At 47.3% G+C, this 68,256-nt stretch overlaps 6 protein-coding genes across 9 annotated transcripts; all 6 read left to right on the top strand.

Moving 5' to 3' along the window:
• The first annotated feature begins 845 nt into the window (after positions 1-845).
• Positions 846-17,141, top strand: LAPTM5 (lysosomal protein transmembrane 5). 3 transcript variants are annotated; one of them, XM_065744392.1, is made up of 8 exons: positions 846-1,019; positions 6,036-6,129; positions 12,250-12,326; positions 12,935-13,063; positions 13,546-13,668; positions 13,747-13,842; positions 15,660-15,752; positions 16,350-17,141. In XM_065744392.1, exons 1-8 carry the CDS (start codon positions 939-941, stop codon positions 16,422-16,424), a joined length of 768 nt encoding a protein of 255 aa, XP_065600464.1. In that variant the 5' UTR covers positions 846-938; the 3' UTR covers positions 16,425-17,141. The 3 variants fall into 3 exon arrangements, with proteins under 3 accessions (XP_065600464.1, XP_065600462.1, XP_065600465.1); XM_065744390.1 differs by having other exon boundaries at positions 847-1,019; positions 13,543-13,668; XM_065744393.1 differs by lacking the exon at positions 6,036-6,129 and having other exon boundaries at positions 849-1,019; positions 13,543-13,668.
• A 7,960-nt stretch (positions 17,142-25,101) lies between these two features.
• Positions 25,102-41,204, top strand: MATN1 (matrilin 1). The gene is made up of 8 exons (XM_065744364.1): positions 25,102-25,189; positions 27,698-28,044; positions 32,464-32,686; positions 34,894-35,019; positions 35,331-35,744; positions 36,274-36,426; positions 37,002-37,082; positions 40,166-41,204. The coding sequence occupies exons 1-8, from the start codon at positions 25,102-25,104 to the stop codon at positions 40,213-40,215; spliced, it is 1,482 nt and encodes a 493-aa protein (XP_065600436.1). The 3' UTR covers positions 40,216-41,204.
• Positions 41,205-43,481: 2,277 nt separating this feature from the next.
• Positions 43,482-44,759, top strand: ZNF593 (zinc finger protein 593). The gene is made up of 3 exons (XM_065744774.1): positions 43,482-43,680; positions 44,194-44,256; positions 44,368-44,759. Exons 1-3 carry the CDS (start codon positions 43,484-43,486, stop codon positions 44,507-44,509), a joined length of 402 nt encoding a protein of 133 aa, XP_065600846.1. The 5' UTR covers positions 43,482-43,483; the 3' UTR covers positions 44,510-44,759.
• A 1,992-nt stretch (positions 44,760-46,751) lies between these two features.
• On the top strand, positions 46,752-52,798 carry CNKSR1 (connector enhancer of kinase suppressor of Ras 1). 2 transcript variants are annotated; one of them, XM_065744576.1, is made up of 21 exons: positions 46,752-46,803; positions 47,108-47,265; positions 47,847-48,037; positions 48,116-48,200; positions 48,377-48,418; positions 48,504-48,770; positions 48,847-48,906; positions 49,292-49,360; positions 49,554-49,673; positions 49,807-49,886; positions 50,213-50,325; positions 50,402-50,547; positions 50,712-50,742; positions 50,828-51,000; positions 51,082-51,155; positions 51,237-51,308; positions 51,390-51,463; positions 51,601-51,665; positions 51,740-51,842; positions 52,073-52,260; positions 52,337-52,798. In XM_065744576.1, exons 1-21 carry the CDS (start codon positions 46,752-46,754, stop codon positions 52,532-52,534), a joined length of 2,361 nt encoding a protein of 786 aa, XP_065600648.1. In that variant the 3' UTR covers positions 52,535-52,798. The 2 variants fall into 2 exon arrangements, with proteins under 2 accessions (XP_065600648.1, XP_065600647.1); XM_065744575.1 differs by having other exon boundaries at positions 47,105-47,265.
• A 571-nt stretch (positions 52,799-53,369) lies between these two features.
• On the top strand, positions 53,370-65,793 carry CEP85 (centrosomal protein 85). The gene is made up of 14 exons (XM_065744363.1): positions 53,370-53,385; positions 53,642-53,714; positions 54,231-54,383; positions 57,395-58,119; positions 58,744-58,877; positions 59,723-59,840; positions 60,192-60,377; positions 60,734-60,886; positions 61,147-61,301; positions 61,808-61,928; positions 62,383-62,433; positions 62,526-62,633; positions 63,268-63,496; positions 63,759-65,793. Exons 1-14 carry the CDS (start codon positions 53,380-53,382, stop codon positions 63,920-63,922), a joined length of 2,376 nt encoding a protein of 791 aa, XP_065600435.1. The 5' UTR covers positions 53,370-53,379; the 3' UTR covers positions 63,923-65,793.
• A 363-nt stretch (positions 65,794-66,156) lies between these two features.
• Positions 66,157-67,584, top strand: SH3BGRL3 (SH3 domain binding glutamate rich protein like 3). Its single transcript, XM_065744367.1, has 3 exons — positions 66,157-66,265; positions 66,584-66,751; positions 67,103-67,584. Exons 1-3 carry the CDS (start codon positions 66,218-66,220, stop codon positions 67,166-67,168), a joined length of 282 nt encoding a protein of 93 aa, XP_065600439.1. The 5' UTR covers positions 66,157-66,217; the 3' UTR covers positions 67,169-67,584.
• Positions 67,585-68,256: the final 672 nt, after the last annotated feature.

Here is a 68,256-nt window from a genome sequence, read left to right as displayed (position 1 = left end):
TTCTATGATGCACTGCAGCACAAGGCTGTGGTCGGGAGCTCATCACCGTAGAACCTTCACGGGCATCCACTCAACCGTGCTGAAGGCTTTCAGTCCACCTCTTCCAGGCATGAGAGGTTCTCTGGAAGCCCACACAGATGTTTACATGGCCAGCTTTAAATTAGAATTCTGATATTGCCAGAACCCCATCCCTGGAGACATAAAGGTTGGGCTGGACCAGGCTCTGAGCACCTTGATAAGCTGTAGATGTTCCTGTTCAGTGCAGGGGGCCTGGACTAGATGGCCTTCAGAAGTTCCTTCCAACTCACATGATCCTGGTTCTATGAAAATACAATTCCACCTCCACTGGACAAACTGCACAGTGGCTGTCACCTGGACCCAGGTCTCACTGCTGCTTCACACTGCTTACCCAAACCAGGAGCAGGTCCATCAGTCTGCTGGCCAAGGACCCCATCCCTGGTGGCTCTACTGCTGCAAACCCACAGAGCAGTGCTACTTGGTATCCGTACTTGCAGGGAGCAGTGACTTTGCTGGCAAGGAACCATCTGCTTCAAGCGCAGGAATTTGGATGCCTCGCTGCAAAAACATTGGGTCAAGTTTGAGGTGACATTCTTGGCCCCCTGCTTTTATCTCTGATGGTTTTTCTAGGACAAAGCCTGCTGCTCCCCTACACCCTGCTCACTACCTGCCCAAAGCAGCTTTGTGCTCACATTTGCCATCAGGGATGTGCAAGCAGTTAAAGATCTGCTAGAAAAGCAACATCAGTTTTTGCTTGCTTTCTTATTGAGAAATCAAAGAACTCATGTGACCATGTAGATGGCTTAACACATTTATAGACCAGGAAGGAAGTTGAACTTCACTGCTTGCTCTGCTCTCCAGTGAGGCAGCTGCTGCAGACCGAACCGCTGTAACTCTCAGCAGCGCAGAGGGATCCCAACATGACTGCCCAAATCAAGCCCCCAAAATGCTGCTTCTTCAACATCAAGACAGCAACTCTTGCTCTGGGAATCTTCCACATGGTAAGTGACAGAACAGGGGATGGAGGGAGACAAGAAAGGGGCATGGGAGCAATGCTTGCAGAAGGTATGAGCATTGCAGATCATGGAGTTCACTGACTATTGACTTTCATGTTTCCCCAAAAACAAAATATTTAAGGTAGATGCACAAAGTGAGAGGTTAGGTGGGATGGGAGGAGTGGGCAGGAAGAAATTTATTACAGTTGGATCTTTTTAAGCTGTTGTCCCCAGCTGTACCCATTGGAGCCCATGGAAACCATCTCTGCTTCCTGATCCATCCCTTGCAGCTTAATGCCGGAGCTCTTACTCATGCAGAGATGCACTTTGTGCAGTTGCCTGGAGCTGTTGGCTGCATCTGGGAAGCACCGAGAACATTCAGGGATGTTTCTTCTCCCATTCAGAGGCGTTTCTCCCCTGATTTGGGCTGCAGCGATGTGCTTTCAGGTGGCTTCACGTCATACTGAGGATGTGGTTTCTTGCACCACAGGCTACACTTAAATCCTTTTGCTGTGCTGGGTGCATGCAGTCACACATTGGGAGCACACAGTGTGGTAACAGCTAATGGGGACCCGGCCTTTCTCCATGCTCAGAAGTGAAGTGAGGGAAACTGTCACCTGCAAGGATGTCCTGGGCATGGATGTGTCATGGTCCCCACAGTGACATGATCCCCACAGTTATTTGGAGTAGCTGGAGCAGGCCAGGCATGCCCTCCCTGTGCCATAGCCCCCTTCTTGCTCACATAAAGCTGAGATCAGGCTCCAGCATGAGGTGTCATAACAGCTTAGACTCCCGTAACACCATCCCTGCATCCATTGATGGAGTATTCACCTCAAGGAATGAAAGGCAACAGGAACTGGAGATGGGTTTAGTTGCTGATTTGGACAGTGGGATAAAGTGAAAGCATTCACAGAAGGATGATTATAGATGATCCTCAATCATCCATGATCACAGAATCATTAGGAACAAAAAGACCTCTAAGGCCATCAAGTCCAACTTCAACCCACCCCCACCATGCCCACTGACCACATCCCTTAGTGACAGATCTCCATGGCTCCGGAACACTCCCAGGGACATTGACTACACCACTCTGTGCAGCCTGTGTCATTAATGGTCACAGAAGATTGCCCCATGCCAACTCAGAATGGCAGAGCAGTATGTGGAAGCCAGGTGCTGCAATGGCATTTTCGAAGCCAAATTTTAATCATTTGGGGACCTCAAAATGTGATGAGATTGCAATTTTATATCCTCCTTTGCCTTCTGTTTTTTGAGCATCTAGGTTACACCCCAAGAAGGCTTCTCATCTTCTCACCACAGACCCAAAGCTCATAATCTCACTGTCTTAAAGAAACAGAAATCAATATCTCTCGTGCGCAGACTCATGACCCCAAGTGACAAAAACTGAACCATATGAAAGCAGAGTTTGCAGCAAAGCACAAGCAATTTCTGATAACCAATTCAACACAGAGCCATTGTGGAGGGATAGTCATGAACTGTTTGAAAAGGGTCCCCTCACAGGAAGTATTCCCAAGGTTTGAAGAGGAAGTGGCAAAATTAAAGGGAGGAAACGCATGACAGGGTGCTATAAGCATGGCACGTGACTCAAGCTGACTGGTGCCAGTAGAGAAACAGAGGCACAGAGAGAAAGAGAAGTAGTCTTTTCTAGCTGGGAGGTGATTCATAAAGAAAAACTCCTTTGTGTTTATCCAAATGCTTCAAAACGAAACACATTTTTCTAACAATTGTTTCACTATAGTGCCAGGAGAGATTCTCAATTTGAACTGGCATTTACTGAAAAAGAATGAGTGGTGCTGGTGGCTGACAGGGAAACCTTCGTTTCCAATGACATAATGTGGAAGATGTATTATTTTGAAAATCACTGCTAGTGTATTGAAGACTCCAATTGAGTTTTGAACAGCAGAACTTTGGGGTGAAGCTTCACCGTGTTCTCAGGAAGGAGATTGCTATTGGATTTCACAGTAGATGATATTTTCATACTGCTTTAAGAGGTAACACAGAAGAATAGCAGCAGCCTTATATTTTTCCTACCTTTTCTCTGTCTTTTTATGATGTTGCTGCAACTCAGCAGAGGGAGGGAGAAGGGAAAGGAAATTTATAACTCAGTGGTGACACGGATGATTTGCCACATCAATACTGTTTGTTTGTATCAATATAAATTATTGCTGTGGGTCCCAGTGATGAATCACAGTGATGTTAGGCGATAGCAACACCATCAAACACAAGCTCTCAGGTTTCTTGGTGATGTCTTGTCCTCCTATAAATTAGATTTGTCTTACTGCTGATCTCTCCACAGACAGCTGACATAAATATGGATGTTCTCAAACAAATGGGAAAAGAGAAGGAGGGGAATGAGGAGGGGACAGTTATGTGATTAGCAAAGCTTCAAGAGATGTCAAGAGATGACTTCAAAGGAAGCATAGAAGAATTTGCCCTCCTGCTCATGGACATAGAGGGACTTCCAAGTTATTTGGTGTCAGCTTCAAGAGCAAAGCCTGGCTGTTGCTTATGTGCATAAGCCAAAAAGCTGCAGTTCATTTGCTACTTGTTCTTAATTAGAGGTAAAGGTCATGGAAAATGGCATCTTGTTAGGTTGACCTGTCACAGCTGAGCTTTGGTACTTCATGAGCAGAGCTCCATCTCTGGCACCTTCCCCACGTCCATCCTTCACTATGGACCTGGTTTGTGTTGGCATGGAGCTGTGCTGTCAGCAGGCTGTGGCTGCCTTGGGATGTTCCCTCATCCTCCCAGAGCATCTCTATTGCATGAAAAGAGAGGAAAAAAGAGGCAGCAGGAAGGAAAAGATAAAATGCTCTGAACCACAACTACCACTTTGAAATTAAAGTAAAAAGATATTAAGTGCTAAAAGTGAAGCATTTACATGAGGCACCATTTGACTTCACAGTGCCAGGTGTCACCACCCTGCATGCACAGAGGTCAGAAACCCTCACAGCACATCAGTGTCCCCACTGACCCCTGCTCATTGCAGGTTCAGGCTCCATGTAAAGCCTGGGTGTGAGAAAATTAACACGTTGCACCAAGGCCACGTGCACACATATAAATAATTTGGAGATTAGTCATGCTGCACAGTTTTCAGCAAAGAAAAAGTACCTGATGCAACCTCTGACAGCAGCTTAACACTGCCACGGCTGCAGCAAATATCCCCCAGGGAATGGGGGCTGCATGCAACACGCTGTTAAGTTTCTGCCTTATAAGATACCATGTTTCTTGCTCAGATTGGCTGCTTTGGGTTAACTGCTCACTGTGCCTCCATCCTGCACTGTTCAGCAATGTCACCAACCTTCCTTCACCTTCTCAGCATCACTGTGGGGCCTCGACCACCTTCTGTTCTCTGCAGGAATAAATGAGGTTGTCACGGGCCAGGCAGGGGAATGCCAAACGCAGAGGTGGATGACGGACGGATCTCTTAGTCATTACTCAGCCCATGGGAGGGAGAGCACAGGAATGGCCCCCAAAGCTTTGTCTCTTACCTAGTTGCAGATCAGCGGCTTTGTATGCAAAATCCCTTATAAATGGAAACTTTAAATCAGGTTTCATTTAAAATATCTTCTCACTAACCTTTCAGCTTATACCTGGTATGGTTATCTGAAATGGGACTGCCATTTTTTTTGTTGCTGGTGGTGGTTTTTCAACACTTGCAAGGATCTCAGGACCTCTTTTTCTCTATTGTTCCTGTGATAGGCACTGGAGATGGTTCTTTGTGCTGAACCTTTGGCTCTGGCTGTAAATTCATCAGGGATTCCATTTCTTGCTCTCACAACTATCTTTCAGGAAACATATGGGTGCTTTGGGCTCAGGTCTTCTGCTTTTCTTCACTTAACAGAAGCCTGAAAAAGCAATTTCTTCCTCAGTTTCCCACACTGCCATTTGAGGAGATTGACCAGCAGCAGCAACAAGGAAAGTGAAATCTCCTGGGGAGTGGATGCTCCTCAGAAATGAAGGACTCCAAGGACATCCAGGTCTTCTGGAAATAGAATAGCTCATAGCAAAAGAAAGTTCATGGATTTACTTCTGGGGATGGTTTTTGTCTTCTCCAGCTTACGCAGACGATGAGAGAGGCTGCATTCAGTTCCTGTCTTTGCCACATAGCAGTGCCCTCCTAAATTTGCTTCCTTATTTGTGGCCCAATGCAAAGTCTTTCCCTCTGTGCATCTTTCTTTTGCCTGCAATACCTACTGTAGCATCTGACTCTCTGTAGATCTTGTATTACATCTTGAATCACAGATCTACCAAAGACAAAACAAATCATCTCTTCTACTTGCTTAACTGTTTTTTCTCATCTCCCTCACTTGCTTCTTTTTTCACTGTTGCCCATAAACAAAGTTTGCAAACAGGAGCACAACCACAACAGTTCAGTTTCCTCCTTGCCTGCATCACTTCTTAAAGCAAGTGTTAACACAGAAGGCTGTGGCAGCTGCTCTGGACAACTTGTTTCAGCTACACAGTACCACACTTGTGCTGATCATTGTGTCAGACACAGACTTCGTTCCTTCATCATCACAGTGTTCCAGGCACCTCCTGTGCAGAGCAGACAAATACTTTCCCCCACTCACCTCTTACCAATGACCTCTTCTTCACTGATGGTCCTTTTGTCAATGCTTCAAGCACGTAGATTATGTGCTCCCAGTGCTGGTCTCAGTGGAGTCATGGTGTTATGTTTGCACCATTTTTTATATTTTCTTTGGTGAGAAGTGAGGCAAAAAAGATTCACTTGGGTTCAGTGTGGGGGGAAATAAAAAAACAACCACATTTGGAAGTTTTTCAAGTAAAAGAAGGAAAATGATAATTTTGTCAGTGAAACAGTAAGCTAGACTTACAGAAGGGTCTTAATTTTTACTGCATTTCTTTTTGCACTTCAAAGTGCTATTGGAAAGCCACCCTGCACTTAGGACTGCATCCACTTCATGCTCCTTGGAAACAGATCTGTCAAAAGCGAGTTGGTCTGCAGTGGTCTGCATTGTGCCTTTTGCCTTTGTTCTCTAGGTAATGAGCATTTTGCTGATGATCGAGTATTCCCTGGAAGTGGCAAGTGGGAAGGGCTACTGCAAAGACCTGAGCAAGGATTACTACAGAATTGGTAGGTGTTTGGGATGCTGGAAGGTAGCAGGGGGCATTGGGGTCCTACATTGGTTCCCCTTTCTTTTATGTTCCTCTTTTGTTAAGATTTGTAAACACCATCAATATCACCTTGTCCATCCCTAACACATCTCCACCATCCCACTGACCATGTCCCTCAGTGCCACATCTCCACGTTTCTTGAGCACCTCCAGCCATGGTGACTCCATCACTTCCCTGGCCAGCCTGTGCCAATGCCTTTCCCACTACAGTCCCTTTGCCCCCACGTCCCTGGTGGCTTTGGCATGACATGAGTTGTCTGCAAGAAGCAGCCAGGTTGTTGCATATCTCACACACCGTCCCAAGCATCACATTTGTCAAAACTGATTGAATTCCTACTCACATGAGGTAAGACAGAACAAAAGAAAATTTTAAAATTTAAAAGAAAACAGCTCCCCCAACCTCAAATACTACTTAACCAGAAAAAATTTGCATGAAGCTCTTTGGGGACAACAGATGCAGGGTGCTTTTTCCTTTTCTTAGTCACTTTCTGATGTAAAACCACAGGTTGAGATAACCCTTCTGCACTGTGCTCAGAAAGGCGGAAACTGGAGTCCTCCACCCTGCCGTGTCTCACCCTACAAAGTCATGAGGAGCCCCATAGGAAAAAAGCCCCCAGCAGCAAGGATTTACCTGTCCCTTACTTTACAGTGTTTCCTTCCCCACGCTGCAGAAATGCACAGAAAGTGCAGGAAAAGTCTGGGTGGGTTGGAGGCAACTCAGTACCTAACTTGCATGATGAGTGCTTTTGAAAATGCTTTCTTCAGAGGTTCCCCCTTCCACTTTGTTCCTCTTTCTAAGTGTTTCAGAGGTCTCTGCTTGGGAGATGGAGAGCACTCTAATTATATTTGGAATAAACAGTGCAACTCTTATATTTCCAAAAACTATCAGAGAAAAAAGGCAGCCACGCAATAGGAAAAGTTCAATTTGATTTCAGAACCTAGATGGAAGAGCTTGAGAACAATGTGGGGAGAGGTTCTGTGGACATCCTCAGCATACTCTGCTCTATTTGTAGATGATAGAATCAAAGAATGACTTAGGCTGGAAGGGACTTCATCAAGATCCAGCCCCCCCTGCCACAGGCAGGGTTGCCAACTGTTTGATCAAGTACTAGATCAGGTTGCTAAGGATCTCATCCAGCCTGGCCTTAAAGACCTCCAGAGATGGGGCATCCACAACCTCCATGGGCCACCTGTTCCAGCACCTCATCACCCCCCCAGTGAAAAAAATTCCCCCTGGCATCTAATCTAAATCTTCCCTCCTTTAGTTTAAAACCACTCCCTCTTGTCCTATCACTATCTATCATCGTAAAAAGTTGATTTCCCTCCTGTTTATAATCTCACTTTAAATACAGGAAGGCCATAGTTATGTTTCCCAACAGCCTTCTCTTCTCCAGACTAAATAAACCGACCTCCCTCAACCTGTCTTCATAGGAGAGTGTCTTCAGCCTTCCTCTGAACCCTCTGCAAAAGCTCCACTTCCTTCCTGTGTTGGTGTCTCCAGACCTGGACACAATAGTGCAGATGGGGCCACACAAGGGCAGAGTAGAGGGGGACAATCCTCTCCCTACCCTGCAGCCACCCCTCTTCTGACACAGCCCAGGATACCATTGGCCTTCTGGGCTGCAAGTATACAATACTCACGTTAAGTTTTTAATCTACCAGGAAACCTAAGTCCTTCTTTGCAGGAATGATGTTAAAGTGTTCTTCTCCCAGTCTGTATACATAATTGGGATTACCCCGACCCAAGTGCAAAACTTTGCTTTGCTGAACCTCATTACATTCACATGGGCCTATCTTGTGAGTTTATCAAGGTCCTTCTGGATGACATCTCTTCCTTCTGCTGTTATCAACTGCACTACTCAGCTTCTTGTCATCAGCAATCAGCTGAGAATACACTCGATCTCATCATCTACATCAATGGTAAAGATGTTAAAGAGCACCAGTCCCAAGACAGATGTCTGGGGGACACCACTTGTCACCACCTCTACCTGGACATAGAGCCATTGACCACCATACTTTGACTGAGGTCATTCAATCAATTCAACCAATTCAACCAATTCATTCAACCATTTCCTGATCCACTGAGTAGTCCACCCTTCAAATCCATAGCTCTCCAATTTGAAAATAAGGATGTTGTGGGGGACCTTGTCAAAGGCCTTGCAAAAGTCTTGGTAGATGGCATCAGTTGCCCTTCCTTTGTCCACCAATGCCATCACTCCACCATAGAAGACCACCAGATTGGTCAGGCATGACCTTCCCTCACTGAAGCCATGCTGGCTGTCTCAGATCACCTGCTTATGTGCCTTCACATGTCTTCCAGGAGTATCTGTTCCATGATATTCCCAGGCACAGAGGTGAGGCTCGCCAGTTTGTAGTTACTCAGGTCCTCCTTCCTCCCTTTCTTAAAAATGGGAGTGATGTTTCCCTTTATCCAGTCACTGTGAACTTTGCCTGACAGCCACAACTTTCTGAATCTGATGGAGAGCAGCTCGGCAACCACATCAGTCAGCTCCCCTAGGACCCTGGTGTCAACAGTTTATGAACTGGTTCAGCCTGGTTCTGTGATGATTGGGGTGGGGGACCCACGAGCCCACAACCTAGGGAAGGGGAAGGGGAAAGGGAAAAGGGAGATGGGCCTAAAACAAAACAGCAGCAACGATCTGAGGAGGAAAGCTAATTTACTAAATAAGATATCAGAAACCAAACCAACACAATATAATACAATATAATTGGAATTAAAGCTAATAAATCAAATAAAAAGAGTGTCCAATAGACTGAAGGCCTTATGCTAAACGCTGAAGGCAAGACAGCAGTGAGCACCCACTGCTGAGTTGATCCCCAAAAGAAACAGTTTTTATCTTTCCCTCTGAGTGGAAAAAAGTAAAAATACAAAGCAATACAAAGTCCTCTGGGGAACATAGTTCTTGTCTTCTTAGACAGGTATATCCAGAACTATCAATGATCCACAGAGCTGGAGCATTAACTCTTTACTTCTCAATGCACTACATGATGTTATGATGTGGAATACCAATACCAAAAATCATAAAACCATGACACCTGGGATGCATGCCATCTGGCCCCATGAACTTGTACACAGTCATTCTCATGAGGCAGTCTTGGACTTGCTCTGCCCTTTCTGTCAGGGACAGTTTGCTCCCCCAGCCCACACCAAGAGTTTCACGGATGAAACTGATCCCTCCCAGACTGAAGATATGTAGAGCTAACATTGTAGTCATGGCTCAAGAATATAAACAATGCTAGGTTTCCAACTATGAATGATAGAGGAGGAAAAAATACAGATGGCTCTTTATAAGCAATTACAGTTCACTCAAGATGTATGTTTTGCTACCTTAAAAAGAGAGATTGGGATGGGTCCTGATTTTCATGGGAATAGTAAGAGAGAGGAAGGAGAATTGGGATTCTTTTTTTTCCTTTTCTGTGACAAAAAGAATGACAGGATCAGCAGCCTTTAGAAGTGCTCTGTAGCAGACTCTCCTTCCTACCTTGATTTACAAGATGCTGCAGGCAGGGTAGCACCGAGAGCACCCCTCTGAAAGCTGCTTTTTAGTAAAAGCTGATCAAGAGATTAGTAGTTTTACTAAACATCTACATTTTTAGTAAAAAAAAATTAAAACAGGAAGAATATCCAATATCTTCTCTATCATCATGCCTTTGAAGATGACTCATAGTGGGGCCAGTGTCAAGACAATAATTGGTTCAAAGCAAGTCTAACTTCAGCACCTGATATTTAAGAAATAGCACAAGATTAATCTGGCCAGCCAGAAGAAAGAGAAGACAAACTGCCATGTGGCATTTTGGGGCATTCAGTTGCAATTTGGAAGAATCAGGTTCACATCTCTATGCTCTGTAAAACCACAGCATTATGAGTCCTGCTTGCATTTCCCAAGGCAGTTTATTGGGTCATAAAACAGAAAGGAGTTCCTCTGCATTCATTGGAAATATCACAAGTCTCTCTAGGCTCCTCCTGGCTACATACAGGACATAAATCCTGATGTGATGTTAATCAAATATAGACATTTGGTAAATAAACTCTCTGTTTTTCTGGGTTTTTTTCTTTCTTTTTTGTTTGTTTGTTTTGTTTTTGGTTTGGTCTGGGTTGGTTTTTTGTTTGTTTGTTTGTTTGTTTTTCTTTTTGGGGGGTGGAGGTGTTGGGGAAGAGGGCTTATTTGGTTAGCACTAACTAACAGCATTTCTTGCTGGCAGTGCAGATGTCCAGCACAGCTCTGCAGAGCGTCTGCCATATGGCTCCATTCTGGTGATACTACCAACCCAAGGGAAATGGCATTTTCTTCATAGCACATATGAGCTCCTTCTCATGAAATTCCCTGGGATCTCTGGGACACTCAGGTCATCTCAGGCTTGGTACAACAAAAAAAATCACAGAAAAGTTGAGACTGGAAAGGACCACTTGGGATCCCTCAGTACAACTCCCTTGCTTCAAGCAGTCACCTAAACCACACTGCCCATGTTCATATCCAGGTGGGTTTAAATATCTCCAGAGAAGGATACTCCACCACCTCTCTTGACAACCTGTTCCAGGGCTCAGTCTTGGGTCTAGATCTCTTGAAGCAGAAAACTGAAAAAGCTGATATGTAAAAATTTCCAATGGATACACAGTGCAAAGCCTACTAAGGTATTTGAGCCCTCGATCCCCCAAATGCAGGTATTATAAACCTGAGCAAAAACTAAATGCTACTCTCATGGAAGGTGTTGAATTCTTTCTTTAAGAAATATGGTAAAGATAAACATACAACTTAGTCCTAAATTACAGTTTAGTCCTATATTTGGACATTTTCTGGGGCCCCTTAAGTAAAATAGTCAAACATTCATCCTACAGAAGTCAACTAGACATGGAGGTAAGTACTGAAGGGACTTAAAAAATACTTTCTTACATTTTTGAGCCTTGGACACTGGGCATGGAAAGAGCTTGTAAGTCATGCTGAGCCTCCAGCTCCAGCGACCCCATTAAATTCTGGTCCTGGTAGGCGCCTCAGCACTCTGCCAGCCCTGGTGTGGTATTTCAGGTGGCACTTGGCCTTTACAATAGGCCCTGTGCTCCCATCCCGTGTAGGGTTTGCTTATGGACTCTGTAGATTAATCTAGGCCCATGCTTGGGAAGTTCAGCTGGGCAATTAGCCTGCAGAGGCAATGGCCAACTGTCTAATTAATTAGCAAACCTAAAGCATGAAGCCAGACTGAAAGAGTCTGAAAAATTCAGCTGACTTGAGTGAATCTGAGGGAATATCCTGCTAAAGAGAGAAACTCTCTGTGATGGGTGGTTTTGGGAGGATAATCAGGGAAAGTTGTTTCAGGCAGCTGGGTCTTAGTGAGACTAGGACTGTCTGCAAAGGTTGAGATCTTTATTAAGCACCTCTTTATCTGGAGTTCATTATGGCCTTTTGTTTCCTGTGCACCCAATCTCAGCCTTGTCCTCCTGCTGCTGAGGTGGGTTTGGTTTTCTTGAGCTCTCCCCCATGCAAACTATAATCAGCATATTCTGTGGCACAGCCCTCAATCCATTCTCCTCTGTTCTCTTTTTGGGCTTGGTTTTCCTAAGTCTCCTTCTGTGTTTCAGTTCTCATTCTGTTAAGGCTAAAAATACATATATTTATATCAGTGTATTCAACAAGATATAAGTAAAAGCAAAGTTCCCTTGTTTCTCCTCACATCTGTTTTTTTTTTTTTTTTTTTTTTTTGGGGGGGTGGGGTTAAGGAGTGTGTTGCATTCTGCAGATATAGAGAGTAGATAGAGGCAAGGTATTTCACACTGCGTCTCTATGGTCCATACCACTGTTGAGTGGTTGAATCTTCTTCCCTGCTTGAGTATCTCCAAGATCTCTCCACAGCTTTTCCTGTAGATTAATTTATCCAAGTCTCAAAATAATTTCCTGATCAGGGTTATTGATCATTACCTGAAACTTCACTGCCTCTTTTCATTTTGTTTTATTTTATTATCACAGCTCAAGATATTTAAAACTTTGATCCCATTTGCCTGAAGGGGGGACATGGACATTAGGCTCCAACTTCTAGTAATCTGAAATTAATTTTGTGACTTTTAGCTGACGTCACCACCAGTTTCCTGTTGATCATCATGCTGTTTATCATCAGTTTCAACCTCCTCTTTGGAGTGGTGAAGGTACGTTCTCCACAAATGTCATTTAGCTGCTTGCTGAGGGCTCTTAGATGCTCACTGAAAGTGCTGAGGTGTGACCACAATTATGTCAGCCCCACCAAGACTGAGGGACATTTAAATCAAGACTTTTTTGTTGTGTTGTGGGGTGGAAATTCTCTTATTTGGATATGTTGCTCTATAGCCTCGTTTCTGTACTCTTATATAGGTCAGTTCTCGCAAGGGAACCATAACTCCCCTATTACATGAGTATTCCCTTCCAGTTTCTGGAGGAGAAATGACCATGCACTGATCTGGGAACCCAGCTTTCTTTGTAGCAGAAATCTTGGGGCAGCTGAACAATTAATGGGAGCTGATATAATGGGATCAAATATCAAGGTCATGTAGTGAAAGTTCAAAGAAACTTTCATTGCGGAGTGAAAAAAAAATTAAAATCAATATTGATGCCCTTCAGTGTTGCTAAAGCAACATGGTCATCACAATATCTAGAATTAGATGCAGAAATTCCAGCAGAGATGCTGTTCTTGTAGTAATTTAACGTCATTTTAGGTACTGATGGCTAGGCTCATTCTCTTATTCAGAACAGAAATAACTTGCATTGATTTTTCTCACAGAAGAGGGAGCGTCTCCTGATCCCGTTCCTTGCTCTACAAGTCATGGACTTTCTCCTCAGCCTCCTAACAATGTTCAGTTCCTACATACAAGTTCCAGCAATGGTTTCAGTGTCAGCCCTCAGACACACGGTAGGTAACAGCTCATGTCAGAATGTTTTTTGATGGGATGGCTTTTCATGATGAAACTGCTCCTAGAGTGGCTGCAATAGTTGGGAGTTAAAAGGTCCACAAGGGCAACTGGTGACAGCTGGGACAACACTGGGTTTCCCACGTCCTGATGGTTTTATTTTCTGTCTCAGGGCTCTGGGGAGTTATTTTTGAGATAAGTTAGGAACATCACTACATCAGGTAGAGTCTTCTTCAGAGGATCTGGTAGAAACCAACCCAACAAGATGATTTGCTCAATATTATGGTTTGTATAAACAAATTAAACCATAGAATGGCTTAGGTTGGAAGGGACGTTAAATAACATCGAGCCCCAAGCCCTAGATAGCTTAGGCTGTAAATGACAACAAAGCACAAGCCCATGTAAACAGGGAAAATCTTTAGAGGTGTCACTGTCTTGTAGTCATAACCAAAACCCTGTCCCCTGCCCTTTGTCTGTGCAGCAGGAACACCTGAAGATCCCTTTCCTGGCTCTGCAGCTGCTGGACTTCTGTCTGAGCATCCTGACCCTCTGCAGCTCGTACATGGAAGTGCCCACCTACCTCAGCTTCAAGTCTGCAGACAACAGGGTAGGTGGTGAGCATGTTGTGTGACCCTTGCAGAGGGGACGTGTGTTTGACTAAGACCCCCTCTCCCTCTTTTCACAGGGCTTTTTGCCAGCCCTGGAGAAGTTACCAACAGAGGAATATGCCAAAGTGATGGTCACCTTCACTGTTGCGTTCATTGCTGTCCTCTTCTTGAAGGTAAATGGCTGCAGGGTGTGGTGAGCAGTGAGGGCTGAAAGGAAACTTTGCTGCCCAAGGGATAGGAGGAAGTGGTTTTACTTCTCTCTCAAATCTGCCAAAGCCTTAGAAAGCCACTTGGGTCTTCCCTTGGGTGCAATTGGAGCTATGCTACAGTGAGGGTCTGATAATCTGATCACTCTTAGGATTCTGGGGATGTGAGTTATAAACCAAGCTTTCCCTGTATTTGAGAACTATGCCTGGCCATTCATCTCTACAAGGATAAGATGTTTGAAAACAAATGGGAAATTCTTCTGCTATTGTGTGACAAAATCAATGAGGTTGTTAAGCAGCAGGTTGGATCTTACACTTGGGTGTTGCTGTGTCTGTACTGACGCAAACTGAGTTATGCAATCAGATATCCTCAAACTGAATTAAAAGCAATGAACCACTGGGTTCTGCTTACATCTTAGAAAACTGCACCATGGGAGATCTTCTGCACAGTGAGAGGGTTTCTGCTCTTCTTGCTTCAATGGATCAGAGAACAGATTTTTCACTGAGGGGTTTCAAAAAGAAAACTCTATCTCCCCAGGTAGAGAGCAGATTCTGCACAGTGACAATTGCTACTCATTAGCTGGAAAGCATTTTTTTTTACTTAGACTCTTCCCAGGTGGCCTAAACAGTGTGGAATGGAGAGTCCTGTGCAATCACTACAGATGTGACTTCAGCATACCTTAATATTTGCATAAACTGAGCAATAAGAGTGGAGGTAACTCTGCAACCCAGCTGGCAGTGTGACCTGGAAAATCAGTTGTTTTGAATTTTCTACAGGGTTAGCTGTAACATGAAGTACATATATTGTCCTTTGTTTAAATTTGTTTGGAAATTCGTTAGGAGTTGAGTGTGCTACAGTTTGTATGATAGCTTCATTGTATTTCATGTTTGCTCTTCTATATGAAGAGGCTTTTGGAATGGGAAGGTTTTTGCAGTATTCCCTGAAGGTGGTCAAAGCTTGGCTTTACCTCCTCATCTCCATAAGTCTATTTGAGAGACAGATTCCTTCGACTCAGATACTCCATTCCTTGTTCTCATTCTTTGTCTTGGCTTTGTATCAAGGCAAACAGTCCTCATTGTTCTGGGAAATCCTAAGCTACAGAACTTGTTCTTGGGACATACAACTGCTTTTCAAGTACAGCCTTATGCCAATAAAAATAAGAGGCACATGACTTCACCTCACTACACAGCGGAGGGAAAATATTTATTTCATACGGAATGTTTCACAGGCCTTGCTTATTTTCTTGTGCCACAATCTGTCAATCGATCCATTTTTCTCAGAAAATCTCTCCGTTTACTGCTTCGTGTAACTTCATGAGGTGCAAGGCAGGCCTGTCAGGAAAGTGTAACTAATGAAAACATGAAGTTTTCTTGAATGAGCCTTCTTTTGAGGTCAGTCCTAGTTGACAAGTGGGCCTTGGGTCTCTGGGAGGAGGATGCTGTACCCATCCATGTTTTTCCAAGACATAGCCTACTCAGAAAAATAACATGAAAATTGACATATTTTCTTTTCCTGCATGATGACATTGGGCACTCAGCAGCCTTAAGCATGTGCCTACAGTCCAATTGACTTCAAACCAGTGTGCTGCTCTGAGCAGACAGAGTTGCCACCCTTCCAATGAAGATCAGGACAGTCTGACTTAAGGCCTTGGAATGTGTGGTGTCAGGCTTCTCCCAAGGCTTTCACCTCAAGAGAAGGATGATGGCAGGACGATGGCAAACACAGGAATGCTCTTGTTGACTTGTAGTGCCAAGGCAGACTTCCCTTTCCTTTTCCTTTTCAGGCCTATATGTTCAAGTGTGTCCTGAGCTGCTTTAAGTATATCAAAGCCTGTAAGAGACAGGAGGTGAAAGCTGACACACAAGCAGTTGAAAAGGTGAGTGAAGACTGCTTTAGATTTCTACCATGAAAAGTCATGATTTAGATGGTGAGATGCTTGATGATGCTTATGTTTGCTCCTTTGGTGGTATGAGAAACAGTTTAACAACTCAAATGTGCATTAAAGGGTATTAATAATCAATTCCCAATTATAAAATTCCTCCAAATTTACTCCTTTGTAAAACCTTGCAAAGGTGACTGTATTTGCAAGGAGGCGGATACTCAGACTTCTGGCAAAGTAAATAAATGGGCATATATCACACTTAATCTCTGACTGGAAAATGTGTTTTTAATTTCAGATCAACTTTCATTTCCATGCCTAATACTGCCACTCATGTTTCAAATTATGTTTGTCTTCACCTTTTGATGGATCAGTGTCTGAGAAATGTGGCGTATCACCCTTCATTTTAATGAATGTCCTTACCTACATTATTGATGATGTCCAGTAGTAGCATCCAACCGCTCTGACACAAAAAAGAGAAATTTAAGACCTTCCAAAAATGAGAGATTCTTGAGAAAAGGAAACATATCCAAGCTCAAGTCCATTTGAAATCCTTCCTGTATCCAAAGCATGAGTAATGGTCTTCTCTTTCAGGTTGTGCTGCCATCTTACGAGGAAGCCTTGGAGTTGCCTTCCAAGGAATGCCCACCACCCTATGTGGCAGTTTAAGCTCTACTCATGGAGAGGAGATATCTGTTCTGCTGTTGGTGCCTCCTACCCCTTCTGTCAGAAATTCAGCCTCACTGAGAAGTCCTTACTTTAAAGCAGCATCAAGCTTGTTACACTCCAGCTCACTTTATGAGTCTATGAAGAGCAGTAATGAACCACTGGAGCTGATGCCTCATTCCACACTGGCAGTTTTGAGCTAGTACTACTGAGTCACAGGGCCGATTTTAATAAACTTGGCACCAGGCATTCTAGAGATTCCCATCACTGGGCTCTGACATCTGCCAGGCATTTGGCCTGGATCCCTTGGTAGGCTTATTTACCCCAGCAGGATGCTGTTTCTTATCTGTCTTACATCTCTAACCCAGCAGCTGAGGCATTCAAGAAGTAGAATGAGGGAAAAAACAAGCAATAACCTTTTTCTGCTTTCTGAGGTAGCCCAACCCTGAAGTATACTATGCTTACTAGCATCTTTTAATGAGGACCTAAGGGAAAGGAGTTAGCAAAAGAATGAAGTTCTCAACAACACACTCCTATTCTATCTGCTTATGATCATGATTGAGTTTGTACTCCAGCATAAAAAACATGCTAGAATTGTGACTGTGTTGCTCTGCCATTTCATATCAAAGAGTTTGCTTTCTTTTTTAGTTTTTATTTTTTGGCTTCTAATGGGACTTGAAAGATGAGTTCCCATAATAAAAAACCTCTTATCAGCTTCAATCTTTTACTTTCTGATTTCTGAAGGAGTGGCAACTCATGGCCCATGGTGACTGCACAGGCCAGTCTGTGTAAGTGATGGTGAAGGATGTTGCTGATGATTGATAGCTGGTATTTAGTATCTGCATACTTTTTTGTATGGGTCCATGCTTTTTAAAAAGCTTAATTTGCTCAACAGCAACTATTCCAACAACATCTACATTGTAAGACAAAGTGTGGGATTCTTGTTCTGCTCTGAAACTTCAATGAATGACTTCCCAATGTTCTTTTCATTTGACAACTAAATGAGATGGTGATGATAATGATGTTGACCACATACTTGAGCTGCTTTTCACTGTTGAAAAAGTGATTTCCTTGGTTATACTCCTGAAAAACAGGCTGAATGCTGATGTGATCAGTGTGATCATAGAATCATAGAATCCTTAGAGTTTGAAGGGACCTTTAAAGGTCATCTAGTCCAACTACCCTGCAATGAACAGGGGCATCCACAGCTCCATCAGGTAGCCCAGGACTGATCCAGCCTTGCCTTGAAAGTCCCCAGGGATGGAGCACCCACCACATCTCTGGGCAACCTGTTCCAGTGCCTCACTGTGAAAGATTTTTTCCTTATGTCTAACCTAAATTTCCCCTCTGTGAGCTTGAAGCCATTTCCCCTTGTTCTGTCACCACAGACTCTGCTAAGGAGTCTGTGCCCTTCTTTCCTGTAGCTGCCCTTTGGATACTGACAGCCTGCTCTCAGGTCACCTCGCAGCCTTCTCTTCTCCATGCTGCACAGCCCCAGCACTCTCAGGATGAGTGTTCTCATAGCAGAGGTGTTCCACTCCTCAGATCCTTTCTGTGGCCCTTCTCTGGACGTGCTCCAACAGCTCCATGTCCCTCCTGTACTGAGCACTCCACATCTGGATGCAGTGCTCCAGATGAGGTCTCACAGTGCAGAGCAGAGGGCAGGAGCACCTTCCTCGACCTTCTGGCCACAATTCTTTTAATGCAGCCCAGGATATAGTTGGATTTCTGGGCTGCGAGGGCACATTCCTGGCTCAAGTTTAGCTTGCAATCCATCTGTGTCCCCACGTCTTTTTTGGCAGGGCTGTGCTCAATCCTTTTATCCCCCAGCTTGTACTGGTAATGGGGGTTGCCACTACCCAGGTGCAAGATCTTGCACTTGGATTTGTTGAACCTCATGAGGTTCACCTGGGCCCACTGCTCAAGTCAGTCTAGATCCCAGTGGATGGCATCCCATCCCTCATATCTAACTGGATGGTGTTAAAAATCCTTTTTTTTAATCTGTTTAAGTGGTTCAAATTCTGTTCTGCATTTTAACCAAAGTAGCTAAAATAGAATCATAAAATCGTTAAGGTTAGAAAAGATCACTAAGATCAAGTCCAACCAAAATAGGCTCAGTGCATTGCCTGCAGAGATGGGGTTGGTTTCAGAGAGTACATGAAGGAGTTGAGCCTCCAGGTACACACCTGATTTTTGAAATGAACTTGATGTTTCATGGCTCTTAGCAAGCTAATCGATCTCCCTGCTTCATTCAGTATTTTTGCTGCAGGGCTCAGAGTAGTTCCCTGTGAAAGCCTGACTCAGAAAACCATGAAATCTGATAAAATGTATAGGTTTATTGTGAGTTTCCAGCCAGGTTGGGGTGTGAGTTCTAGACAGGAAATAGTTTGGGTTTTCTGAAATGTTAGAAGATTTGGCCAACATAAACCAAACACAAACTGTCACAAGCTTTCTAAGAAGTCAGACGATGGCACTATCAATGCTAGTTTTGAATCCGATAAATGACTCTTTTTAATATTCAAATCTTATATAGTTTTCTTTCCTTTACATTGATTTACTGATGCGAGTCTCCAAAATAGGTTGAGAACCAATTCACACTCATGTGCTTAATGCTGCTCCACACTTCCTTCTTTTTTTTTTTTTGTATTCCAGTGCAGAGGAAAAATGAGCAGCAATTCTTTTATACAGGCAGAAGATTGCAAAGATGATGTCAGCACTGACAGGACAGGTGTGAGAGGGATTGGACCTCTCTAAAAGCAGCATCTCATGGAGGCAGATGTGCTCTAGGAATCAAGATGTCCATCAGATTCCCCATCTGAATGTGATTTCCCTCATCTGACCTGAAACAGGACCTTCTTTGTTTTGGTTTTGTTTATACCACTCCCACTTCCCCTTTTGCAGAGAGAAAATTAAGAAATTTGGATGGAAAAGTGTTTCACATGGGTAGAAACAGGTGTGTGTTTTCTTTCACATTACTTTGAACACTTCTCTTGGGTTCAATTTATTGTTTTTCTGTAGGCATCCTCATGCCATTGCCTTCAGTTGGTGAAATCAACTGCTCTAAATGAAGGAACTAAACCAAACATATGTCACTTCTCTCCCTGTGCCACAGAAAGGGAAACTGAGGTGTAAATAAAAAGGAAACAAGTTCTGCAATAATTGTGGTCATAGAGGAGGGAGAGTAACTGCAAAATGCTTCAAAACCAGGCTCAGTACTCAGGGCTGCAAGAAATGCCTCTAAAGGTCCAAGCAAATCATAGAATAATTAGGGTTGGAAAGATCATTAAGATCAACAAGTCCAACAATCAACCTGTGCCTATGTCCATACAGACTGCCTGCAGATAGTCCTCATGGCTGGAAGAGATAAGGTTATGCTCACTGTCACCACAGAAGTACCTGTTTTATTGACGAAGTATAGTTATTTTTGAGCCTTTTCTCTTGTAGCAGTATTTGTTTTGTTGATGTTTTTCCTTGAGATTCATTCCCTCAGCTTTGAGCTGGTCCCACTGCCCTCTGCTCTGCACTGTGAGAACTCATCTGGAGCACTGCATCCAGGTGTGGAGTGCTGCAAACCCAAGAGAGGTGCTGGATGCCCTCCCAAGCACCACTCACAGCCTTGTAGGCACATGTTTAACAAGCCTGTCCAGTGATCAGGAATGTTTTCTGGTGAAGGAAACCAGTATGGGCTGCCCCAGAAATCCAGGTCACAACATTACGTCAGAGATTTTGACAAAGAAACTCTGATTCTACAAATAGTCTTAGAGTGTAAATGGCACCAAAGCCAGCAGAAAATACAGTGGCTATAGAACTTGGGGAGGATCAGAAGCATTTTTCTGGTGCCAGCATCTATCAGATTTTGAAATGGCATCTGGAAACATGATCCAACTGCTATCAACTCAGCAAAAACCTTGCATGATGCAACAGGAATGACAGCACTCAAACTCAGGCAGATTCAGTTGAAGCATCCACCATGATGGAAAGGTCTCCCCTGTCCCAAGAATCTTCTGATGTCTGTAAGAGAGCAAAAATAGACCTTGAAGAGGGCAAAGACAGCATTTGGCTGAATTCCCTGGCACATCCTCAAGCTGATTCAAGCCTATTCCCTGGAGCAGCCAAGGGAACCCCGGGTGATGGATGTGTGGCAGCTCTCCAGGACTGTCACTGCAGACTGCCCTGCACAACGTGGGGACTGTGCTGCCCTGCCTGGTTGTCTTGCTGCCTTCATTCCTGCTGCTTTGAATGGCACCTACAAACCTTCCAGGATCAGGGCCTGGGACAGATGCCATGATAATTGCATTAATCAAACATCATTACAAGACATGTTTTTTCTTTAGCTTTCCTACAGACAGTTCATTAAAGTAATTTCTCACATCAGTTGAACAAAGTTATTGCAACTGCTGTCCTCAGTGGTAGGCCCAGAATGACAAAAGATGACAAGTGTGGTCATGCATCAGCCCAAAGCCTTTCACTGCCTATGGCTTTCCATCTAGGTGCCCATCCATCAGGCCAGATGCTTCATGGACTGCTGCCAAGGATCTCCCTCATCTCTCTATCTTCCAATGTTTTGTATCACCACTGCTATTGAGAATAATTTTATGTCATGGTTCTATGATTTTTTTATTGGTATTCCACATCATAACATCATGTAGTGCAGTGGGAGTTAAATAGTCAATGCTCCAGCTCCATGGATCATCGATGCTTCCAGGTATACCTGTCTCAGAAGAGTACTACATAAGCCAGAGGTCTCTGTGTTGCTTTGCATTTTTGTATTTTCCGCTCAGAGGGGAAGATGAAAAGCCCTTCCCCAGAGCACAGGTCTGTGGGTCTGCCACCCCCCAGTCATCACGGAACCAGGTTGAACCAGCTCATAAACGGTTGACATTTTACATAGCTCTTTTTAGACCATCCAACAGCCTTTACCACTGTGCCTTTATCCCATGGTCCTTTTGTAAGGTTTGCCTTGGTGCAGTTGGTATGTTGGCTCATTCACTGGAGAAAAAGTGCTGCGTTCACAGTGACCTTCAACTTTTACAAGTCTTACACATCTGCTCCATCCAAGCAAGTTAGCAGGACAGCTATAACCCTCTGGGCCAGGCCAACACCACTGCTGCAGAATTTGAGGCATAGAGACACGAGCTGCTCAGCCCTGCCAGGTGGCCAACATCAGAGCTGGGAATAGCGCCCAGGAGGCGACTTGGCCCCGGGGGGATGTGGGCAAGGTTGACACAGCAAATAAAAATGATCCCTCTGAAATAAATGTGACCCATAAAATACATAAACATTGACTAGTCATAAACAGCATTTACTATTTACAGCATCAGAGCAGAAGGATATTTGCCAGCCATTTGCAGCTTAAAGGATAAACTACTTCTGAACTTGAGTTGTCAAAAGGGTTGTATTTAAAGCCATTCCTCTCTCTGCAGTCTCACCATTTACATGTTTTGTTTTGTGCTTTGCACCAGTTCCTTCACTGCAAATATCACTTCTGCAATACATTGGTGATGCAGCACCATTATCCTTTCTGATAATGAAGCAGGCCAGGAAGGGCTCCTCCACTCCTTATAACTGATACAGAAACATCATAGGGATGAAACATGAGAATTGAAGCTTTGGCTAAATGGCAGCTTTCGTCACAATTTCTCTGAATATTTGAAAAATGGAGGCCTGGAAACACATGGGAACATCAAAGGAAGCCTGAAAAAGAAAGAAATAAAAAAAGGAAAAAAAGAAAAAAACTGAATATTTTACTAAATGCAGGAGTTTCCTGGTTGCTTAAGGGCAAGAAAGCTGTGTTTACTACAGCTACCAGGTTTATTTAGAATGAAATACAACTCAACAGTAAACTACTCAGGATTTGGCTGCTGGTCCCTTCCCAAGCCCTCCCCTTGCTCACTCCTCCATCACCGACTGGTGCCACTCAACTATATCACCAGACTCTCTCTAGGAAGTATTTCGGTCCAAGGCCATATCAAATTTTCTTTTTAAGGAAAATCCAATATTTTTAATGCCATCAGTCCGAACTCTAGCAGAAATTTGGAAGTGTCCTGACATAGTGATCTGATTTCCTTTTTCACAGAGGAACCTATCACCTTATTCTGGGTCATTGACATGGATATGACTCAGGGACTGATTCACTTTGATTTGGTCAATTTCAGCTCATTGGAGTGCGACATTTATACTAATGTAATAAATGTAATAATGGCGTGATTATTAGAAGCATACATATAAAACTAAAAACTTTTTCAAAGAGAAAACATGAGCAAAAGAAACTGGAAATGTAAAATGCCACATCAAGTCATTTCTGCATTATCAGAACTAAAAGGACATTTTTCATGTCTTTTTCCATCCAATCTATGCTCCTGTGAAAGATTACATGTATACTGATAGAGAAAGGACCTACATTTACACAGTCCACGCTGCCAGACATGCTTGTTTTATGGCAAATGAGAAGCCAGCAACTTTCCCAGCTGACCACATCCCATATCTGTATGTGTTTTCTTCACCATATTTCTTACTCCTACCCTGGACCATACACTTTCCTACCCCATCCCCAGGCTGGCAGATGTGGTGACCCAAAGAACGAAGGCAGTGGGGTATGGAAGGATTGTCTCCTCCATGCTCTGACATCCATGTGCTTTGGCCAAGTGCACTGTATCCAAACCACTTGATGATGGGCACCAGAGAACACAAGAGCCCATTAATGGTTTCCCTGTTTACGTTGCAAGTGGACTTGGGAAGAGCTTTAAAAACATATTTTCTTCTTGGAATATTGAGTCCACTGTTTTCATTTTCGGAGGCCTGGAGAAAAATTATGTTTCATATTTTAAAAATAAACACCTCTTTTACAGAGGTATAAATGCAGATCTATAGCACCCAGCACACCTTTGCCTCTCGCGTTATTTTCAAAGCTTTAATGTTGCCTGTGTGCCCCAACCTCTGCTAGTGAAAATATCCACCTGAAATGTATTTATCCTTCTTTACTAATTAGCAGCAAAATGACACAGAGAAACTTTATATTTTCTTCAGTGAGAACAGCCATAGAGAGTTCGTTTACAGAGGGCTCTGAAAGATCCTATTCATGGCAAGCACTGTCTGCACCAATAGGTCCTTGTATGCACAGCAGAGCAACAGGAGAAATCCCACCACAGACAGGGCTGGAGGTTAAATCTGCAGGATTTTATGTTTGCATTTCACTTTGTTCCCCACTGTCAACGTGTCTCTGTATCTGTTCTACCTATCTGTGGGGCAAATGATATCCTATAAGCACACGCTGGATTTAAATACACTTGAGCTCACAGAAATCCATGCATTTATGAACACATAATGCATGGAGGAGAGTTTCGTCTGCATATACACACACACACATACAAATGCATATGTAAGCACATGCAGTCGTGTTTTCAAGCATGTATTTTTATTTGTACATACATATTCATGCACCTACTCACGGGCTTAAGCTTTTATAAAGTTTTTATACAAGTGTCTTTGTGCATGCACACATCTACACAAAGACCTGCTTGTGTTTTCTGTACTAATCCCTGCTCACATTCTGCAATAGCTTTAAACATTTTAATCAACGCTTTTACTGTTGAATGAGAAAAGTACGGTCTGGCAGCACCACTAAGGGCAGGTCCCTGTCTGCATAACCAAACAGCCCTTCTCTCCAGGAGCTCTCCGTCTGTCGAAGCCCTTCTGGAGTAATACGAATTTGAATGAGGGAAGAGCAGCCCTTTCGACCACAGGCAGTTTGCCACAGCACTGCACTAACACAATGCAAATGCAATGCATGAGCACTCCGAGGGTGCAGCTGAAAGGTGGGCAAAGACCAATCCATCAACATCAAGGGCTTTAATCAGTGTAATATAGCAGTTAATAAAAAGAAAATAGATGCACTGCTTCGCGATGGACTCATCATTAAATTCATCTTACTCTAGGGCAAAATCTCCCTGCTATTATTCCAGAAAGGAGACACTGGATTTCTGCTCTTGCAGCATCATTGTTCTTGTATGTTGATTCAGATTATTGGCTTCTTGTGGCTGGAGCTGTATGGACCTGAATGCTCTGCTGTTAAAAATAAATCCAATTTATAATCTGCCTGTCCATCCCGCACTGCCTGTCTATTTATCTAGCTCAGACTGTTGCGTTCTTTCTCGCTCTGCCCCTGCTCACAGCCTCATAGAGCAGCAACTGTTTCCCGCAGGAAGGAATTTGTTCTGTGTCCCACGCACTGCCCCTGCGCCTGCTCTCCTCTTCCTCTCCCTTGCTCCCGCGACAGAGCTCCAGCCCACAAATTAAGCAAAGGAAGCAAAGATATGTAGATGGGAGCTGAAGGTCGACAGGCTAACCCCAGCTCCCCAGGGCTGCCCTCACTGCTCCCACTGTTCCCATCCCAGATTCCCCACATACCACGCGACTGCAGGTCCCTTTATAGCTTCCCATCCCCTTCGCTGAGCAATGGAGCCATTGTGGAGGGGCCGGCGGGGCTGGACATCCACCTCCTTCCCACCTTCAAGCAATATTTTCTCCCAGCCCTTCTCACTCGCCCCTCAGCGCACCCCCTGCCCCTCACACGTGTTAGGGGCTGGCCCCATGCCTCTCCGAGGAAGGACAGGTTAATACCTCAGGGCCAAAGCTCCCGTGTGCCATTCCTCATCCAACCTCCAGCAGTTCTTCCGCAGCCATGGACGGGATTTTCTCTGCCTTGCCACTCTCTTTGCTGCTTCTCCTCCAGAGCTGTGGAGTCTGGGGGGCACCTCCTCAGCCCAGAGGTAAGTGGGAGCTGAATGCTGTGGGCTCTGTCCTGGAATTCTGGCCGACCTGCTGGGGACTGCAAGGTGCTGAAGGAAGCAACACCCAACCTCTGACCAAAAAGCAGAGGGCTTCCTCCACTATTTTCCACCTAGGCAGACAGACGTAGAGAGGAACTCCTTCTGCCTGTTCCATGGCTTTGAAGAGAAAGTGGGAGGTTGAGCAGAGCACAGCAGAGGGAGCACCAGGTTGACCCCAGCCCCACAGCAGCAGCTCTGGGCCCACAATAAGTAAAACAGACGTGCCGGTGACTGTGGCATTAGCTGCTGTGTACAAAGGGCACTTCCCTGCTGCACTGACCATCTCTTCTGCTGACAAAGGGAGAGTTATATTTGCTGCAGCACCGCTAAGCACTGCTGCAGTTGGCATGGGTTGATGGCTGGAATTGATGATCTTAGTGATCTTTTCAACCTTAATGATTTGATGATTCTATGAAGCCAGGAGACCGAACAGAGCGCTCATTCAACCCAGCCCTATCGTGAGCAATCACTATTTCTAAAATAAACAGCTTTTAATTCTGAATTACTAGGCAGGTTTCCTGTTCCTTTAATTAATGTGGCAAGGATCCCTGAGAGAGATTTTCTGCTAAATTGATGCATGAAGTTCAGCTGCTCCTGAATAACTTCAGGTGTGGATGCTTCTAAAATGAGAGGCTTTTAATTCTGGTTTCATTCCACTTTGAAATAAACTATGGTGAATCAAGATGTCACTGTCACCTCCCGGGGATCTGTCTGTCCTGCAGAGCCCAATGCATCCTAGACCCCAGTGTTTCCATCTGATATGCTCTATTTCCCTGAAATACACTTCACTTTCACAGAAAAAAAAAATAAAAGATTTAAAATGTTATTACAGAGCTTCTATGCAAAAAGAAAACATGCTGCAAAACTCCTGTTCAGTTTGACTGCTTCTAAGGAAAAAAAAATAAGCTTTTTCTGTTTGGTTTGTCACTCAAAGCAGATGTGATGCATTAGCCACAGTGGCAAAAGGAATCTGCTTTATTTGTAGAGGAGCTGACTGCATGACCTTGCATTTTTCTTTGTTTCTCCTGTAAAATGGGCATATCCAACCCCTGCTGAAGGGATTTCCAGTGTGGACTGCAAACCAAGTTTTTCCTTCCTCTGCAATGAATTACAGTGGCAAAGTGAAAGCCACCCCCATGGGAAAAAGGTAATATTGTGTTTTAGTGGAAACTAGAGCACCTGATGGAGCAACCACTGCCCTCTTCTCTTCTACACACTACATCGTTCAGACCTTTTCTGGGAGCCAGAAGCATTTTCAGCATTCATGTCTCTCAGGAAACTAACCTGATTATATTCTTTATGGATATATCACAGGGTATTTATTTTCATGTGTCTGAAAGACTGAAAGCCACATTAGACTTCACACTGAGGACTAGCTGTAATATTTATGTCATAATTTAGAACAGATTTGTTGGCCCAAAAGCTCTCATTTAAAAATCTGCCCACAGAAATCTCTTTTATGATATAACCTATATCATCCCTCTCTGCAGAAATCAAATCTTAACAGAGCACTTGATGACCCTACAGAGGCAGGTTAAATGATAGAAAAAAATAAAAAACAGAATGCTATAGATCTGGTGGGGAAAATGGGTCAATTCATTCCGAAATTCATAAAAAATGTCACTCCTTTTTATGTTTTGTCACAGCTGAACATTAGGATGGAAAACAGCATGAAAATGAGAAATTGGAAAGAAAAATATTAGTCAGCTGTTTGCATTGCTAATGTTTCCCATCCTATACCATTTATCTTTTACAGTGGATATTCATGCCTTACTATTGGCTTGTAGAGATTAACTATCAATTGCATGGTTCTACATCTCTCTATTGTGTTCTCCCTCACCAGCTCACAGAAATAAAGCTGTGCTGGTCTTTGCTCTATTTCATTATTAGTGCCACTAGCTGAAAAACACAAGTCTGGATTGTGTTATGGTGGTTAGTTAGTCTGGGAGTTATGATTCGCGACTGAATCTGAACTGCTGAGTTTCATTCCTGCTTCTGGTCACGCATGACAAAGACACAAGCTCATTAATTAATACCCATGTAGCTTGCTTATACACCACAGTGAGTTCTTTTGAGACCTCCTTTGATACAGGAGTGTATATAATAGGCTTTAGTTCAGCTTAATTCCCCCTTCCATTAAGTTTCCTATAGCCATTTGCAATAGCCGGGTAAGACAAGTGGGTAACCTGTTCCCACAAGTGCAGAGCTGCTGTAGGAGTATATATTGTCAGCAGCTAAATGTGTTTTTCCTACAGAAATTTTTATGAAAGGAAAAAGAACATTCGGAAATATTAGGTTAAACTGATCTCCCTGGGCCCCTCTGAGACAGAGAGAAAGGATTGCAGCTCGCAGGTCATCTAGCCTCAGCTGCCTGCTGGAAGAGGAATGATTTTTTCCCTCCTTGCATATTTTTCTCTTCTTTTTCTTCTCTGTCCTTATCCTTCCCAGGCACCCTGTGCAGAACCAAACCCACCGACTTGGTGTTCATCATTGACAGCTCTCGGAGTGTGCGCCCACAAGAGTTTGAGAAGGTCAAAGTCTTCCTGTCGCGGGTGATCGAGGGGCTGGACGTGGGCCCCAACTCCACACGGGTCGGGGTCATCAATTACGCCAGTGCAGTCAAGAACGAGTTCTCTCTCAAGACTCACCAAACCAAGGCTGGCCTCCTGCAGGCAGTCCGGAGGATAGAGCCACTCTCCACAGGGACCATGACCGGCTTGGCCATCCAGTTTGCCATCAGCCGGGCCTTTAGTGACTCAGAAGGAGCCAGACTGAGATCTCCCAATATTAATAAGGTAAGAATCATCACAGAATGGCTTGGGTTGGATGGGACCTCAAAGATCATCAACTTCCAATCCCCTGCCACAGTCATTATTGCCAAACACGCTTTATCTCTTTCTTGGAAGCCCTATTTCACATGACACACTGTGGAATGGTTAGAAAAATCAGAAAAGGAGAAAAAGTTATTCTCTTTCTGTAGGGCAATATTGGCTCATGCTCATTGAGAGCAAAACACCGCCCTGAGACATTGATTCAGCCAGGTTTGCTAGGCATGAACGTGCTAGAAGGCATCTTCCCCAAGAAATGGTAACAAAATGCTTCCAAACCCACTGTTGTGAAATGTGAGGCAATCTTCTGAGAGCTTCCTTTGAAATGGGAAATTTCAGTTCTACATATAAAGCAAAGTGCTGTTTCTGTGTTCTCCAGTGCTCTACTAGTTTTTCACAGGCTGGCTAATGACTATGTCTTCCATTCTGGGTATTTTCTTCATGTACTCAGACTTCAACAACTACTTAACATTTAAGGCTGTAGTATGAAACTAATTCCACACTTGGCTGCAATGGGCATCACCACTCCTGACCCAGATTCCCCATCCAGGAAACTCAGCCTTTAAAAAAATATTCCCCAGATACCTCATCCGTCCCTCTGGATTTGGCCCTGAAGGCTACGAGACCTCAGCCCAGGGACCGTCATCAGGAAAACTTTAATCTGAGCATGAGGAAAATGTGTATTGTTGACAATATGTGTCTTAGCTAAACATCCTGAGCTTCCCAGGCCTTTTTGTCCTGTGCCAGCTCCACTGGCTGTCTGCTATGAGACCAGACCAGAAAAATAAGCAAAGGCTTTAGCGAGCAATGAGGGCTTTCCAGCAGCTGGACAAGAGCCCAGCTGATGGAGTGAGGACTTGACTACAACATTTTTGGAACATCAGACACTTTCAGTTTCCCTCACTGATAGTAAAGCACTAAGGAAAGCAGAGGAGTACATGAAAAAGATTCCCAGGGATGGCAAGTCAAAAATATTATCAAAAAATGAAAAACTGTTTAAGATCCTCCAACTCCAAAAATAAGCAACCTGAAGGCTGGACTGGACTGGAATTCACAGTAAACTGCAGAAAAATGAGTCCATCTCCTAAGAAGATGATCCAATTGATCATCTTTTGTGCTCCTTCACCTGCTGAGCTACAAGGAACATGTGAATGAATCTGACCTCATATTGTCTTTTATTGCGAGATTCTCTGTATTTAAAGCTAGTTGTCTATATTTTAACCTAAACTTGACTTGACACAATAGGAAGAAAGCCAAGAGTGATAAGTTGAGAAAATCATGCTCCAAGAAACTTTTATAAAGTTTTGTTTGCAATTTGCTCTAGAGAAACTCCTCTGATCAGCCATCACCATCACATTGCTCCTTAAGTGTAAGAGTCACCAGCAGAAAATCCAACAACAAGAGACATTTCTTCCAGGGAAACCATTCTGGGCAGACAGTGGGAAGGCGATAACTTGTCCAGAGCACCCAGTCCTAGGAACCCATGGGCAGAGCTTGTGACCATGACCCCCAAGGAGGATCATCCATAGCCATACTCAGTGACTTTCCATACTGAAGAAAAAATTGATAGGAAATGTTTCTCTTGTTGGGTACTGCTTAACCCTTAAGCAGTAAGGGCTCATTCCTTAAGAGGCACCTTAACTGAAACAACAAGCATCTGGATGATAATATCTGTTTCTACTTCTCAAAAATTCTTACTGTGTTTGAAAAAAAACCAAAAAACTAAAACTAAATATGAACAAAAAGATATTTTGCCTTCCACACAAAAAATCCCAACAGTTTGAATGCCAGACCACTGTTGCTGAGTACTGATAATCAAAAAGGCCATTTACTTCTCTATTCTTCCAATACACCCTTGCAAAAAAGCTCATTTCCCATCTCAGTGCATTAATTCTTGGCCAGTACCTCCAGTCCAAGCTGTCCCAGTGTAAAACAAAGTAAACCCAATGAATTCTCTCCCTCCTGAGGCCTTCATGCTGGTCAGGATGAGCCCCTCATCTGTCTCAGATGATGAATAGGCCACAGTAATTCCAACTGCATACCTCTCTTGCTCCTTTATACAAGAGAAATCCAGCAAGACCTTATGGAAAACAGCACTAGGATTTCCAACCACATGGGACTGGTCAAAGCCTGACCAGATCATGCATTTAGACTTACTGTGCTCTATGCAGCAAATATCACCACAGGATGGGGAAAAACACTATTTGTTTCTGCAAGAGCTACAAGTAACATCTCTTTATACCTCCATCAAAACTACAGGAGTGCCCAATTACTTTTATATTTCCTCAGGAAGAACAACAAATTGACTGTCAAACTGCTGAGCAAATCAGGGGGCTATTCAACTTTCTTCCCAATCCCCTGTGTCAGTGCTGTTAAAACATTCATGTAATACACTGCATCATGAGATTCTACTACCTCATTTGCTTCTGGATTGCCTGCACATGGCACCATGAATTATGACCACCTAGGGGGATGCCCATGAATACTCGTGTGTCTTAGCAAACGAGGATGTTACATTCATTTTAACCATGGGCTTGCTGATAAATTCCTGACACCTGATCCAGATTCATTGTGCCTCCAAATGTTGTTCCCTCCCAGTTCCAACAGCAAGTCAGAAAGCAGTACAACTTCAGAACACACTGCATTTTATTACGAAAAACTTTCCCATCAGATCCAGCTGTGGCTGCTACCATGTGTATCCTGGACTGTATCTGGGGTTCAGACACTCCAATATGAAGAACCTAGGAAGCTGATTAAATTGGGAAAATCACTTCATTTAGACAGCGAAATGCCAGGAGGACGCAGAACACCTCCGTCCTATGACAAATGCTGCAAGAAAGACATGCAGTGCTTGCAGGAACCTGCTCATGGGTAGTGCTCCTTGCAGAAGCCACTTGTCAGAACATCTTGTTTCCTCTAATTGGCAGCACATCCCAGTGCTGCTGCTGAGCCGAGGGCTCTCTCTCCTGGCAGAAGGCATGGCTGCACGGATGGCTGCTGCTTCACACGACTGAAGTTTTTCCAGTTTCACCCATCTTTCATATGGACGCAAAGCTCTGAATGGGGCAGCAGATTACTTGAGTACTGGAATTGCCGAGGATGCAGCATTCAGCCACTGCACTGCAGAAGGGTGGGCAGAGTTAGAAGGAGGCACTTCATAGACCCACAGAATCATTAAGGTTTGGAAAAGACCACTAAGCACATCTAGTCCAACTGGGCCCCGTGGAGATATGGGGCAGAGAACCCCACTCCTGACTTTCCAAGGTGACTTTTTTCCCTGCTAAGGATGCAAAACAGCTATCACACTGTCCTAACTGAGCAGCCAGTGGGTCTCCCCAATTGTATCTGCAGGTAATGTTTTCTACATCCTGCTATTTGCTTGCACTGGGGATTTCTGTTATCTGCCTGCAGCTAGCTGCTCCTGCTGATTGTATTGACACTGGTGTCACAACGAAACAATTGCAGGGAAAAGTGTCAGGAACAGCTGAATTGCTAAAGAAAGAGCATGAAGATTTTGTGACAATGTCACTTAGCAGAAGAAGAATAAAGAGGTTAAAAAAGAAAGCCTAGCAGCTTGAGCAGCACTCTTGGAGGGTTTCCAGCAGTTCAGGGTGCCACCACTCAGGGCAGAATCCAATTCCCACCTGTACCAACTGGTATTCTAACAAACAGTGATGTCAGTTGGTGCAGGATCTAGCACTGCTATTTGTGGTGGAATGAGGGGCACTGACACATCATGACCTGAGGCAGACTGCTTCTCCTCTCTTTGCTTCAATTTCTCTGTCTTTAAAAAGGGAAGACTCATAGTCATTTAATCATTTGAGTTGCAAGGGACCCTTAAAGGTCATCTGGTCCAGCAATAAGCAGGGACACCTACAGCTCCATCAGGTGCTCAGGGCCCCATCAAATCTGACCTTGGCTGTCTTCAGAGATAGGGCACCACTACCTCTCTGGATAACCTTAATCTCACGTTTCCATAACATCTCTTGAGATTTTTAGATGGACAAAGGTGCCATAAAAGTCCCAGAGTTGTTCTTAGTGTCATCTGGTGTTTCATGAAGAGAGTTAAAGTTTGTCTTGGGCATTAGTTTGCTTATGGAGAATGTAATCTTTTCTCTAGGGTCGAGATGCATCAGATGTCCCATAATTAAAGCAATCCAGTCCACAGCAATTTAACCTTTGCAGATCAGAAAGAGGCAAGTCAGACTTTAAGAGAACAGCTTCTGTGACCTCAGGAAGAACAGGAAGAGGGGGAGGAGGTGGTATTTCCTTTCTTCTTTAACTTCAGAAATGTGAAACCTCCTTTAGTAAAGATGTAACCCACAGGCAATAGCAGTATGAACACTCATCCAAATATACTCCTGATCTGTGCCCTCCTCTGTGCAGGTGGCAATTGTTGTGACCGATGGACGTCCCCAGGACGGAGTGCAGGACGTGTCAGCCAGGGCCAGGCAGGCTGGCATTGAGATCTTCGCCATCGGGGTTGGCCGGGTGGACATGCACACACTGCGGCAAATCGCAAGTGAGCCCCTGGATGACCATGTGGACTATGTGGAGAGCTACAGTGTCATAGAGAAGCTGACCCACAAGTTTCAGGAAGCATTCTGTGGTAAGTCCTTGCCACACAACCCTTGGGTTCCTAGCCAAGATGTACAAGTGCCCTCCAGCAAGTTTTCATGTGTAAGTTTCACATGTGATCATCCGTCATCCACCTGCTTCCTTTTGCCAAGGATTTGGGTGTGCAGAAGAACAAAATCTGGAAGATGGATGCTGTTTGAAGTCACCTTTCAGGAATTTGAGGTTTTATTTAGGGAATTTCAGGTTTAGGTTAAAGAAGTCTCTTTAAAGAAGGCTTCATTTGTATGAAGAGCTCATAAATGTACTTCTGGAGAAAAAGAACCTTGAAAACACGGTCTTTAAATAGCTGAAATCACTGCCCTTGTGTTTAATGTAGCAGGGCAGTACTGACAATCTGGCTTGCAGTTTCCCCTGCCAGTATCATCTACTGAGTTCCTATTTAAACAAGGGCAGGTTTCACTTCCCTGCCACAAGATGAGCCACCTCTCCCTGACTGTGCTGTTATTTTTGGAGCCCTATGGGGAAGAAAACTCTCCTGGTTGGTGCAGTATCTGTATATATATTTCTGTATATACATTTCTGTATAATATGTAAAAAGAGCCTGACTATCTTACAATCACTTATAGAATCATAGGCTGGAAAAGACCTCTAAGATCATCTAGTCTAACTGTCCACCCACCACTAATATTGCCTACTAAACCACTCCCTAAGTACCAGATCTACACATCCCTTGAGCACACTCCTACACAAAACCAGTGAATGCAATGAGAAAGCTTTATTACTTTCGAACGTGTAGGAAGTGGTCTATAAATAACCACCATGTGTTGGGAAATGTCCTGGGGGCTTCACACACCCATCCTGCCAAAGCACAGTGTAGCAACGCTTCGTAAAGCTGTGATGCACCACAGTGCCTGCAGCAAGGCACTGCAAACCCATGCACACAACGGTCCTGTAAAACTCTCTGAGACCATTTCTTCAGAAGGAGTAAAGTTTCAGCTTGAAAATAATGGGGGGAGTGGCTTTTCATCAAGGAAAACTTCATCTTCTCGTAGGAAGGAGGAAAAATTTGAATACAAAGTGAGTCATATATTATAATCAGGTGTCACTGCAGAAGCTCATGAAAGAAAGGAATAAGCACTACATGAGAAGCAGATACAAAATTCAGGAAGGTGGAAACCAGGGCATGAATATTCGTGGGAGTTTGTGTTGGCTGCCCTGGAGTCAGAAGTCAGCTGGAGACAGAGAGGCCTGACAGAAGCTCCAGTTTTCAAGCTCCAGCACTGGTGTCATTCAAAAAGACAGAGGGAAAAAAAAATCCTTTCTGTGCCTTGCTTTTCAAGTGCGTAACATGCAGATGACAAAGTTCTCCCCATGGTAAAAACCCTCAGAGATGCATCTGAGGGAAGCACTTTGCTTGGGATTATTACAACTAATGGAGAGCAGCAACATATTAACTGCCAAGTAGACTGTTATCGTGCTATGCAAGCAGCTGCACAGAGCTGTCCTTGGAGATGTACCCAAACACCACCTGCTATTGCAAAGCAGTTTGTGGCCACCAACAGCACGAAGAACTGAGCAGCCCTGTCCAACTGCTTCCCACAGTGCTCAACAGACACAGGAAAAGGGGGACCCTTGCTGATCCAGCTACCAGTTAGATTCATAAAATCTCTACAGCCTTCAAAGAACTCAACATGAGAGCGCATTGTTAGAGCCAACTGCATAGTTGCAGAAATATTTGTAGAGAGTGATTCTGAGAGTTGCACGTGCAAAGATAGTTCTGAAGTGAATTCCAAGTGTGTTTGGGCATGAATCCCAACCAGGAATGGCAGCTGTACATGGCACTCACGAATCATAATTGCACCACACAGCTGGGGAAAAAAAAGGGTATTGGCCAGTACAGATGGTAGTTTGGAAACCAAATCTCATCCCATATATCTGGAGAGTGAAGTACATTGTGATATGCTTGACAGACAGATGGTTTTTGCCCTCATCGTGGAGAGTACATACAGACCTAGCTGTGCCTTGGAGTCCAGAGACTTGCCACAACTTCTCTTTGCTTTTACTTCCTTGATTGCTATCTGAGAGTAATGACTCCATGCTGCTTTGCATTGCTGCAGGCTGGGTTTAGTTGTCACTAAGCGTACAGAACAAATATGATGCTTTCTTTGTGGGTGGTGTATCCTTTGGTTGAGAAGCCTTGGCATGGTCCTTGATTTCAATCTGCACTTTTTCTTGCAGTGGTGTCAGACCTGTGTGCCACTGGCGACCATGACTGTGAGCAGATCTGTATCAGCACCCCAGGATCGTACAAGTGTGCTTGTAAAGAGGGTTTCACGCTGAACAACGATGGGAAGACCTGCAGTGGTACATAATGATTTCCATTTCACTGAGCTGCTGTGATCTGTCATGGTAGGATAGGGGTAAGGCTGAGACAGGGCAGGCATGTTCTTTTCAGAAAAGGAAGAAAAAGAAACCATGAACATATAACCAAGGACTGTTCTGAAAACATGAGTGTGAACTGTTGCTGATTTTTTACTGATTTAGCATACTTCATTAGCAATTAAATAGTATTAGGATTACATTTTCCTATATAATTAAGCAGAATCTTAGTTGCTGTCATCCCCTTCTCTTATTTTGCTTACTTCCTGTCTCTCCCTTCTCTCATTTTGCTTCAGCTTGCAGTGGTGGGTCAGGATCTGCCCTGGATCTTGTTTTCCTTATCGATGGCTCCAAGAGTGTTCGGCCTGAGAACTTTGAGCTGGTGAAGAAATTTATCAACCAAATTGTGGAATCACTGGAGGTGTCAGAGAAGCAGGCCCAGGTTGGCCTGGTGCAGTACTCCAGCTCCGTCAGGCAGGAGTTTCCTCTGGGACAGTTCAAGAACAAGAAGGACATCAAAGCAGCTGTCAAGAAAATGGCCTACATGGAGAAAGGCACGATGACAGGCCAGGCTTTGAAGTACCTCGTGGACAATTCCTTTTCCATTGCTAATGGAGCTAGGCCTGGGGTTCCCAAGGTGGGCATAGTCTTCACAGACGGACGGTCACAAGATTATATCACCGATGCTGCTAAGAAAGCCAAAGATTTAGGTAGGTGTACAGAACTGTCAGCGGCTTATTTCTCTCTTGGACCAGGCACTGCATCAACTGTACGAAGTACAGATATATTGAGATCTGCCCCTTTGCTGACCTCCTGCTGAACAAGTTCCCAGTCCCAGTTTCACTGAACATACAGGTCTCCATTGCAGAGGGGACTTTGCTACGACAGAGGCTGATGAATGGTAGCTGCAGGCTGTTTTGAAAAATTCCACCTTTTGCTGTATCACTCTTCCCTATTAGTTGGATGCACTATCCTGTCAAGGTGTTGTAATGATCTTTCTTTACTTGTACCTTCAAATCATTGTTCTTGTGGTGACAGTGATCATTACCTACATAAGTTTAGTAAAACTTTGCCTGCAAAATATTTTGGAACCCCAAATGACCTGAAACAAGTCAATAACTGTAGAAAGTAAAGGAGACACTTAACAACCGTAGAGCTGCATGGAGGTGCAGAAGGCAGACAGGGATGTATAAGTTGATGGGGGATTGGTGCCAACTGACAAGTTCTTATTGCTTACAGGCTTTAGGATGTTTGCTGTGGGAGTTGGTAACGCAGTGGAGGATGAGCTGAGGGAAATTGCTTCCGAGCCAGTAGCTGAGCACTACTTCTACACAGCTGACTTCAGAACCATCAGCAACATTGGGAAGAAGCTGCAAATGAAAATCTGTGTTGGTGAGAGTGAGGGACTGGGAGAGGGGAAGGTTTACTCACAGTATTTGGAGAACACTGAGGTTTAGAAGATGGGAGTAGGATTATCAAGTTGATGAATGCACATTGCTTAGTCCACTCAAGAAATGGAGCCCTGAAGCAAAGCTCAAATAATTCCTGGCTCTCAGATCGCAAAGAGTGCCTCCAAATTTTTATTTCGCGTAAGTTTGTGAGCAGTATGACCCACCATGGTGATGTTACTGGGAAATGAACTGACAAACAGAGATTGTTTTGAGCACTGTATTTAGTCAGATTCTAATTTTTAGGACACACTTTAAGCATTAGTAATAGATCTCAGGGGGTTTCCAGAGAACTGGAAACCCAGGAAAGACTTCTTCCACAGAGCCTGTCCTGGATGCATGAAGTGTAAGAGTCTCTGGTCATTTGAGATTAAAGGCAGAAGTGATCAGTCAGTAATTAGGATGGTATTTTTATTTCCTTCATGTTTATGACAAAGAATATGACTTGCTTTATTTCTTGTCACCATGATTTTCTTTTTTGTGTCACTTAACATATCTTCTTGTTATTCTGGTCCATAGAGGAAGATCCATGCGAATGTAAATCTATTGTGAAGTTCCAGACAAAAGTAGAAGAACTCATCAGTGCATTGCAACAGAAATATATCCTTTGGAATCTTTTTGTTCAGCACCCAGTGGGCTGGGTTGGGCTTTCTGGAGGAACCAGCTGAGAAAGTCTATCCATGGGGAAAACAGGTTAGATAATGGCTGGGAAGTTGAGAAACTAGACACTTGGGGTTTCAATGTGTCCAAAAGGAAGAATTTCTGCACCAGAGCTCAAGATACTGGCCTGACACAAAATACAGAATAGACTGAAAGCAATAGAGCCAAAGTAGAATATGATAAATGATTGGAGGCAGTAGCAAGATGCAGACATGAGGTCCTAGGTCAGTATTTAAGAAGATACTTAAATGATACCAGTGCCAGAAGTGTGGAAGCATGGTTCCTATATGAGATATTGCCACTGCCTCTGCATCCAGTAGGTCCTGTGATGCAGCCAGAATGTAAGACTTGAGAGCAGCAGTGGCTATCACTGGCCTGTGAGCAAAGAAAAAACAAAACAAAACCAAACACTGGTGCCTGCATGCAACTGATAAAGTCATTAATGTTCTGTAGATGCAATACTTTTTATACAATGCTAAATACCTACAATGCAAATACCTGATCTGGCTGCCTAAATTCCCCACAGAACTGAGGAGGGTCTTCTACAGCACAACACTTCTAACCATATAGTTGGTGGTCCTGATAAAGACAGGGGAATTGTACTGCATAAGTCCAATTTCTCTCCATTGGCCAAGCTCTAGTGCTGAGAAACCGCTCACAGTCCCACGTAACTGTTCACTGCACATATCTTCAGTGAAGTGAGTTTGATCCTACGTGTCTGTGGGACTGCATTTTTTCACGAAATTGTAGTATCATTAAGGTTGGAAAAGACCTCTAAGATCATAAAGTCCATCCATTAAGCTACCACCACCATCATGCCCAGTAAACCATAAACAGTGTGTGTATGGAGAGTTAGCTGGGCTGGGATCACCCATTTCCTCAAGGATTCTGTCATACTCGGTTGCATTCAACTGAGGTGGTGAGGGAGCTGGCGGAGGTGGTTGCTAATCCACTTTGCACCATCTAACAGTGTTCCTGGTCAGATGGAGAGGTCTTAGATGTCTGGAGACCTGCTAATGTGATGCCCATCTATACAGAGTATCGTAAGGAGGCTTGTCAGCTTGTCCTCAGTGCCAGGGAAGGTTTTGGAACAGATCATCTTGAGTGTGATCACATGGCATGTGTAGGACAACCAAGGTATCAGATCCAGCCAGGTTTGTGATAGGCAGGTCCTGCTTGACCAACATCACTCTTTCTATGACCAGGTGCCCCACTTGGTAGATGAGGGAAAGGCTGTTGATGTTGTCTATGTAGACTTCACCAAAGCTTTTGACACTGACTCCCACAGTATTTTCCTGGAGCAGCTGGCAGCCCATGGCTTGGACAGGCACATTCTTTTCTGGATAAAGAACTGTCTGGAAGGCCAGGCTCAGAGAGAGGCGATAAATGGAGTTACATTCAACTGGCAATCAGTCACAAGTGGTGTTCCACAGGGGTCTGTATTGGGGCTGGCCGTAAGTAATATCTTTAATGACAATTTGAATGAGGGAATTGAGTGCACCCTCAGTAAGTTTGCAGATGATGGCAAGCTGGGGGGAAGCACTGACCTGCCTGAGATTAGTTAGGCCCCACAGAGGGACCTGGACAGGCTGATCACTGGGCTGAGGCCAATGGGATGAGATTCAACAAGACCAAGTGTCAGGTGCTGCACTGGCTACAACAGCCCCAAGCAGAGCTGCAGGCTTGGGAAAGAGTGGCTGAGGGTGCTGGTCAGAGCTTGGCTGAATATCAGCCAGCAGAGTGTCCAGGTGGCCAAGGAACACAAGACCATCCTGGTTGTGTCAGTAGCAGTGCACCCAGCAGGAGCAGGAGGTGTCCATCCCTCTGCTCTGGCATGGGTGGAGCCACATCTCAGTTCTGCTTTCAGTTCTGGGTCCCTCACTACAAGGAAGACATGGAAGCCCTGGGATGTCCAAAATAGGGAATGGAGCACAGTGCTATGGGAAGTGGCTGAGGGAACTGGGATGGTTGTATCTGGAGAAGAGGAGGCTCAGGGAGATCTCATTGCTCTCCACAACTACCTGAAAGGACATTGTGGTGAGGTAGGGGTCTACCTCTTCTCCCAGGTAACAGCAATAGGACATGAGGTATAGGAAGAATTTCTTCTCAGGAAGAGTGGTGAGGTGAGAGTGAACATGCTGCCCATGGAAGTGGTGAAGTCACCATCCCTGGAGGTGTTTGAAGAAAGGGTAGGGGCAGTACTTAAGGATGTGGTTTAGTGGGCAATATTGGTGGTAGGTGAACAGTTGGACTAGATGGTCTTAGAGGTTTTTTCCAGCCTTAATGATTCTATGACATTGCACAAAGACTGGGAAGTCTTGCAAGATAAATAAGGAGAAGAATAGGGAAATAAGGAAAAGAAAAATAAATGTGACTAAGATTCAAATGTCTCATGCAGAGAGGAATTAGTGAAACATTGGAGCAACTCACAAAATGGTTAGGGAAAGATTTCATTACAGAAAATTAGGAGAGAATGTTATTTTAGAAACGTTTTAATTTATAAACACATTTCTGTGGCTTGCTCTTTCAGTTACACAGTATGTTTTCTCCTCTTTATATCAAATTGAGTGAAATCCATTACTTGTATTAAGCAAAAGGTCAGAGTAAATCAGTAGTTCTCACCCAGTGGGTCGCCGCTCACAGGCACATCATGAAAAGCAATTAGTGAAAGAAGCAGAAAAATGCAAGACAGTGCAACTATAAGAAAAGCAATGTGCTCTGCTCTTCATGCAGCCCACACTGCTCAAGGTCAGGAACTCTTTCAACTGGTCAAAATGCACACCAACCATTCTTATATTTAAAGTAAATTTATAGGTGCATGTGAGTGTGTGTACATAAACATTTTCTATCTTCAGTAAAAGTTCATCAACCTGAACAGCTGCAGAAATGCCAGGGTAGATGACGGCAGCATTCCTCTGCTACCTGCTCCCAGCAAGGCAGCTCCATTCACTGCCTGTGCAGGGGAGATTTGAGCAATGAATCACTGATGTGCACTGTCATTTTTCCCCTTAACTCATGTTCACTGGAAGCTGTGGCAAAAAGGATTGAAGCCCTGGAGAACAAGATCATCTAAGACCCCAAAACAGTACTATTTCTCTCTTTCGTAATGTAACAAAACTAGAATTCCTTCCTTTGTATGGAGGGCAGCTCAGCCACAGTGCTATGGCCAGCTTGTATTTCTTTTAAAGAGTCTTGTCTACCTGCATTTGTTTAAAAGGGAAAAAGTAGAGCAGTAGAGCAGACATTGTATAACAGGCAGAGCACCACGTGGCTGAGAGCTAGACCATGCTAATGTTCATTGCATCGTACAGAGTGCATATATTAAAAAATGGGAAGATTTGTTGTTGATTTAAAGCTTAATATATATGTGTGTGTTAAAAAGTACTTGATTACTGTGAATCCTTGCTGAGTTCTTCTGCATCTTTTGTTTCTATGCATGAGGTAATTTAATTTAAAAGTCAAAGTGACTTAAAATCAATTCAGATGCTGTGTAAAAAGTCAACCAGAGCAGCTGATGGGTTTATTATTGTAAACATGAACCATTTGTCAGTAAGCAGGTGAAATATAGTAATCATCTGCATAACAGATAAGATAGGTTAGGATGCTGTTGCTCATTGTGTTTATCCATAGCTACTGTAATGCACAGAAAGACAAAAAGCTCAGCCTTCCTAGCTAGCAACTGTTCTCGTGATGTTTGAGTGAAGTAACTCCTGTCTAAGCTAAACCCATTCTTGGTGATGTCCTGAGATGATGTGCAATGAGCCTGCAGCCATGGCTCTGCAGCACAAGGCAGCACTGTTAGCACCAGCCCATATGTGTTCCTCAGCTCTCTGCCCTCCACGTCCACAACTCGAGCTCTTTCCAAGAACCCAGGGAAGTGCTGCTGAAGCAGTGCCTTCATCACTGCAGTGACCACCAGCTCCTTCCTTAGCTCACACCTCTGAGCACCTCAACAGCCAGTCAGTTCATCTCAACACCCATCAGACATCTTTTCCTGGATTCCCAGCACTGGCAAGAAAAAAAATATTAAAGCGCAGTGTGGGCCAGAAGCATCTTGCTGCCTGTCTGCTAGAGCTGTAGTCTGGCTGGGAGCAGAGTGAGGAGACCATGATTACATGGCACAGTGCCATGCCACTGAATGAGAGCGCAGGGGGTTGGGTTTGGATGGAGTTTTATTTTGTTTTGTTTTGTTTTATTTTATTTTATTTGTATCGAAATATTTATACTTGAGACTATGTGAAAAGCTTTTCAGGATGACCTGGCCTGTTCAGAAATGACACCATTGCAGATGTTTTCTGAGTAAATATTAAAAGTTTGCTGAAAACTTTAAAAATGATTTTAAACTTATTTACTTGCATAAGCTTTGATTTCATTCTTGATACCACCACGTCTCCATAATCTTGGCAGAAGATAGGAAAGCCTCCATTTCAAGTCACAACCTTTTATTTGCTAGAAAAGAAATAGGTCAGTAGAGATACTGAGACCTTTCTCTCAGAACAAAAAATCTTCTTTAACAACATGAAGGAATAAGTCCACACATTTCAAAGCATTATACCAAGGACTACAGTCAGGTTTTGATAGCAAAACCTAGCAGTCTCTGTCCAACCTGTATAGCTTAGATCCCAGAATAACCTCTAGCAACTCCTTTACTTGCTTATTTTCTCTTCCCGGTTGAAACTGGGGGCTGGATATAGACCAGAAAATAAGGAAAATATTTAACAGTTCTTACCATGACCCCTACTGGCTCCAGTGTGAAATTGCCTGGGCTCAAAAATCCCAGTATGTCCAGGGACGAGAGGTGGGTCACACGGAACAGCCTTAGGAACTAAAAGATGGATTAGATTTTAACCCTGCCATGGCACCCATGGAAATGTCTATGTGAAAAAAGTATTACTGTTGTCATTCTGCAGTTTAACCCTGACTTGTTAAAGTGATAAAGATATGCGAAGTGAGGGCTGGATCTTCACAGAAACTGCATCTATTCAGCCTACCTTTCCCATTGCCAGTTTAACCCAACAACCTGCACCACAAAACTCAGTACTCTACATGTCTTTGGAGATTGAACCCAACATTCTTCCTAGGTAGGACCATGCCCAGGAGCCACTACCCCAGAGTGGGACATGAAGGGCAAAGATACCAAGCATTGCTCCTTCCAGCCTCTGAAGCCACACTGAGAAAGGCCCTAGGAAACAGTGTCTTCCGAAGTCACCAAGCTCCTTGTTTCAGAGCAACAGCCCTGGATGCTGCAAAGAATTGCCCCTACATTCAAGCATGGCAGCTCTTGTTTTTAGTACAGTGTATCATTATATATCCTTCCCACGCTATCTTTCAAAATGTTACTGTCCATCCAAGCAGACAGCCAACCTACTAGTCCTCATATTTCCTTCTCATGTGGTTCTCATTCATGGAAAAACTCAATCCAAGTTAATGTTTTGATGACAGCAGATCCACCTCACATGGTAAAACCCTCCTCAAAGAACACAAAGTAGAAGTACAACATAAATTATTTGCAAGTGTAAAGCACAATGAGAAGCTCTGGGAGCACACTACTGTGACCTAAGTTAAAGTGGAGGTCCTGAGAGTCCTCTAAGGGTCACTGGGAAGCCTCCAGGGCATGGATGAGCAGTCTGAGCCCTGGGAGTACACTAGGGTGCCCTACAGGACACTGAGGGGTCCAGGGAGTCTGCTGAGACACACTGGGAAGCCTCTCGGGACATCCCAGAGCAAACCGAGCAGCTCTAGGAGGACTCTATGGTGCCCCCAGAACACAGTGGGTGGCACGCAGAAGCCTCCAGGGTGCCCTGAGGGGACACTAGGGCACCCTAAATGACAGTGAGATGTGGGAGAACTCCAGTGCTGCCTAGCGTACACTGGGGGCCGTGGGAGCCCCCTAGGGCACATTGTGAAGCTTCCAGGTCACCCTGAAACACAACGAAGAGCTACGTGAGCGCTACGGGCTGCCCCTAGGGTACAATGGGAGGTTCGGGAAGCCTCCAACACAGCGAGGAGCCCTCGGAGCGCCATATCGCCCCACATCGCTGAGGGTAACGCGGTACTGCAGCCGACAGCGCGCTCCTCCTCCCGCTTGTCTGCGCGCATGCGTAGAACGGCGCAAACGCCCTCTGACCATAGAGTCTGGCAGCGCAGAGCGGCCAAGGCAGGCGGAAGGAAACTTCCGCTTGGGCAGGAAGAGAGGGAGCGGCGTGGGGCGGGGACATGCAAATCTCCCTCTGTTCCGCACCAATCAGCTGCGCACGGAGGCCATAAGAGGCGTGGCCCAGACGCGAGGGGCGGAGCTCTTGCCTCCCGCGCCTGCGCTCTGCCCTTTTCAGCCGGCTGCCATGTCGCCGCGCAGCAGTCGTCGCACGGGCGCGCATCGCGCGCACTCGCTGGCCCGGCAGGCGAAAACAAAGCGGCGACGCCGGGACCTCGATGAGATCCACGCGGATCTGGAGCCCGGGCGGGCAGCGCGGCTGCTGCGGCAGGAGATCGACCCTGACCTGCCGGGCTGTGCCCAGTTCTACTGCCTGCACTGCGCGTGCGTGGGCTCCCGTGGGGGTGGGCGTGGTGCTAGGCTGGGTGGTTGTTTTGGAATGAGCGGGGAGTGTGGGCTGCTCAGTGGAGGGCGTCGTGAGGGGTATGGGGTCCTATGGGGGGAGGGAAAATGCTTGTCTGAGGTTTGGTCTTTGTGGGGGTCCTGACGGAGGGACTGAGGGTTTTCAGGGTATACGGGGGGGTGATGGTTCTGGTGAGGAGGAGGGTTCCTTACCTGGAGGATGGGGACTGAGGAGAGGGAGGAGTTCTTGGAGGAGGGGAGGGGGGGTGTCTTGATGGGCCCTCCTTTAGGGGGAGACACCTGGTGTGGGGTGAGGTTCTGGCTGGAGTCTGGGTCTGGGCTGGGGGGATATTTGCCTTCTGAGCACTGATTGTGGTTCCTGGTGGGACCCCAACCCTGGGGGTGCTTCTTCTGAAGGTAAGGGTTCCCAAATCCACACGAGCTCTCCACAGCCCCCATGACTCTGCCCCCTTTCCCTCCACCCCTCTTCCGCAGACGCTACTTTGTGGATCTGACAAGCATGAAGGAGCACTTCAGGTCCAAGGTGCACAAGAAGAGGTAATAAGAGGAGCTGAGCAGGGCTGTGCACAGCCCCATACCCCGTGTAAGAGGGGCAGTGGTGATGCTGAGCTGGTCCATGTGTTTCTCACCTGTCTCTACCCCCCACAGGCTGAAACAGCTGAGTGAGGAGCCCTATACACAGGAGGAGGCTGAGCGCGCTGCTGGGATGGGCTCCTACATCCCCCCAAAGAAGGTCCATGTGCAGACCCAGCCCCTGGATGAAGTCGTTGAGATGGAGGCATCCAGCTGAGAGTCCCTATGCAGAGTCCCTTTGCCACCACACTGCTGAAAGGACTCCATCTTCATCTCTTTGCCAGGCACTAATGAGGAGAAGCAGCCAGTGTGTCCCTGGGTGCCCTGGCTGTGTCCTCATTCCCTGGAGTGAGAATGAGTAGCTCCGTACTGTACAGTGCTGCAGTTGTGTCTTTGCTTTCAGAGCAGTATTAGATTCCTCTGCTGGAGTCAGAGGTTGAGTTACAATTAAAATATGTTAACCAAAATGCTGGTGTTGGAACTTTCTGGAACAGGATGGCAAAGCCCCTTTGTTCTTCCCTCCTAGGGGAGGGATCCCCACCTGCTAAGGGTTATGCCCCTGAATGAAGTCTTCATCAAGCACTTGGGTTTGTTGTAAGCAGCTCGTTGTGGAGCTAGCCCTGCTTATTTGGGCCTCAAAGAGGATGTGCTAGTGTTCCCCTCCAAGCAGGCACACTTCTGGGCTTGTGGAAAATCAGTGTCATTGAGTTTTGGTCTGGTGGAACTCTGTAAGTGGAGGTTCGGGGCTGTGTGTAGGGTATGATGTGGCCCCCTTGCTGCATCCCCCCAGCCTGCTTCTGCTGATCGTGTGGTGGCGTGTCCCTGTGCTGCTGTTGGTGGCAGTACCACTACTGCCGTGTTCCTACACTGAGCCACCCATCAGAGGTTTTTTCTTCTCTGCTGCTTAGCAGTGTGACAACACCACAGCTTTGTTCAGAAGGAAAGGATTTATTTCCATGCATGCTGCCTGGATTTGTTCCCCCCTGCCTTCAGAGATCAAAGCGACCAAATCCAGTTGTTGGCATCCAACCCTCTGCAGGGGGGAGCAGCCCCGCTCTCAGCTCATGGTCAATGAGTTTGGGGAAGGGGAAGGCTCTGGTCGCACTGAGAAGCACTGACTGTGCTCTTTACTCTTGGGCAGGAGCCAGCCCCATGTCCACACATTTCAGAGGCTGTTCCTGGTCCCAGTGCTGTATTACCTAACGCCACTCAGAGCTGACCTCCTTTCTGTTTCTAAAGGGGGGGTGCACATGGCACTCAGCTCCTCCATCCACTTCTTCAGATTCTGGTCTTGTGCCCAGTCCTGGGGATTTGGTGGGGCCTGGGGCTGAGTTGGTGGCCCTGAGTCCTGCTCGCTGTGTCCCTTCATGTTGTCAGGGGCTCAAGTCAACTTTCTGTCCCATCCTGGTGGCATCCCGGCTCCCAAGACAGACAGGTGTACATCCCCCAGCTCCAAGGCATGGACAGGCAGGGTGGGGCAGAGGTGTAGGTTGGCTGGGGGGAGCTATGGCACCATCCCAAGGTCTAGATGGGGACCTGGGGATCGTCCCCATGGCCCATCAGGGCTGTGGTGGGACCTTGGGGGGCCCAGCCAACCTCCGAGTACTGTAGAGGGAGAGACAGAGCCCGGCAGCCGCCAGCAGCAGGGCCATGGGGGGCAGCACCCTCTCCCTGGGCTCAGCCCCCTGCCCTGCTGCCAGCTGCATCTGGAGGAGATAAAGAAGGCGGCAATGGAAGTCCCGGCGGTGGGAATACACGGGCTGCGCACACCCATTGCACCCAGCTGGTGCCCGACGTGCTGTTGGGGTGTCCCCCAGCACCTGTCTCCCACCCCAGTGAACCCCTTACCTGGAGCAGGCGGAAATACCCCGGGGTCAGGCGGCGGGGGCGGATGATCATGGTGCAGAGGGAAGCAGCAGGATCGGGCCCCACGGCCCCTGCACACAAGGCCAGCACGGCGCGGCTGTCAGCAGCAATCAGTGCACACTGCTCCCCGGAGCGTACACAGCGCGGCAGGGGAGCAAGGGGGCGTTTCAGGGGGGGGAACAGGGCGGGAAAAGATATGGTTGGAGATGAGGCAACGCCTTGCCTCATTTTCCCCACTGCAAAGGAATCGTGCTTAGGGGGGACTCCAAATTCAATGTGGCTGCATTGGTGGTGTGAGTTGCGCCAGGCCTCAGCTCTTGTGCAGGAGGAGTCACGGCTTCAGGAGCGAGGGAGTGGAGGATGGAGTTCCCTGCGGTGAGAGCTGTCCCCGTGAGGAGTTTTCATGGCTGCATGACACTGTCTGCAGCGTGAATCACCGGGGTGCGTCTCAGTGCCTCACCCCCAGAGCCACACTGGGAGGGAGGGAAGAGAGGAGGCAGGAAGCTGCTGTGAGCAGCACTCGGGTGCACCAATGGGGCTGCCCTCACCTGGCGCAGGTGAGCAATGACGAGGGCGGTTCCAGCCCTGCCGCCATGGAGCCTGTGGGTGCTTGGGGCCCCGCGCAGTCTGCGGCCTGGTTGCGAGGTGAGAGCCCACTGCCCCAAGACCCCCATCCAGGGAGGACCTCAGCCCCAGGGTGGGTGGGTTGCATTCCTGCTTTGGGGGCAGTAGGAGTCCATTCCCCAAACTTCACTCTTCTTTTTTCCAAAACCCTGCGGGATTTCAAAGGGAAAGAGGTGGGGGCTGCAAGCACAGTGCTGCCTGAGGCCTGGTGTGCTCATTGTACAGGTGGAACCAGGTGTCAGCCCCCACCATGGAGTCATCCAAGCCAGAGGACAGCGGGTGGGTGTCAGGGTCTCCCCATCACTATGTGCCTGGCTCTCAGCAGGCCTGGATGCAGCCGTGCAGGGGTACCCCTTTGAGGAGTGGGGACTGGCAGGTACTGAGCTGCTGAGGCTGTCAGAAGGAGCTCTAGAGGCACTGGGAGTATGGCGTGTTGGACACCAGGAGCTGCTGCTGGAGGCCGTGGAGCAGCTCCAAGCTCTGGTGAGCAATGGTGCAATGAGTGGAGGGGTCCAGGATGGATGGAGGGGGCACATAGAGACAACATGGGTTGGGTGGAAGGGAGAACATCAGGTTATTGTGGGCTGCAGGGAGAGGGGACACACTGGGATTGATAGGTTGAAGGGGGACATGGAAACACCTAGGCTGGGTGGGACACAGAGGGTTACCCAGGGCTGGATAGGGCAGAGGAAAATGGAGACATCCTGGGCTGGTTTGAGACTGAGGCAGGGATAAGGGGACACTCTGGTCAGAATAGAGTTGAGACATGGGGACGCTCTGCGGTAGACAGAGGTTGAAGGTGGACATGGAGATAGTGTGGGCTGGATGGAAGAGGACATTAGGGTATATTGGGGTACCTTGGATGCATGAAGAGGAGGACATGGGGATGTGATGGACTGGATGGAACATGAGCGGGTTGCCCAGGGCTGGGTGGTACAGGAAACATGGGGTCACTCTGGGCTGGATAGAAATGGGGCGTTGAAATTGCCCTGAGCTGAACAGGAAAGGCTGTGGGAGCATTTTGGCCACCCCTGACCTCTGTCTTGGCCACGTTCTTACTGCAGGACACAGAGCTAGGGAGCACCAGCCTGCGGACACTGACAGAGGGGCTGCAGGAGCTGGCACAGCACGCTGAGACACTGGTGATGGAGGGGTCAACCGGGGGGGTTATGTCACAGTCACCCTCCATCACACTGCTGGCTTGCATTGTCAACGTGATCGGGGCTGCCAAGAGGCTCTTCTCCTGGCTCAACAGGTCTGGGGCAGGCAAAGAGCACCCATGGGTGCCATGCACAAATCTCCCTGGTACTGAGCTCTCAAACTTCCCCTCCAGGTACCTCTTCTCCACTCTGAATGACTTTTCATCCACTCAGGACATCGTCCTGCTCTGTGCCCAGCTGGCCGACGTGCTGCAGACGGTGGGTGGCTGCACAGCCACAAGGCCACAGTGATGGGCACAGAGCAGGGAAGGCAGCCAGGCAATCTCCCATTCCCTAAGCCCCTTCTGTGCTGGAGAGCAAAGAGAGACAGAATGAGGGGGGAGATGGTGGTGATGCTGACCTATCTCACTCATCCCTGCTCTTTGTACTCCTAGGACTGCTCTACTGCAGAGAGGAACAGCCAGATTCTGCTTATAGTGAGTGATGGACCAGGAAGGGGTTGTGGGCATGGGGGTCCCAAGCAGTGCTGGTCTCACTCTGTCTCCATGTTTTTACCCACAGTGCCGGCATATAGTAGGCATCTGCAAGAGCATCGTGGGCTGCAGTCCTCCAGCACTGCTGGACTGCAGGGCCATGCTGCAGCATGTGGAGCTGGCACTGCCCCCTATGCCATGTGGGAGCCCCCCAGATTCCCCCAGCACCCCCACACTGCCCCCTGAACTGTGGGGCAGCTCCCCAGCATCCCCCAGCACTCTAATGCTGTCTCCTGAGCCTCCAGGGAGCCCTCCAGCATCCCCCAGCACTCCTACGCTGCCTTGCAGCCCTCTGGTGAGCCCCCCACTTTCCCTTTACGCCCTACCTTCCTTCATCCCTCCTTACTCACACTTCCCCCACTCCCTTACAGGGCCTGGAGATCACCTCCACCAGCTCCTGCCTGCACTTCGTGTCCAAGACCAATTTGGAGGTGAGCTGGGGCTTGTCTCTTTCTTGTCTGTCACTGTACCCCCATCCATCCCTCCCCTGTTGCCACCTTGTTCCCACTTTTAGCTCTGGCCATTTAGGACACTGGAACCTGGCAGGCTGGGTCCTGGGAGCTTCTTAGGGCATTGCATCAGCCTCCTTCCCCCAAGCTTCTGTATGTCTGCATGTGGCTGAGACCAGGCAACTCATGCCATGAGTGGCTGCAGCCCATTCCACCACACCCCCCTCCCCAGACCCTTGCGGCTAGCTGGCGCCAGGGTCAGTCCCTGGGTTAATGGTTAACCCCACTCTCTCCAACCCACCCCACCCCCAAGTCTTCCCAGCCAGGAAAGCTCCATAAAGCTCCTTGCTGCCTGCCTCTCCTCCAGGCCCTGGCTGTACACAGGAGTCACATTCTGCCAGGGGACGAGATTGTGCAGGTCAATGAGCAAGTGGTGGTGAGTTGGGGACAGGGGCACACAGGGATGTGGGTTTGGCCAGGAGGAACCCCAGTACAGCTGGAGCTGTGGGGTACTTGCCTCCATCTGGGAAGGATTTGGGGAATGCAGAAGCTCAGACCAGGGAGGATCTGGGGACTAGGAGGGTGCACGGGGCTGGGCTGTGCCACTACTCACCAGGTGCCCTTGGCAGGTGGGTTGGACACGCGTCAACCTGGAAAAGAAGCTGCTGGAGAAGGCAAATGGAGTGTCCCTTGTGCTGAAGAAGGTGCCCCTCAGTCTTCCTGGCTGCCCCCTGCCCACCAGGCAGAAGGTGAGTTATCCCAGCACTCCCAGTACCAGACTGGGTTGTGCTGGGAGTCAGGCAGGTGTCTACAGTCCTGTGGGAAGTCATCCCAAAACACAGTGATGCCAGGTGAAGGCTGGCACTGAGGCTCCATCCACAGGTGCCAGGCACCCTTCTGGATGCTGTGGATCTCCCTGGAAACAGCAATTGCCCCAGCAGCCCCTCACCCCTGGCATCCAGGTGAGCCCACGTCCCATCGCTGTGGAGCAGATCCTTCGTGCAAGCAGCCCAGGCAGCTGCCAGGAGTCTTAAGCAACACACACAAACAAAGAGAAGTGCCTCTGTTTGTAATTAATTCACTTGGTAACATTTTAATGAGGAGGAAACTATATTTAGAAATGACCCTACTCCTCTCCCAGAATGGAAAGAAGCATGTTGAGCCGTTGGCATGGCAGGATGAGCTCACTGCCACTGGGAGCTTTTCCGGGTGGGAACAATACTGGGAGCCCCACGGCCAGGCTGGGGGCCCTGTGTGGCTCAGGGGTTTTTCCCCTTTTCCCCCACAGCACCACTGCCGACGTGGACTCAGGGCCAGACCCCACCACTGACAAGGACGAGAAGAACACAAGCCTGTTTGGAAAGGACACGGGTGAGCTCCTGCTGGCAGCACTCAGCCAAGGTACGGGGGGAGCTGAAGGGAAGGATTCACTTCTCCCCCCTAGACAGGAGGCTGCAGCCTCGCTCACTGTTTACAGGTGCTGTGGAGTACACAGTGTGGGCGGGCAGCACCCCACCGGGCACCACAAGCTCACCGTGTGCCCTCCAACCCTGCACTGCAGAGTTCAGCCCCACAGCAGCCCCCACAGCACAGGCTACAGAGTGCAGCCAGACCCCTGGGGAGGTGAGAGCTAGTGGGAGCATGGAGTTTTGGGGGGCATCCATGTGGGGCACGAGGATTGTGTTGGGAGGCAGCCTGCTGAGCTTGCTGCTGAAAGGTTGGTGAGGTGGGGGCCCCTCAGGGCTGTGGGTGCTGCGCTGCTTCATCCTTCATCTGTCCCCATCCAGGGCAGCCCTGAGACAGGACACCGAACCAAAGGTGAGTGGGACACCAGTGTCACCAGGCTGGGGTGAGGCAGGCCAGGGGCTCCACCCCACACCTGAAGCATCACAAAATGCTGCAGGAGTGGCGACCAGGCTGAGCCGCCGGCGGGTCTCGTGCCGGGACCTGGGCCGGGTGGACTGCGATGGCTGGCTCCTGAAGAAGAAAGACCACGTGGGCTTCATGGCCCAGAAGTGGAAGCGCTGCTGGTTTGTGCTGAAGGGCCACACTCTCTACTGGTACAACCACCCCAACGTGAGTGGGGGATGCCCTCACACCCTGCCACCGGGCTCGGCACTGAGGCAGGCAGTGGATGTGGTCATGTGTCCCCTGCAGGATGACAAGGCTGCCGGTCTCATCAATGTGGCCACCTACAACCTGGAGAGCACAAGGGAGCAGAAGAAGAAATAGTGAGTGGCACTGCAGGGCTGGGGGTGCTGTGACACGGGGTAGGCAGGACATGGGCTCAGGTCAGCTTGTCTTCCTCACAGTGTCTTCCAGCTCTCCCATGAGAAGTACAAGCCCTTTGTCTTTGCTGCAGAAACACTGGCAGATTTAAGCACGTGAGTGACATGGCAGCTTGTAGTGGTCCTGCTGCAGTGGGCTGTGCATGACCCTCTGTCCCTCTGGCCTTTTTTCCCTAGGTGGGTCAGCCGCCTGATCACGGCTAAGACAAAGTATGCACTGGCCCACCAGCCCATCCCACACAGGGAGGAAGGTAACAATGAAGGAGATAGGGAATGGGTGGGAGCATTGGGAATTTTGCCCATGATCTGGGGAAAGTATGAGAAAAGGAGAGGAGGTGCACAGGGGTGATGCTCGGTGATGCTTTCTGTCCTCCCCCTTGCGCTCCAGACTGTTACAGTGAGACAGAAGCCGAGGACCCTGATGACGAATCTCCCCGACATGGCTGTGACTCAGTGAGTAGCCCTAAGAGACATCCTCGGGTGGGACGAGAGTTCCTTATCTCATCCCAATCCTATCTCTCCTCCAGCCAAAGAAAAGGCTGCAGAACGCCCCAGAGAAAGCCCAGCTCTTCCAGACCAGTGGCAAATCCAGCAGCCCACAGAACATCCCTCAGCCACGTTCACCTGTGGGTAGGTGCTGGGGGGCACAGGGAGCCCTGTCATCCTGGGTGTGTCCTTTAACCAAACTCACAGCTGCCCTGTCTTGAAGTGCAGAGTCGTTGCAGTGTTACAGGGCTGCATTTTAGTGCCTTCACCCATTTTGATGTCCAGCTCAAACTCCCCTTTGGATGTGGGTCATAGGTAGGGGCTGCCCGGTGGGGTTTTGGGGTCACCTTACATCATGGTGCCCATCTTCACAGACCCAGAGCCATCCGAGGAGGACCTTGAGAGCCTGATGTGGTGCCTGAGGCAGGGCGGGGTGTCCCTCATCGGGCGGCAGCGCTTCCTGACACAGGAGCAGTACCGCAAGTCCTTCATCCGGCGCAACAAGAACCCCCGCATCAATGAGAAGGTGCACGTGGTGCGGGCCTTGCAGAGCACGCTCAAGGTGGGAACCCACAGCCCTTCCCCAGCCCCTGCTGCTGCCCCAAAACACCCCCAAAATGCGTCCTTCCCCTCAACAGGCGAAGCTGGCAGAGCTGCAGGCCCTCGAGCAGCTGCTGGATGATGCTGCACTGACATCTGAGAAGTTCCAGCACTGGAAAGAAGAGCATCAGGACCTGTACCAGGAGCTTCAGGAGTGCTGGGCACGACAGCAGGACCAGGACGGCAGTGGAGAACCTGAGGCTGAGCAGAGTTCCCCAGCAGGGGCCGAGCCGTGACAGCCCCAGACCTCTGCAGCAGGAGCTGCGCTCACAGCGCTGCGGGTGCTCTGCCTGTCCCAGATTGGTGTGCCATTTCATTTTGTGACATTTCAGAAGGCGCAGACCCCACAGGTGGTTTCACTGCATCGCCCACGGGAGCGGGACGCCACAGGGACAGCCTTGCTTTTCTGAGGACACTTGACGTAAGGGGCTTCTTCCTGGAGGAACACGTCCTCGGTGCGGCGCTTCCAGCCAGGCTCTCTGCTCTAAATAAAACACTGACGGCTGCGCCGTGTGCAGTGTCCCTGCGGTGACATCCAGCCCCCCCATGCCTCGGGCTGCCGTCTTCCTGGGAAAGGGAGGAGGTGACACCGGAGGCCGCTCCCTCCAGCCCCGCTGAGCACACAGGTCCCGCAGCGCGGCAGGAGCCCGGCCGAGGCCGCTAAGCTGTTGGGCCCAGAGAGGAGGAGGCTGAGGGGAGGCCTCGTGGCGGCCTGCAGCTCTCCCAGGGGAGCGGAGGGGCACCGCGGAGCTCTGCGCGCTGTGACAGCCGCACGGAGCGGCGCGGAGCCAGCAGGAACCGACTGATGCTGACCGACTGACGCGGGCTCGGGCTGCCCGCACCTCGCAGCACTGCGCACGCGCGAGAAAGCAGCACCCCCACCCCCAACCGCCCCCCCCTTCGCAGTGGCGCCCGCTGACACTTCTCCTCCGCCAAAAGCCGCGGGGCGGGGCCCAGGCTGGCTTCCGGCCAGCCAATCGGCGCGAGCCGCGTCTTCCGATTGGCTGCGTGGCAGCAGAGAGGGGGCGCGGCCTGCTGGCTCCGCCCCGCGCCCGGGGCGGTAACGGTCGGGGCGCGGCGGATGGAGGTGGGCGCTGCGGCCGTCCTTCAGGGCGCGCTGTTCGGCCTCGGCTGCGCGCGGGGAATTCGGTTCCCTTCCGTAACGGTTCCCCTCCGCCCGTCCCGGGCAGTTGTCCCCCCCTCCTCAGAGCTCGGCCCTCCGCTCCTTCGTGCCCGATGAGCGCTCGGTTGGGCTGGAGGCGTTTCATTGCTTTGCTGGGGCAGTGGGAGCGGGGTTCGGTTTGTTGTGATTTAAAGCACCGTCTTTCTTTCTTGCCCCGTAGAGGCGTGGGACGGATAAGATGGCTGCTCTGGAGAAACAGCCGGACTTGATGCTCCAGCGCAGCAGTCCGTCGGGTAAGGGCTGTCCCTTAAAGCTGTGCTGCGGTGGGGTGCTCTTTTGGTTCTCTGTGAGACGTGTGGCCCTGGGAAGAGTTACTGACCAAGAACTTCACGGAGAGGCGTCTGTTTCGTGCAGAGCGGATGCACGGCTCAGCAATCGTTTGATAGCGAGCCCATTTATTGAATTATACCTGATCATTTCTTAACAATTAATAGAATAACCTATCATTGCTGTTAATAGTATTGCTGCATGCCGTTGCTACTGCTCCTTTTTCTTTTTAAATCAGTATTGGAGCATCACCAGACGTTGCTGGAAATAATGCATTCTGACTTCCATAACGAGATTGTTTTTTAGTCACCTGAATGTATTTCAGTTCCTTATAATTAGACAAGACCTCACCTTACCAACAGTATGGGAAGGTGAACAAGTATCCGTTTATTTTCTATCACGAAGGGCATTTATGTATGGCTTATGTAAGGCTTTTCAGTCTGTTGGGTAAACGTGAACATCACTGTTTTTTTTCTCTCTAGATCCCAGTATTGGTCAGAAGAGTAATTTCTCAGAGACTGACTGGAAAACACCAATGCTGTCTGTGAAGTTCCAGAGCCGTACCAGTCGCCACCCCAGTGTGGCTGACAGTGGTGATGTGGGCATTGGGACCTCTTGCTCCGGCAGCACAGAAGGTGATTGTCAGCATGGGGCTGCATAATAATAGTCCAGGACTTTTGGTTAAACAAGAGTTTAACAGCCTCATATTACTGGACCCTGGAGTGCATGAGTTGGAGGGAGCAGAATCAATAGTGAGGTCTAGTTGCTGTTTCAAAACTAGTGCCTCACTATGCAGACATTCTGCCTAAAACATAAACGAGTAATTAAAGAAACTACTGTTTCTCTAAGAAGTTGTTGACTTTTAACTGTAATAAGTGTTTTAACTGACTGATAGAGATATCTTGGTGACTCGAAGTTTGATACAAGTGGTACATAGCACATACAAGTGATCTAGCAGCAAGTCTCTTGCCTGCTTTTTAGGAAATAATTTAGAGGTGTTTCTGTAGATTTAAAGTCGGTGTGACTTTTGTCTGGTCAGTGTGAAAGCTGTGTGTTTCTCACTGGGGAATGCCAGAGGCATGTACTCAGATAAAGCATTGAAGGTGAAATTTCTTGTCCTGTAGCTCTTTTCTACTTGTGTTTTTATTGGTGATACTGACACAGAATGTTAGTGATTCACTGATGCTTGTTTCAGCAGAGAGGAGGTTTATGTTGTTCTTTAAAACAATACACTTAATGCATTTGTAGGTTTCACAAGCTGTCATGTGCCTTTTTGAGTGAGCTATAATGTGTGAATGATCTTAATGTGTGAACTGAAATTAAGGCTTTTTTAAATGGTTGTAGAAATAGTCAGGATGACACCAAGTTGACACCAAGTGTCGATCTGCCTGAGGGTAGGAAGCCCCTGGACAGGCTGATTGCTGGGCTGAGGCCAATAGTTCAGCAAGACTAAGTGCCATGTCCTGCACTTTGGCCACAACAACCTCACACAGTGCTGCAGGCTCGAGGCAGAGTTGCTGGAAGACTGTGTGGAGGAAACAAACCTGGGGCTCCTCATCAACACTTGCCTGCACATGAGCCAGCAGTGTGCCCAGGTGGCCAAGAAGGCCGATGGCATCCTGGCTTGTATCAGAAATAGTGTTGCCAGCAGGGAAGTGACCACCCTTCTGTACTTGGTGCTGGTGAGGTCACACCTTGAGTGCTGTGGTTAATATTGGGCCCCTCACTACAAGAATGACATCAAGGAGTGGTTGAGGGGACTGGGATTGTTCAGTCTGGAGAAGAGAAGGCTCAGCAGTGACCTCATCACTCTCTACAGCTCCCTGAAAGGATGCTGTGGTGGGATGGGGATTGACCTCCCCTCCCATGTAGCTAGCAATAGGACCAGAGGAAATGGCCTCGAGTTGTGCTGGGGAGATTCAGGTTGGATGTCAGGAAAAATTCATTCTCAGAAAAAGTGGTCAGGCACTGGAGTGGGCTGCCCAGGGAAATGGTAGAGTCACCAACAATGGAGGTGTTCAGGAAGAGTTTAGATGTTGTACTGAGGGATCTGACTTAGTGGGAACTATTGGTGGTAGGTGGATGGTTGGACTGGATTGATGTTGGAGGTCTTTTCTGACTTTTGTGATTCTATGGTTACTAGAGATATTACTGGAGTGCATGTTTAAGTGTCTCATCTAGCCTATCTCAGGATAATAAAACATCCAGTTGTATGCTGAGGACAGGGGAGGTAACAACCATGTTTCTTTGGGAAATTGCCCTTCTGGATGTCCGTAGTGCTGTAGTCCTTCTAAGAGCTGAAGCTGAATTGCAGCACTGACAACTAGCTGAACTGTGTTGACTTTCAGTTCATCAGTTACATAGAAATGTTGTGATGATCCTCAGCACATTCAAGGAACTGATTGCAGCATTCACGTATGGCATGCTGGTCAGAGGACTCAAGTTCTTGACAGTGGTACTGGGGTATAAATTCAGAGGCTGTAAAAGGAAATTGTACTGTCTCTCCTCTGTTTGCTAAAATGGATGAACTTGTGTCTGCTCGGTAGCAGTGTTCTCTGGGGTTCCTGGACACAGCCAAGGAATGGCTGAAGAGATTTTTTTCCTCTGAAAACCTTTCCTGCTCATCTTGGTGGGAAGGGTCTTGTCCTTATTGTGAGTTTTCCAGTGTTTTGATGATTGTCTTTTCAGAGCCTGGTTTCAGTCATATACTCAGTGTTACCCTTTATTACTGCTTGTAGCAATGTAGAAGCAAAGGCTACAAGCACACAGGAGGGTGACCTTGCAGTCCTGACCTTGGATTAATGGAGCGCCCTATGGAGGTGGGCCTTCAGCCAAAGAAGTTTGGCTAAGAAACAAGAAAACAAGTTTGTGTATCTGGAAGAAAACTGCCATTAATGTGGTACATGGTGTATAAGGAGGAGGAAAGGGAACAGGCATTTTGATGTTTGCCTTTCTCAGCTCATGCTGTTGCTGTATTGAAATCTGAGAGCTGCTAAGAATAACCCTGCATTTCCATGAAGCCAGGTTTGGTGCCCATCTGACAGGACAGGCTCACGTTGGCTGATTGCGCTGTATCTCATTTCCTGTAGCAATAAGGTGACAGCCATTACTGTTGCCTCTGGAAAAATCTTTGCTGCTGCACCCTGGAGGAGTCAGTTGTGTGGTGATGTAGTGTTCTGCTGTGTTTGAAGCTCACAATGGGCTTAGCAAAGGCTCCAGGTAGGCTTGGGTATGGTTCAGAGTCGCTGAGCTGTGGGACGAGCAGAGCGGGATCAAGGTCTCAGTGTTCAGCTGAGTAAGTTTCAGTCTTTTTATTTGATTTCTAAACTTACTGGAAGATAACCTTGTTTATATAAGTTTATACTGGAATAGCTAGTATACTAGATAGCTAGGAGTCGGTTAAGAATGTGTACTGAGCTAAACTTGGATTCTCCCTGTAGTTTACTGTGGTAGGAAAGTGTCAGCAGGTTCCTGCAACTTGTACTGAAGGGAAACACAAGCATGCCTTTGTCACGCTGCTGTTTGGGGCAGGGGCAAAGAATGGCTTAAAGGAGATTCTTTAGGAAAACTGTTCAGCAGAGAAATGGCTGTTTACATCAGAATATTTCCAGGATTGTAATTTAAGTATGGTTTATCTTTTCCCCAGACTTCTGCAATTCCAGTAACAGGTCCTCATTCCAGCCTATTAAAACCCAAGTGACCATACCAACAGCCCATGTTATGCCATCTACGTTGGGTACCTCACCCTCCAAGCTGTGCTCAGCAGGAGAGAAGAGCTGTTTGCAGAGTACTTCCAAAACCACTCTGCCAGGATCTGCTTTGGAACATGCAGGACTTGTGAGAAATGGGGACTTCAGTGCTGGAAAGTCATCTCAGCTGCCTCACAGGGATCTCTTGCATCTCTACGGGACTTCAGGGGAAAGTGGATTTGAACCATCCTGGCGTCCTGTTTCTGACCACATGAGAACAGAAGATACTTGGAAGTTTGACACCCCTGCCATTGAACACACCCTTAATCAGTCTCTCTTTCTGGATAGTTTGTGTGCTGACCCTCTCCAAAGGTTTCAGAAATTCAGTCCAAACTCTGGGGCAACTGAGGCAGGAGGAAACCATTATAACGTGCTGCCAGAGATCAAGCAAGCTGCAGGGGCTAATGGAGTCTGTGAATCCCAGGACGGAACATGGCCAAGTGGCAGCAGACTGATGCCAACAGGACTCCAGAACAACAATTTATTTCAGAAACCTTTAACACTTCCATCTCGAGCATGGGTGCAAGAAACCTGCACACTACATCCACACGAGAGGGTCTGTGAGCTCAGTGCTTGGAAACAAAAGCTGGAAAATGTGCAGTTGCAAATAGAGCAAATGCAGGTAGGGAGCATATTGTGTGTGAGTTTAAAACCCATCTTCTCTTTTTCCTCATGAGTTATTATTTTGGACTTGTTTCGTGAGGGAGAAAATATCTTCTGCTTTTCCTAACGTACACAAAATGTCTGTTTCTTAACAACCTGTTTTTACAACATGTGGTGTCACAGGTATCGTTTGCTGCTTATTCTGAGCAGTGCTGTATTGTGTTAAAACACTGCAGGATAGTTGAGTTCAGTTACTGAGGTGAAACATCCTGTCAGACACGTCAGATTTCAGAAGTTCTTAGCAGTTTATAGGACAATCCTATTCTGTATCTGTTAGAAAACAGATCTTCTCAGAAGATGAACTGCTGTTTATTTTTGGGAGGGGAACTGCTTGTTGCTTTTTGCTAGCTGTACCCTGATGGAGACAGATTGTTTCCAGTGAGCAAGCACAGTGATCTAAGATTATTTGTTAAACTCCAGTTGCGCTTGAGCAAAGTTGCTTGTTTTTGGACATCAACAGAGACTGAAATAGCTATGTCCTGGCATGCAGATGAGCACACTGTGTGCAAAATAGCTCCAGCAGTGTTGAAACTACCTCTGTGGAGCACAGACCTCTCCCTCCTTATTTTGTCTCCTCTTTCAGTTACAAAATGGAGGTGCCTGCCACCATCCCTCAGTGTATTTTCCTTCAGTGTCTACACCCGATCCAGCCCAGTGGATCAGCATCCTGAACTCCAATGAAAACCTCCTCAAGGAGAAAGAGCTCCTCATTGACAGGTGAGAGTTGACAGTGGGTTTAAGGGCTCCTGTGTATTTCCTTTTGGGAAGGGACAATTTTGAAAATACCAAGGAATGCTCATATCTGAGTCCATTTTACCTGAATGAACATGCTGACCTTTGAAAGCAGCTTGTTTGGTTTGGTTTTTTTTCAACATGCTTCCCCCCCCCCCTCCATCTTGAAAGTGAAACAATGATCTTAAAAGGTTCAAATAAACTGATTTCAATTATAGTTTTCTGTATTTTATAATGGATAAAGATTTCTGTTTACATCACAGTTATCTAAAATGTCAAAACTACTGAGTCTATGCTTGAGGAGTTTCTGGGAGCTGTTGGAGATCTTGCTGTTAAATTTGTTGGTTGTTTCCGTGAGTTCAGACCGGCAAAGAACATTTCTAATAGATAATGCCATTGGACTGTAAGCCTTTTGAAAAAGCTATTCTAAAGAAAACTGCCTTCAGCATTTGAGTAACCTTTCTGCTTGCTCATGTTGAGTCCTCTGATGTTTGTTCCTCATAAACTCTGCAGTTGAGCTGGATCTTCCAGAAAACATACAAGGCTTCTGTGTTTTATGTATAACCATTGCTGTGGGGGTGTGGCAGGGAATTTTTGAGGGGAGGAGAAGCAAATTGTGAAAAGGTCAAAATGAACAGCTTTCACATTACTTCTGTGCAGGCCATTTCTGAGTTGTAGAGTTGTCTTTCCTCTGTGCTTTTCGCTATATCAAGCATTAGTTATAGCTGTAGCACTGTTTGTCATACTGCTCTTGGCTGCCATTAAAAATAACGGATATATTGGAGAACAGTGCTTTTCCTGTTTCAGTTTTCATTTTTCTTTGTTCACAGGCAGAGGCAACACATCTCCCAGTTAGAGCAGAAGGTCCGGGAAAGTGAGCTGCAGGTTCACAGTGCCCTGCTTGGCTGTCCAGCACCCTATGGAGATGTCTACATGCTGCGAGTGCAGGTGCTGCAGGCTGTCAGTGGGAAATATGTATTGAAACTGCTGGTTTATTGGCTGTATCCTAAGAAGGAGGGCTGTCCAGAGTAAAATTATTCTGTTCATGTGGTCCTTATTATCTATCATCTCTTGAGAGCTTCTGTCTCTTGAGATCTCAAGCCCTGAAGTGCAAGGACTGCTTAGAAGCTGTGCTTTTGATGCAAGTGCCTGCAAGCTCTGATGAGTGCGGTGTATAAGATGGGCTGAATGATGGTTGGGAATTAGAAGAACACAGTTCTGAGACAACTCATCTGCTTAGTGCCAGTTAATAACTGTTAGTTCTGATGGACATAACTCACAGACTTTCTGTGTTTGTAGGAGCTACAAAGAGAGAACACGTTTCTCCGAGCACAGTTCACAGAGAAGACTGAATCTCTCAGCAAAGAGAAGACTGAACTAGAAAGGAAACTGGCTGCTGTAGAGGTGGATGCAAAGCTGATCCGGGAGACATTGAAGGAAAATATCCAGAAACATGCAGAGGATTTAAAGAAACAAGAAGAAAGGGTATGATCCCATTGCTCTAGAGATGGGAAGATGTCTTTTCTTTAAAAAGTGAGAAGTCAGTGTAGTGAGGTGAATGAAAGTTTTTCACAGCAATGTATTTTAATATATTGTGATCTCCTTAAAGAGTATTTGGCTTATAAGCAAAAATCCTCCTGCAGTTACAAGTATTTTAGTACTTCTGAGCAGAGAAGAAGCCTGTCTTTAGCTAAATGAGCAGGAATGCTGCTGAGGTTAAGGTGGTCTTGCATTTTGGTGTAGTGTGCTGAACAAACTGATTAATGAGGTATGTGGATGACTGAAGCAAAGAATGGACAAGAAATAATGTAAACTAATCTCGTATATAACCATTCCTGCAGGTAAAGGGAAGAGACAAACACATTAATAATCTTAAAAAGAGATGCCAGAAGGAATCTGAACAAAACAAGGAGAGGCAACAGAGAATTGAGACTCTGGAACGATACCTGGCTGATCTTCCAACTCTTGAGGACCACCAGAAGCAGAGTCAGAAGGTAAAACTTTCTCTGAGTAATGATAATTAATCTTCAAATACTTCCTCAGGTGGCTTTCCTGCAGGTGAAAATAAACCCTTGTGTAGCTGCCCAAGTGAAGTTACAGTCCTCCATTTTTTGGTAAGGAGTGTTCTGAGCTATAGCTGAAGGGGGCCACGTGGGTAATAAAAATCCTCACTGTGAGTGTAGTTAGCTGAAACATTTTGTGTGTGATCGAAATTCCTGGGAGATCTCTAGTGTTGCTGTTGTCTTTGTTACAGCTAAAGGAATTTGAACTGAAGAGTACTGCTCTGCAAGAAACAGTGCTGGCACTGGAAACAGAGCTTGGAGATGTACGGGCTACGTTCAGAGAGCAAGAGATGCAGCTAGAAGCCCAAAAACACAAAGAGCTGGAACTTCTTTCTACTGTGCGCAGGTAAAAATGTAAAGGATGAGAATAATCTTCATCTTAGGACTGAAGTAATAACTGCATGAGAACAGTGATGATTTAGCACATCTACTGTCCCTCCTCTCAGAAAAGGGTTGCCACAAATTTGTGAAAATTATGCAACCACTCACCAAAGTGCTGTTAAAATTCTGCATGCCAAGAGTAGAGGGTGGGAAAACATCAAAGTAGCAGGAAGAAAAAGAGCTTCTCTTATCCCCCCGAGTTTTTCTTTCCTCTGATTATTGGGCTTAACTATAATTCCTTGCAGAATAGATCTTTGTGGCCTGCAGTGTCTGAGTCTCCACCAGTATCATGCTTGGGGCTGTGCCCAGGGAATGGGATTCCTTCTCTCGCAGATCTTGGAGTTTGCAAGCTGGGATACAAACAGGGAGCACTGACATCTGCTGTGAAAATAGTTTGCCTCCTCGCATTGTCTAGTGAGGGAAACACCCCAAATAAAGCTGTTTTTTCCCATGGTGTTATGCTATTTTCAGCTTGCAGGACAAGGTGCAGCAGTGTGTAAAGAATGCAGATAGAGGCCCTCCTGTACAGGATGGGGAGAAACAGAAAATAGAAAGTGACTCCCTGAAGAAAGAATGTGACTGCCTCAGGAAGGTAAAGGGCTCTCCCAGCTGGGAACCGAGCTTTTTTTGTTGTTGTTCTCAGTGCACTGAGTGACAATGGGCACAAAAATGAAATCGAGGACTTTGCATTTATGGGTAATTACAACTGCACTGAAGCAGTTTCTGGCCTTCTAAATGGAAGGATATTAAGAACTGTCCTTGGTGTGATAACCATGCATTCCTGGAATAATACTGGAGAAAAGCTGCAGAATGTAGAGGGGAGAAGAAAACCACAAGAATGCAAATTTGCTGGTCTGTTTGTAGCTGATACTTCTAATGTGCCTTTCATTAGGAAATCTAAATCTTCTACTACTATAGGCAGTAATTTAAAATAGTAAGTGGACAGGAACAAGGAGGAGAGGGGTTGCTGTCCTACTGAAGGAGGAGTCCTGGTGGCATTGCTGAAATCCTTTGGCCCATAGTTATGGCTGTGCTTTTGATTCCAGATTGTGGAAAAACAACAGAAGAAGGTGGAGCAGTTGTCTTTGCAAGTGAAGGTGAGTAGGTGACTGAGGGGGTACCTGGAAATTCAATCTCTGTAAAGCAAGCTAGACTTACCATTTTCCCATTGTCTTTTCCACTTTTCCAGAACCTGGAAGAACAGGTGGCCCAGGAGGAAGGAACAAGCCACGCTCTGAAAGAGGAGGCAATGAGAAGAGAAAATGCACTGCAGCAGCTCCGGACTGCAGTGAAAGAGGTCAGAGCAACGTAGAGTATCTGAGCAGTTGAATGTTTTTTAGTGGGGCTCTTAATTTGCTGTCAGCAGCACTGTAGTCCTGCTTGCTGCTAGTCAATTGTCCTGTCAGTGCTCCAAAAGAAGCTCTTCTGTTCAAAAACAGGAGGGGAGAGGCAGTTTCTGCTTTGGGAACTTCAAATGAGGCTGTGGCTTGTGTTGTAGAACACCAAGGTGGCCAGTTGGGGGCAGCAAGGCAGTGAACATGAGACTAAACTCGACTGCAGTCCTGGCTGAAGGGCAGGGAGAGCCTCAGTCTCAAGCCTAAGAAACCTAAATACAGTAGTAGCCCTTGAGGAAAGAGGTGTCCAGTGTTGGGATGAGGGGCTGGTGCACAGCTTCCTGGAAGCTCTTCTGTTGTGTCACACCCCATCAGGGATGGCGTAACCTCAGAGTGCTTCCTGTCAGAGGCAGGAAAGCAGACTGCAGGGCTCACACTTGGTTCACTCTCATCTGGAGAGAGTCTGGAGGGCTTTATATATAAACCTGGTCCTCGTGTCATTGGTGCTCCCCTCATCACTGGGCAGTTGTGTTCAGGTTGCTTTGAAGTGTGCTTGTTTTGTACCAAGCAACCACTCATCTACTGCTGCTTGTTCAGCTTTCATTGCAGAACCAGGATCTCATTGAGAAGAACCTGACCCTTCAGGAACGGCTCCGGCAGGCCGAGCTGACAACTCAGCCCCTGCCTGCTGAGACTGCCCGCCTTGCCCAGGAGTTGCACTGTGAGCTGGCCAGCTGCCTGCAGGATTTGCAGTCTGTCTACAGCATTGTCACTCAGAGGGCTCAGGGCAAGGATCCTAACCTCTCCTTGCTTCTGGGCATTCACTGTAAGTATGCAGAGTGATGGCATAGCAAACCCTTTGTTTCATGTACTACAGTAGAATTAAATACCTCACATATAGTTAAGAAGATCCTTACCTTTCTGAGCCTTCTTACTGCAGTTAGCAAGCTTTAAGGATGCGTGCAGTAACAGCTGTGTTAGTAATATGTCTGTTGCAGATGTGCATTGATTTTTCTGTCTTGCTCGCAAATGTGCAGGACTTGGTCAGAAGTGCATGCCTGAGATAACTCCCTTCTCTAATTCCACAGCTGTGCAGTACTCAGCTAAGGAAAAGGATGACTTGCTGACCCCTGATGTGCTTGCAAAAAAGCTGGTGGAGGTAAAACAGCTTCACAAAGAGGTGGAGGACTTAAGAACAGCAATATCTGACGGATATGCCCAGGATATGGGAGACAACTGCATCACTCAGTGAAGAGAGCTCTCTCCCCAAAGTAAGACAGGCAATGAAGACTTGAATATCTCAGGAGACTAGAACTTCTACAACTGAAAACCTGTTCAGCACTTTACCATCCCAATGCTTGGGTACAGGATGTGTGGCTTATCCAGGAGAAACTGGGGGTTGTTGCCAGAAGTGTTTATCTGCTGACTGGCTAACTGGAATCGTTCAGGGCTTCAGTGTCAGGCTTTGCCATAGCTTTGATTTTATGGAATGTGGTTGGTTTTGTTGTTGTTGTTGTTGTCTTTGCTGGAGCTGGTGTGCTCTCACTCTGGGAGATAAATTCTGAGTATCCTTCCAGGCATGTCAGACACTGAGCATGCAAATGTGACAGAACCAGCACTAAAAGAAAATATATGCCCTGGTCTTTCTGATAAATTCTCTGTGCAGATCCTGTGCAACTTATAAGACTGGAGTATTGTCAGAACGTTCAGGGGATATGTGTGGGTTTTGCAGGCAAGCAGGTGTGCTGATTATGCTACCACTAATTCCATCATGATGCTACAGGTTTGTCAGATGCTGTGTGCCATGTGCTTGGATGTTTGTGTAGCCATGTGTGGATCAGGACCTGCTTTGCTCAGGTAGATGCTACCAGAGTCTTTTGATAGCCAACAGGGGTTGGAGAACAAAGCAACACTAAAACAGAAGACTCAAAATGCTGTCCCTGGATCCTGTCATCCTGGAAGCATTAAGCCTTTATCTCCCTGAAACTGCACAGTGTGTGTGTATGATTCACACTACAGAGGAAATGGATTGATGCTCAAGTGCCTTAATGTGCTACAGCAGCTTCATGTCTGCACACTGCTTTGTGCCTAATGCATCTGCTGGCAGGCTTTAGAGCCACTGCAAACAATCCTGCACAGCTTTGAATGTACGTAACCCCTGCCAGAGCTGCAGGGAGCCTCTGCATGGGGAGACCCAGCTGCAGGCCTGTGAGGAGACACCTGCTTGGCTCTCTGCTTGCTGGGGAGAAAGCCATCCTGGTCCTAAAGTGGCAGAAGGATTTTACAGCTGGATCTGAGAGCTCTCCCTGATGCCAGCAAAGCTGTGACCACTCCGGCTTTGTTCTAGTCCTGTCTCTGGTTCTCTGATTGCTCCCCATTCCTGTGCCAAACAATTCGGTTTCTAAATTGGCGTGGAATACAGTTAATTTTGTCATTATTTCCATAGTCTTAGTGGTAACTTTACAGTCCTGAGTGTTGGCCCAAGGTGATACTGTGGGGCCAAGGGTGAAACTGGTGGTGGTTGCCATCTCACTCGACTCACAAACTGAGAAGTCAGTGGTAAAACAGGGAACGTACTGCTGAAATGTCTGCCCCTTCAATTGCTCTTGGTTCACACTGGGGCTGTGAGCCCTAATTTTCAGAGAGATGTTGTTGTTTTGTTTGTGTGTGTGTGTTAAAATTTAAGACCAAATCTGTTTTGTTCTTGGAGTTTGGCCACCATAGGGGATGTGATCCTGGTTAGTGTGCCATGACAGCTGCCCCCAACAGTGCGTGCAGAGCTTCCAGCATCTGCTGTGTTCCATTTCTGGCTGAGTCCGTGTCCTGAGCTCACCGTGGGCCAAAGCTTGATGCTGGGAGCTCCGCCACGCAAGGCAGAGCTGCACAGCTGCTCTCCTGGAGCTGGGGATGTGCTGTTTGGCAACAGCCACATTCTCCTCAGAGTGCAGGGGGAGATCTGACACCTCGGGGCAGGGACACACGTGCCCCTCCAAAACCGGCTGCACAAAGGGGATCACAGCAGAACAGCCCCTGGCGGCCAACGCGTACAGCCCCGAGGCTGCCCCAGCCCGGCACCCTCGGTGAGCCCTGGCTCCCGTGTCCTCCGCTCGCACGGTGCTCTGTGCGGGGAATGTCCCTGCGGTGCTGTCCCGAAGCTCGTGGCTAAACGCTGCCCCCACCTCTGGGGGGGCAGGACCACGTAGCTCCCCTCTCGTTGTGCGGGTTGTATGCAGGCGGTTGGCGTTCAGCTTCGTGTTGTCTTCCTTGAGTTGAGCACGGGTGTATTCGGATGAGCGTTTGTTTCACCCAAGTGTTTGTACCGAATGTTTTGAGTATAAAATAAAGCTACTCTGCTCCACTCGTGCCCACGCGGTCCTGGGCTGCGCTGCTTCGGGGCTCCGCGGGTCGGGCCCGTGCCGGTGGCAGCCCCGCATGCCCGCGCCCGTCGGCCCCATTGGTCGCCGCAGTCACATGCAGGGCGGCGGCTCCCGCCCTCCGAGCCTCCCCCCCGCCCGGGCTGTGCGCAGGGAGCGGCCGCCAGCGCAGCATGAGCGCCCTGAAGGTGTACAGCACGTCGGTGACCGGCTCCCGGGAGGTGAGGGGCTGCGGCAGGGCTGGGCGACGCGGGGGGGCCCCTTCCTCGGGTGGGTGTCCCTTCCTGTGGAGATGCGACCCTCCCCGCCCCGTCCCTCCCGTTCCCTCTCTGCTCTCCTGCCGTTTTTCTCTCGGTGCCCCGTCCCCGCCTGTTCTGCTTCCAACTCTGTGCTGTGTGCGCCCCCCCCCCTCCCCGCAAGGGCTGCCCTTCCCCCCACCTCCCCTCGGCCAGGTGTAGTCCGATGCACTGAGTGTGCAGTCCCCCTTCTGAGCTCCTCCCCGCATCCCAATAACGTCGCCTTTGCTACTCGGCTTCCAGATCAAATCCCAGCAGAGCGAAGTGACCAGAATCCTGGATGGGAAAAACATCAAGTACGAGCTGGTGGATATTTCCCAGGACAACGCTCTCCGGGAGGAGATGAGGGCAAAGGCAGGAAACCCCAAAGCCATCCCGCCCCAGATTGTCAACGGGGACCACTACTGTGGGGTAAGGCCACTGCTGCGCTGAGGGGGATCGGTGCTGTGAAAGCTGGATAGTGGGGAGTGGTTCCCTTGGTTTTGCTGTAAGTGTCATCGGGATGCTTTCCAAAGGGTTTCCCCTGCGGTGCACTGACAAAACGCAGCTGGTGTTAGGCTGTGTTTGGAGCGCAGTGCGATGCTGGGGTGGCTGTGACCGCGGGCAGTGGGCTGTCGTGGCTTTGCCCATCATCTTTCACAGTGCTGCACAGTGCGTGTGCCTGCGGGACCCCACTGCTGGATGGGAGGGAGCGCGTGGCACAGAGGCATTTGGGCTGCACACCTCTTACTTGTGAGTGACTGGGTGGTTTCTTCCCTGCAGGATTATGAGCTGTTTGTGGAAGCGGTGGAACAAAACACCCTGCAGGAGTTCCTGAAGCTGGCCTGACATCCATCCGCCCTGGACTCCACCTGCGTTCCTGAGCACTCTCCTCATCTCTGACCGTCTTCACTTCCAGGTTGCCAGCTCTGTCCTGGCACTGCTACTTGTATTCCAGCACCAGGAAACCCACAACCAAAGCTACTACTGCAGCTGCCTACAGTTCCTTCCTGCCCAGCCCCGATCTCAGAGGGATCCAGAGAAGGCACGGTGCTCACTGCACGCGGCCTCAGAGCAGAGCTGGGAATGGCTCACACCGCAGCTTCCAGTGCCTCTGAACAGCAAAGCCTCCTGGGCTGTGCAGAGTGGAGCTGTCCATCAGCCCTCTCCTCTACAGGGAGAGCTTCTGCTTCGGGAGGGGAAGGGCTTAGGGCTGCACGTTACTTCCCACTCCTCCCAGTTGCTGTTAAAATTGTAAATCCTGCTGCCTCGCTTATTTTATTTTTTTTAACTTTCATCTCAACCGCACAGATCATGACAACTTAAGTTCTTTATTTTGTTTTGCTTTTTAATAATTTAATGCAAAAGTACTGCACAAAGCTGGGGCTGAGCTGTCCCCTGGGGCTGGGTGGGCCAGGAGCTGCTGATGGCTCAGGGCTCTGCACAGCAGCGGCCGCTGTCGGACCTTCCCCGTTTTCTGTTGGCTTTTTGCAACCTGGACCAAGTGCATTTTGTTTTCCTGCCAAAAAGTGAGTTTATAACCAGTGTTGTCTTCCGAGATGCTATTAAATGTTATTGTACCTTTTGTGCTGGTACTCGTGGGTTCCTTTCAGGTTGCTTTTGTTTTAACTACACGTTAAGCTCTCACAGCCAGGACGTAGGCTGATCCAGCTTGGAGGAGCAGAGGTGGCTGTGCCGCCGCAGTCTGACACAAAGATGTGAACGGCTCAGATCGCTGCCGCTAACGAAGGGCTCCTGGGACTTGTCTCCATATCCACAGAGCAGCAGTGGTGGGTTCCCCTCCTGTGCATGATAAGAGCCCGTGGGAGGGACAGCTGCAGCCCAGAGCCACGGCCAAAACCACAGCTGGAATTACCTGGTTGGTTATAGCCCAGCAAAAGGGCAGTGCCCTGCAGGAGGGGCCTGTTACAGCAAAT

The sequence above is a fragment of the Cyrtonyx montezumae genome, unplaced genomic scaffold, assembly GCF_038088225.1.
Source record: "Cyrtonyx montezumae isolate F1298 unplaced genomic scaffold, pur_monq_1.0 scaffold_31, whole genome shotgun sequence".
Classification (NCBI taxonomy): domain Eukaryota; kingdom Metazoa; phylum Chordata; class Aves; order Galliformes; family Odontophoridae; genus Cyrtonyx; species Cyrtonyx montezumae.
Note: the sequence above shows the minus strand (reverse complement) of the source record. Positions and strands in the feature narration are given on the sequence as shown.

Coding starts and splice junctions, on each gene's coding strand:
- CEP85 (XM_065744363.1), top strand. Junction 61,929..62,382: donor AATGTGACTGCCTCAGGAAG/GTAAAGGGCTCT, acceptor TTTTGATTCCAG/ATTGTGGAAAAACAACAGAA. Junction 62,434..62,525: donor AGTTGTCTTTGCAAGTGAAG/GTGAGTAGGTGA, acceptor CCACTTTTCCAG/AACCTGGAAGAACAGGTGGC.
- CNKSR1 (XM_065744575.1), top strand. CDS start 46,752: ATGGAGCCTGTGGGTGCTTGGGGCCCCGCGCAGTCTGCGGCCTGGTTG. Junction 51,156..51,236: donor AGGGAGCAGAAGAAGAAATA/GTGAGTGGCACT, acceptor TCTTCCTCACAG/TGTCTTCCAGCTCTCCCATG. Junction 51,309..51,389: donor ACACTGGCAGATTTAAGCAC/GTGAGTGACATG, acceptor TTTTTTCCCTAG/GTGGGTCAGCCGCCTGATCA.
- ZNF593 (XM_065744774.1), top strand. CDS start 43,484: ATGTCGCCGCGCAGCAGTCGTCGCACGGGCGCGCATCGCGCGCACTCG. Junction 43,681..44,193: donor TTCTACTGCCTGCACTGCGC/GTGCGTGGGCTC, acceptor CCTCTTCCGCAG/ACGCTACTTTGTGGATCTGA. Junction 44,257..44,367: donor TCCAAGGTGCACAAGAAGAG/GTAATAAGAGGA, acceptor TACCCCCCACAG/GCTGAAACAGCTGAGTGAGG.
- MATN1 (XM_065744364.1), top strand. CDS start 25,102: ATGGACGGGATTTTCTCTGCCTTGCCACTCTCTTTGCTGCTTCTCCTC. Junction 32,687..34,893: donor GTTTCAGGAAGCATTCTGTG/GTAAGTCCTTGC, acceptor TTTTTCTTGCAG/TGGTGTCAGACCTGTGTGCC. Junction 35,745..36,273: donor TAAGAAAGCCAAAGATTTAG/GTAGGTGTACAG, acceptor TATTGCTTACAG/GCTTTAGGATGTTTGCTGTG.
- LAPTM5 (XM_065744390.1), top strand. CDS start 939: ATGACTGCCCAAATCAAGCCCCCAAAATGCTGCTTCTTCAACATCAAG. Junction 1,020..6,035: donor CTCTGGGAATCTTCCACATG/GTAAGTGACAGA, acceptor TTTGTTCTCTAG/GTAATGAGCATTTTGCTGAT. Junction 13,669..13,746: donor TCAAGTCTGCAGACAACAGG/GTAGGTGGTGAG, acceptor CTCTTTTCACAG/GGCTTTTTGCCAGCCCTGGA.
- SH3BGRL3 (XM_065744367.1), top strand. CDS start 66,218: ATGAGCGCCCTGAAGGTGTACAGCACGTCGGTGACCGGCTCCCGGGAG. Junction 66,266..66,583: donor CGGTGACCGGCTCCCGGGAG/GTGAGGGGCTGC, acceptor CTCGGCTTCCAG/ATCAAATCCCAGCAGAGCGA. Junction 66,752..67,102: donor ACGGGGACCACTACTGTGGG/GTAAGGCCACTG, acceptor TCTTCCCTGCAG/GATTATGAGCTGTTTGTGGA.